This window comes from Nicotiana tabacum, chromosome 1 (assembly GCF_000715075.1).
Source record: "Nicotiana tabacum cultivar K326 chromosome 1, ASM71507v2, whole genome shotgun sequence".
Lineage (NCBI taxonomy): Eukaryota > Viridiplantae > Streptophyta > Magnoliopsida > Solanales > Solanaceae > Nicotiana > Nicotiana tabacum.
The window spans coordinates 122202363-122274451 of NC_134080.1; the positions used below are offsets into that span (position 1 = coordinate 122202363).

General features: G+C 38.9%; 1 long non-coding RNA gene across 1 annotated transcript; it reads left to right on the plus strand.

Moving 5' to 3' along the window:
• Window positions 1-36518: 36518 nt before the first annotated feature.
• LOC107801552 (uncharacterized) lies at window positions 36519-54445 on the plus strand. Its single transcript, XR_001651659.2, has 2 exons — window positions 36519-37010; window positions 52765-54445. It is a non-coding gene; the product is annotated as an uncharacterized LOC107801552 (long non-coding RNA).
• The last annotated feature ends 17644 nt before the right edge of the window (window positions 54446-72089 follow it).

Below are 72089 nucleotides of genomic sequence, written 5' to 3' on the forward strand. Positions count from 1 at the left end.
TGGGCGGGCTCCCAACTTCAATGCTTGAAATGTATAGACTGCAATGTATGCCTCTGTTGTCTGGGCGGGCTCCCAACTTCGACGCTTGAAATATAAAGGCTGAAATGTATGCCTCTGTTATCTGGGCGGGCTCCCAACTTCAATGCTTGAAATGTAAAGACTGAATGTATGCCTCTGTTATTATGGGCGGGCTCCCAACTTCAACACTTAAAAAGTAAAGACTGAAATGTATGCCTCTGTTATATGGGCGGGCTCCCACTTCCAACACTTGAAAGTAAACGCCATTCCTCTCTTCAGGCGGGCTCCTGACTTCAAACCATACATCACCATTCCTTTCTTTAGGTTGGCAAGATTTCAACAACCTTTTAAAAACGCCTTTCCTCTCTTCAGGCGGGCTCCTGACTTCAACAACAACTTTGAAAATAATCGCCATTCCTCTCTTCAGGCGGGCTCCTGACTTCAAACAATACATCGCCATTCCTTTCTTTAGGTTGGCAAGATTTCAACAACTTTTAAAAATGCCTTTCCTCTCTTCAGGCGGGCTCCTGACTTCAACAACTTTAAAATAAAATCCTATTCGAGGGCGGATGAACCCGAAATATCCTATTCGAGGGCGGATGAACCCAAAATATCCTATTCGAGGGCGGATGAACCCAAAATATCCTATTCGAGGGCGGATGAACCCATTATATCCTATTCGAGGGCGGATGAACCCAAAATATCCTATTCGAGGGCGGATGAACCCAACAATATCCTATTCGAGGGCGGATGAACCCAAAATATCCTATTCGAGGGCGGATGAACCCATAATATCCTATTCGAGGGCGGATGAACCCAAAATATCCTATTCGAGGGCGGATGAACCCAAAATATCCTATTCGAGGGCGGATGAACCCAAAATATCCTATTCGAGGGCGGATGAACCCAAAATATCCTATTCGAGGGCAGATGAACCCAAAATATCCTATTCGAGGGCGGATGAACCCAAAATATCCTATTCGAGGGCGGACGAACCCAACATATCCTATTCGAGGGCGGATGAACCCAAAATATCCTATTCGAGGGCGGATGATCCCATTATATCCTATTCGAGGGCGGATGAACCCAAAATATCCTATTCGAGGGCGGATGAACCCAAATATCCTATTCAAGGGCGGATGATCCCATTTTCAAAATCTTGGAATTGTCTTACCTCCGACTGTTTTTCTTCGAATCGTGTTGTCTTGCTATCTCTTAAAACTTGAATTGATTTCCTCGTTCCTCCGAGAAAATTTTCGACAATGGCAAAAAATCTTCTGCCCCAGTTTTGGTGCTTTTCCTTGTTCTCCAAGTGGACGCCTGATTTCTGATATTTCAACTGTTCTTCCTTGTTCTCCACGTGGACGCCTGACTGCTATTTCAATTCTTCATCCTTGTTCTCCAGGTGGACGCCTGATTGCTATTTCTTTTCTTCATCCCACGCCTGATTGCTATTTCTTTTGCTCTTCCTTGTTCTCCAGGTGGACGCCTGATTGCCATTTCAATTCTTCATCCTTGTTCTCCAGGTGGATGCCTGATTGCTTCTTCAATTTTTCATCCTCATTCTCCAGGTGGACGCCTGACTTCTTCTTTTCTTTTCTTTTTCCTTCGCTCTGCTTTGTTCTTGCTTGCTGGGGATAATACCACTGTGGGAGTCTCCTTTCTTCCCCTCCTTCAAATTCAATTTTTTTCAACACTGCTGGGGATAAAAGTGTTATCTTCTTGGGATAACGTTGTTGAGGATAATGTTGCTGGGGAGTTTTATCCCTTCCAAATCGATGCTTCATTCTTCTGGAAGTTGCTGGGGATGATAATGGCTTTTTGCTTTTCTGAGCACAAATGTCATCCCTTTGTTCTGTCTGCTGGGGAACAACTTCCTCCATTGAAACTTATTATGTTGGGGGCAACCCTGGTTCAAAGACCACTTCCTTGGTGCTATCTTTATTCTTCCCCAAATGGGTACCTGATTTTCTAGAAAATTTTCTAACTGGAAAGAAAATTTTCTGCCCCAGTTTGACAATCTTTCTTGTGGCATGCATTTCCGACATCAATGCCATTTCCTTTACCTGTTTTAAATCAAACAAAATTTGTTAGCTTAAAGCGTGGTAGTTGGTTGTGATACTCCACTGGGATGGCTTTTCCCTTTCTCCTTCCTTGCTCTGCATTCCACAAGGGATGATATTATTTGCTGGGGATAATCCTTTTCTACTGGGGATATCCCTCTTCTTTCGTGGCATGGCTCAGAAACTTGCATTTTCCCAACCTTTTAGTCTCGCATGAATTTCCCAAATCATGCTTATTGCTCTCCTTGTTTTGTCCACGGGCTTTGGCCTTGAGGTTTTAATAACCTTTGATTTTGGCAAGGATATCCCTCTTGACACTCGTTGATCTTTTTGTCAATTCCCTTTTGCTGGGGATATCTTTCTTGACATTGGCCTCGCGCTTGTTCCTTGCTGATTATACTACTTGGATGTACTAGTCAGATCTCCTCTTGCATGATTGGAGAGTTGATGGCCTATTTTGAAGTCATTTCCCACTGGTACTGACCAAACAGACTCTACTGGGGAATTTTCTATGAAAGGAGAAAGATAAAAAGGAACAGAATAAAAGACAAAGGAAATAGATGACTCTTTAACAAAAGAAACTATAAATAAAAAACCTATCACACGCAGACACCGACTCTAATGGTCATGACATGCATATGTGGCCTATCCTCTGCTGTCAATCATCTTTCAAGATCTTCAATTGGCAATTCCTCATCTGATTCTTAATCTTATTCGACTTGTAGTGCCCGAAGGGTTTTCACTATCAAGCCTCTCTCATTTTGGGTTTTTCTCTCAGCTTTCATTGCCTTATGGTGTCCGTGAAGATTTTCACCGATAAGACTCCCTCATTTGTATCACTTTCCAGCTGGGGATTTGGAGTGTTGCTGGTATGACTCTCTCTGCTGGAGATTGGAGTCCTTTCTGTTGTGGAACAGAGTGTTATGTTTGCCGGTAAGACTCTCATTTGTCTGACTTAGCATCTTTTGCAGACTGATCAGAAGGTCTTTCTTTGGACCGTAATGTGGGTTTTTTGGATAGGCTTAGAAAGAAAGGGTATTAAAGGCTCAAAAACAAATCAAATTTGGGGTTCAAAATTACAACCTTCGAAATCATATTTGTTTATAACAAGCGCAACCCTTGCCCCAGTTTCTTGCTTGGGGATTATTTATTTATTATATATATTTTTTAAATTTTTTTGTTACACTATGCATATTACGCACATTATGCGCACTATGCACCCTATGACCGAGCTGTGAAGCGCCTACGTATCCTCTTTGAGGAATCAGGTCAAACGTAGTTCCCAATTCCTCTATTTTCTTCCGACTTTCTTTTGTTTTTTTGTTATCATTTCTCTTTTCTTTTCTTTTTTTTCATTTTTCTTTTGTCGTTTTTCTTTCATTTTTTTGTTGTGGTCGAATCTTATGGAGATTGCCTACGTATCATGACCCCGCATGAATCAGACCTTGCGTAGTTCGGACCAATAAAAGATAAACAATACTAATCATTTTTTTCAATTTTCATATTAAACAAAACTGGGTTTCAAAGGTTTGAAGATGACCTACAACTCGAAAATCAAACAATCCACATATTCTAATTAAAAGATTTACAAACTCCAAAAACAAACGACCAGCTTCTTTTCCCGTTTGACAAAGACAACCAAACGGTTATTTTTCAAATGTGGCTCCTTCCCAATTTCATATGAATTTTGAGGCCGGGGAGGATTATTTTATGACACTTTACAAACTTCACATTCTTTTACGAAAATAGTCTTTCGACAACTGAAAGATACTCTAAGGCTATTTCGGCAAGAACGGTTTAAGACGCGGCCGAAGCTGGCTCGGCTTATTTTTGACAAAAAAAAAAAAAAATTCAAACGGTATTCACCTGACCGCTGACTCTTTGTTTTTTTTTTCAAATTATAATAAAACCTGGTGTTGCAAACACGGCCCTTCAGCGCCTCGGGGGCGAAGATTTTTTAAGGCTGTGTGGGTCAACTGGACCAAAATCCTAAACATGTCCCAAAAGGTGGCTGTTTATGCAAAGTCAGCCTTCCGACGTCCTTTTCGGGAACATTCGGCTATGTTTTGACAAAACAGCGTCACCCGACTTCTTTATGACAAAATTAAAATTTGACATTTTTTTTTGGCTATTTTTTAGCAAAAGGGGAGGCTAGACACCGTCCGACTTATTTATGACAAAATTAAAATTTTGACACGTTTTTTATTTATTTATTGGTTTTTGGCTATTTTAGCAAAAATGGGGGTTGGACCCGATGAGGGTTGCCTACGTATCTCACATCCGGTGAGAATCAAACTCGCGTAGTTCGGGCAGGTCATGAATAAAGTAAGTAAACTAATTTTAAATTATTATTATTTTGAATTTGTAAAAGAACTGCTTTGAAAGAAGAAATGAAGTATATATATTTTTTTTGAATTTTTGATTGATTTTCTTTTTGAAAGAAAGACTTCTAAGAATTCCTTTTCTTTTGATTTGAACTTTGAGAATTTCAAAAGTAAAAGGAAGATTTTTTTTTTTGTTTTTTCTTATTCTAAGAAGAAAGAAAATATTTTTTTGGAATTTTACCTTTAATAAATGAAATGCTTTCTAAAAAAAATATTTTTTTTTTGAATTTTGAAATTTCTTTTCAATTTTTAAAGAAGAAGGAAAATATTTTCGAATTTGTTTTATTTTATTATATATATATATATATATATATATATATATATATATATATATATATATATATATATATATATATATATATATATTTTATTATATATATATTTTTTTAATAATTAAAAAGACTTTCTAAAGAAGTCAATAATGGAAAATATTTTTGGATTTTTTGTTTTGAAAATTGGGAGTCTAAAAAAAACTTTTCTAGACTTTTTGGCAGGACAAATATTTTTGCAACAAATAAAGATATATATACATTTTTGGAAATAAAGAAAAACTTTTTGGATTTATATATATATATATATATATATATTTGCAACAAATAATAAAACCACTTTCAACGCGACTCTTTTTATTTTATTATTTTGAATTTTTCAGAAACGAATAAAAAAAATTATTTTAAAAGTAAGACTCTTTTTCATTGTCATTTTCAGGGGAAGACAAACTATTTTCCTATATATATATATTTTTTATTTTTTATTTTTTTGAAAAATAAGACAGAACAACGATTTTTTTTTCTTTCTATTTTTTCTTTGGTTTTAATAAAACAAACTAATAAGACATTTTTTTTTCATTTTCTCAAAATTTCGGCAGAGTTTTGACAGTATTTGGGCATTGGTTTTTTTTTTCAAAAATAAACAGTCAATTCCCTAACCGCTATTTCTTTTTTTCAGTTTTAAAATATTATTCATGATATTCAAAAGTCAGTCAACACACAAATCCGGATCAAATAAATGCGCAAGTAGCAGCAAGTAAGATGCATCAGGATGGTCATTTTTTTTGGTACACCTGTCCTAGACAGACCCAACCCCTGTGTTGAGTCTCCAAAGTCAAATGCACGTGATGCAAACAATCGCTCCTACTAGGGATCCGGCATGAAGCTGAGTTATTCTAAGTGAAAAAACCTGAGGCATATTGATCTAGCCCTGGCTTACCCAAACGGACAGTTTGAGCCGAAGCAGGGGCAACGTACCGGGAGCACGAAAGTCTACCCGGCCTAGTTACTTGTCCCAACTTCGTCTTATTTGGTATGACTTTAACAGAAAGGTGGGCCACGCGCACGTGTGCACCATAAATTTAGAAGACTCAGAAAGAAGGGGGTTTCGTAGCAGTTGTATATATTCATAATTCAAATAATATTAAAGCGGTAAAAGTGTCATTTAGCACATTGGGCATATATCATGTAAAAAATCAGATAATAAATAAAGCCAACTATAACAATTATTTTAAGCTCGAATTCTTGAACCCTGAACCAGTGGTTCTGGGTTAAGTCCCCAGCAGAGTCGCCAGAGCTGTCGCACCTCCTTTTTCCGCGCCCGCGAGGGTACAGGGGAGTTTTCTCCAATTAAAGGACAGTAGAAACGGGATTTGTTTGTTTGTTTCAGAGTCGCCACCTGGGAATTTTAAGGCGTCCCAAGTCACCAATTTTAATCCCTGAATCGAGGAGAATATGACTCTGTTTATTATTCTGCGAACCAGAAATCCGGATAAGGAATTCTGTTAACCCGGGAGAAGGTGCTAGGCATTCCCGAGTTCCGTGGTTCTAGCACGGTCGCTCAACTGTTATATTCGGCTTGATTATTTTGATGTGTTAAATACATTTTTATTGCATGATTTTATTGTTACCACTTCTATTTAGATTGTTTATAATTAAAGACCCTTCTTCGAATCGAATCACGCGTACGTGTATTCGTTTTATATATTATATATTTTTAACGTGAAAAATCGTATCACGCGTACGTATACACAATGATATTGATAATATAATAATTATTATTTTTTTTCGAAATTTTTTATTATAAAAAAAGAAGACTTAAGTTCGAAATTGTGCTAAAAATAAAATTAAGAATGTTCGTCGCTCTTGTATAATTAAATATTGAACCGCACATCTCGAGTTATATGAAATTAATATTGATATTCTCCGAAGAGCCCCCTTTTTATTAAATGTTCGTTCGAAGTTGCGCGAACGCATAATCCGAATTGCTTTTAGAAATATAATCAGGTTACGCGAACGCATCCCTAATCACGCAAAATATTCTTAATAGTAGTATAGATTTTCCATAAATTGTTGACTGTTAACCGCAAATTATACTTTTTGCGTAAGAATTATATTTCTCCAAGCCATTCAAATTTAAAAGGGTAAAAATAAACGTGGGATTAATAATACCATTTTTCCGTAAATACAATATATGCATACCCAAAAAGTGAATTGCATATAAAACTAGGAAAGAGAATTAATTTGATAAACAAACTAATAGTTTTCGAAGAAATTATATCTCCTTCTCATCTACTTGTTTTTAGTCCAAAGTTATAATGGTTTGGTTAATGTTTGCAATGGAAGATAAGAGTCAAGTTGATAAGAAAAAAGAAATATTACAAACTGATTCAATAAAATTGCTTTATATACAACGTAGTTGTTCGTCGGAACCATTCATAATATTTTAACATCGTAACAAGCTAATCAATTCGTCGGAACCATTCATAATATTTTAACGTCGTAACAAGCTAATCAATTCACCTTTCTTATGGTTATACATATACCCGTTATCTTACCATATATGAAAAAATACAATCAACATCATTTTAACCTTATTCAACAACAGAGGTTAGAATGTAGTTTTCTTGATATTTCTATTCTACTTTACATTTAGCTAACAATGTTATGGGATGTAATCAATGGCCCATTTTTATGTCATATTCCCTATTTTGACAATTCAAATATAACTATACTAATGAGATTTCGAAATGGACAATATTATTACAAAACTTATGCAAACTTTTAAAAAGAAAACGATTAGATAATAGTCTTCATGTCAAGCATACTACTTTGTTAACCAACTGAAACAAACTGAAATTTAAACTAATAAAATTTAAATGAGTAGAAGACATCCTTATAATTCCAAACTTCATTTACTTGCCATGTTGAAGCTTTTCATGACATGAATTTACAGATATGTACCTGATATTGGAAGCAAAAGAAAATGAAGATGAGAATCAGCAGCAGTAATAACAGTACAACCGCAACAACTGCCCAGCAACAGTAACAACCCAGTAACAGACCGGTGGAGTAGTAATCCCAAAAACAAAAGCCTTAAGCTTTGAATGAAACAACAACCATTAATACTAATTTCAAACAATGAAAGAAAGCAGAAGATTCTTTAGTTTTTTATTTTTATTTTGAAAGCTTAAATATTTTTCGGAATTTTTCTTTCTCTTAAATGTTCAGCCCTTTTTTTCTCTCTTCTATTCTCTATCCGTTTTTTCTCTCTATCTGTGTGTGTTTTTTCTTGTCTGTGTTTCTGTTCTAAAATCTGATTTCAAGACTTCATATATATAACCCATCCCATAAACCTTTCAATTAATTAAAATCCATACTTTTTCTCTACCCAACCCATTATCTTCCCACTCATCCCCATTACATTAAATAAACATATCACATCACCCCATTATATTTTGTTCCCCATGCCTAACATAAAATAATGCAAGATTCCCCCTTTAAATTAAATCTTGTCCTCCCTTTATATTAAACAATTATATCACAACCCACCCCATTTCATTTTGTCCCCCATGCTTCAAATAAACAAGTACAAAATGTACAATTCCTAAACTACCCCCTCCGACCTTACTGAAATTACCAAACTACCCCTGAACGTATTACAAATTTACCAAACTACCCATCAACTATAACACATCAATTAATCAAACTTAACCAAAATATAGACAATATGGTCAATTTCTAACAATATTCAAACAACAATATGAACACGGATGAATATCATAACAACAATATCACATGAACACGATTTTAACAACATTTTAACAACAAATCACACGAACACAAATTGAACAACAAAGAACAACTAAAATTTGATTGAACAAATTTTTAGCAACAAACAATCCTATTTTCGGATTCAACAACTACAACAAACAAGTATATTTAGATTTCTAACTTCAATCATATTGAACTTAAAATCAACTACTCTAACAACATTACAACAACAATTCCTATATTAAACTTTATGAGACAAATTCAAGAAATGATCACAAATGGTAAAAAGAAATCAAGCTATACAAATTTCGGATTCAAGAACAATCAAACAAAGTATGAACATGAATTAAATCTATTTTAAACAACAAACATGATGGATTTAAACGATTAAACCAACATATTTCTCTAAACACAACTAAATTCTTTTAGATAAATAACAAGATCGACGAATAAACAATTATGAACTTAAGCTTAAACTTAACAATATTAACAACTTCTAACAATACATAAACACATGAAACAAATTGAAGAAATAGTTAATTAAATTTCAATTTGAATCTAACAAACATCAAACTAACAAATACTTACTTAAACAATAATACAAACATGAAATAAACATGAAAACAACTAATTAAACTTCTATTTTGAAATCTGAAAATTAATTTAACAAACAACATGAACATGAACTAAAAATTAATTCAAACGATAAACAAAACAAACATTTGTTGATTTTAGATTCGAAAATATCAAAACAAAAAATACGGATAAAATAAAACTCAAAATCTACCAACCGGATTGAAACGACGAACAACGACCAACCAACGACGAACGGACGACCAGTGATCGACGACATCGACCAAAACTCATCCATGTACGCGAACTCGACTGGAGTTGACGCCGAAGTGAAGCAATAGTCGACGCAGCAGCGTGGTTTGTTTTAACCTCGACTGCTCATCGTGCACAGTAGGGTCGTGTGGGCTGCTTGAAGCAGACGAAGTAACGAAGGAGTAACAATAGCAGCTATTGCCGCGACGAGCAGCAACGTTTGGTTGTAATGGCTGTTTTAAACAGTCTTTCAAAACGGACGCATCTTGACGCAGCAGCATTTTCGTTGGTGCCGAAGAAAGATGACGAAGCAGCAGGCAGTCCATGGAAGGAGGGATCATTTACAGTGGGGTTTCCACCATGGGAGGGCAGCTATGGCGAAGTCGGGACAGTAGATGAAGCAGCAGCTGCGGCGAGGCAGCGATGGCGACGGGGTCTGTTTGGGTTTGTTTGGTAGTGGTTTGGACGTGATGATGGTGCAGGTCAGCCATGGATGTTGATGGCGAAGCTCAGAGACGACGGGGATGAAGCGGGCAGCGGTGGGTTTGATATTTTTTCTTCTTTGATTGAGGGTTTTCCGGCGATGCAACGGGGAGGTCGACGTGGATGGTGGTGACGTTGGTTGTTCTGAGTGGACAAAGAAGAAGGTAAGCGCAGCCATGGGAGGTGAGGTTTTAGGGCAGCCATGGCTGTGTAAGATGGAGATGGAGAAGAAAGAGCAAAGGTTTGGGGGGGCGGATGACTTAGGTCATTTTTAGGGTTTTTTCTTCTTTTTTTTTTGTTTTATTGTTTGTAAGATAATAGAGGTGTTGGGTTATGGACTGGGTCGATCCAGTTCGAAATGGACTGGGTCGTAGGGAAGATTGGGCCATTTTTTGGGCCTGTGGTTTGAAATTGAAGAAGAGGCCCAATTCCGACTTTCTTTATATTTTCGCTCTTTTTTCTTCTTTTATTTCTCTAAAACTAAATTATAAAAATACTTAAACTATTATTAAGAATTAAATTAAGTTATAAAAGCGCAAATTAACTCCCAATAACAATTAACGCACAATTAAGTAATAATTAAGCATAAAATTGTATATTTGGACATTAAATGCTAAAAATGCAAACGATGCCTATTTTTTGCAATTTTTTAATTTTTGTACAACAAATTTAATTACTAACAATTGTAGAATTAAATCCTACATGCAAAATGCAACATATTTTTTGTATTTTTTATTAATTTAGCAAATAAGCAAACACAGAAAAATAATTATCCAAAAATATCACAAAAATACTCAAAATTGCACACCAAGGAAAAATCATTTGATTTTTAATTTTTTGGGAGTAATTCTCATATAGGGAAAAAATCACGTGCTTACAGTAACAATGACACTGTGTGATATACTTGAAATAGTGGTAACAAAGACACTGGATGATATACTTGAACAGTGGTAACAATGGCACTGTATGATATAAATTGGTTAGGTAACAATGGCTGACCGGTCAGGTAACAATGACTGACCAATATATTGTGCTTGAGCTGTAGGAGCCCCTACGAAGTCTGTACACACCCCTAGTGAGCGTCGTCGACGATAAATAAATATGGATGGCTCGGGTTGCACGCTGCAGTGGGTACTGGAATGTACCATCATATGCATTGCATTGCATTCATGTATTTGTATTTATACTGGTGTTTAGCTGCTCAGTTCCATATGTTGCTGTATATTCGGATTGTAGCTTACTTTGTGTATTTACTGGATTTTCTTATCTTCGGACTGTAGTTACTTTTATTACTCACTGGGTTGGAGTACTCACTTTACTCCCTGCACCTTGTGTGCAGATCCAGGGCAGTCTCAGGCTCAGTAGATCCAGTTGATCAGCAAATCCAGCCTCTGGGAGTATCGAGGTAGCTGCACGGCGTTCGCAGCCATTGATCTTCTCCCTCCTATCCTATCTCTTTATTTCCGCATTATCGGACTTTGGATATACCGTGTATTAGGATGATATTCTATATTCTAGAGGCTCAGATTCGTGACACCGGGTCCTAGTGAGATTATATTGTGTATTTTGTTAAAATCTCCAGTACTTTAATCTTGCTTAATTGATATTTCTTTCCGCTATTTTTGATAAATTGGGTTAAGTGTTGAATAATGGTTGGACTTGCCTAGTAGTGTGTTGGGCGCCATCATGACCGGGATTTGGGTCGTGACAGATTGTAAGGATAAGAGTATACACTGCATCTTCTCTACCCTTAACTAGAGCCATACCTATGTTATCAACACCTTCGTCGATGGCTGTAGAATTAGTAACAAAAGCCTTTTCTTCTACAGATAAATGATTATCCCACCAGCCACGAAGTTGGCCAGTAAATCCTGCAATAATCATTTTGCAAATAGTTCTATCCGTATTTTTAACACTTTTACAGATAGTCGAATACATAAGCATTCTGTGTACGAGAATGGTTAATTGTCTATCAGTTAAACCATCAAGATTCCATTCATAAATTTCGGAACCGCTATAAGACGTATTAGGCTGATTCCAATCTCATTCCTCAATCAACACATCTTGAGGAGTAGGACGAGGATAATAGTAAGTTTGCATCCTTGGTCTGTCAGCATACCTACTATTTGGTTTAACTATACCTTTGAGTTTATTAAACTCAGACCATGTCTCAGTTTTATAATCAGAAACGGTCTCAATTTTATCAGCAAAATTTTTTGATAAATCAATAGGTCTAATATTTAAACCAGAAAGCTTTTTATCTAGAAGCTGAGCTAAGTCATCAAGAGATTTAAATTTAAAATCCTGAATCTCAGGAGGTCTTTGAATATGAGTAAGAATAGCTTGATCAACTGTTTTACTTCCTGAAGTGGAGGCAATATCAGTTGGTCCTTTCTTAGTACTCATTTCTTTTATTAAAATAGTCAAATCATCAAGTTTTTTATCAAGAGAACCAATATGTTCTCCTAAAATTTTTACATACAAACCCAAATAATTGTTTTGAGAAATCAATTTATTAATTTCTGCGATACTAATAGCTGCAACATTATCATCAATAAATTTTTGAAAAGCAGTGAAAGTAATACCAGTATTATTAGGTAAAATAAAGGGAGCCTGAGGAGGATAAATTGCTTTAGTAATATTACCACTCCCATCTTTATAAGATCTTTCCAATACCTTTATATAAAGAGGCAAATAAGTTGTTATAAACCAAGGAACAAAATACATAATTTGATTATGCAGGGCACAAGTTTCATAAAATTCTTGAGATATATTGTTCAAATCATCCTTACTATAAGTATCAAAAAACCACGTTTTAAACTGGTTCCATTTATTACTAAAAAATTCCTTTTGAATATAATTACGTGCCCGAGAACCGGGGCTAAAATCAATTTGGTGTGGAATCATTAAATACTATTGGGGTCGAAATCCATCTCGGATACAGAAGGAATATCCTTATCTGAAATATTGTCATTGTCTTGAACAATATTTGTTTGAGGGTTAATCTTAACCCTTTCAACTACCTTAACCTTTTGATCAAGCTTATTACTAATTTGACTAGCAATGGTGTGTAAAGAGGCTGCACGATTGCGAGCTGGACCGTAGACTGGTTCAACAGGGGAAATATGTTGAATAGCAGGTAGAAGTCTATGATTAGAAAACAAATGTCTATTATAAATAGTAGAATTATCATCAAATTGAATACAAATCCTACCATCCGGATTTTGAGTGACATGCGAAAATTCAGTATTCGACAAGTCGTTAGTAATCTGACTTGGGGATATAACAGAATTTAAAGTCCAAGTAGTTGGAAAATTAATTTCTTCCCACCTAATAGGTCTCCTAGTGGTGACCTTAGACCTTGCAAAATTGTTTTCTACCAATATGGTCTGATCTGATGTATCGTATAACTTACATCTAGGATTCAAAGTAGATAACAATTTGAAATAAATCCTATAAGACATACATATAAGTTCAGAATCAGGTGCATAATTATAACCATGCGTTTTCACATTTAAAGTCAAAGCATCAAGAATATTAACATCAGAAAGAGAAAGTTGCAGATTGGGTTGAGTATTAAAGTATACTGGACCATAGGCCACTGTAGACTCTATCGAACCCATCAGAGACTGTCTGAAGTTCAGATTTCTAGCATCTCTAAGAGCTGCTAAAAAGGTCTCTGGTAGTCCTTTAAGGGTTAACGGTTTAAACGTAATTTGAACCATACCAATATGCAGATAATGATAATGATATTTATATAAATCTATATCGTGTTTGTTTAACAAACGAATAGTCTGTTCAGACGAATTTAATGCCAAAGACTATTCAGTCGTTTTTATCAATTGTTTAGAAGAAAGTTTATCAAACCAACCATAATCATAAATGGTTTTTATAGAAACTTTAGGAATTGTCCATTTATTTAATAAATCAAGGTTTTGAGGTATATCTACCTCTTCAAGTCTAGTACCTTTAGTACTTGTTTCTCCCAGATCCATTCCAAAAGCTTCATATCTATGTTGAATCTTTCATATCTATTACATATTTACCATGAAAGTATAGTATATATACTATATATATAGCTTATATACTATATACTATATCAGATGTAATAGTTTTCATATTTAGATTATGAAATTGTGATTGCAATTTATAAAATTCGTCACTATCACAAGTACAAATATCACCTTTACAGGCAATGCAAGAATCATCAACATTTTTATTATTATCAAAAAAATCAATTAACTCAACTTTGTCTTCAGATTCAGTCTCAGAGTAATAGTCAGATTCCGATCCTGAAGTGTATAACAAGCCATAAACCTTATCGCGTAACTCATCATCGAGTTCTAAGGTTTTCAGCTTTTGAAGCTTGCAATTTGGAGAAATATGACCAAACTTTCCACACTTATAACACTTAATATCAGCGATATCTCTTTTAGATCTATTCTTCGTAAATCGAGTAGATTTCCGATGCACTTTTCTAGTATCACGTTCTTCCTTAGGCCTATATCTAGACCTCTTTTTCTTATACGGGCTATCCGGGTAAGGATACCTATGATATCTGTTTTTCTTCTTCCTACTTTGAGTAGAAGTTCCGGGTAAACCGAACTGGGTACAGAAGTCACCTAATTGGGATTTCTCTTTAAGCTTATCAATCTTAAGCTGTCTAGAAAGTTTTAACTCATTACACAATTTCAATCCTTCTTGTATACATACTCCTATAAGTTTACCATAGGTATAATTATTATACTGAATCTGGCTTCGGTCCATTTACCAGAGTGAAATCTTATTAGGTATTCACTCTTATTGTTGGGATTCACTTGTTTTAAAATCCCTCCATAGCCAACATTAGACGCATCTGTCTCGATAACCTTTTGCCAAGTAGGATTAGCAAGGGTTAAACAAGGTAAAGATTTAACACGCTGTTTAATACTTTTGACTAACGCAGTATGCTGGTCAGTCCAAGGCTGCCTATGATCCTTTTTCAGCCTATCGTATAGAGGAGCTAGATCCCGTGATAAACTTTTGTAGAAAGGGGATATATAATTCAAACTTCCCAAAAATCTTTGTAATTGAGTCCTGTCAGTAATAACATCAGGAAATTTCGAGGCAAAATCAATTGATCTTTGTATTGGGGTAATTTTCCCCTGGCAAATATTATGACCCAAAAAACGAACATTCGTTTGGAATAGACTCATCTTTGGTTTAGAAATTACTCAAATAATTCGTTGTGACCATAAAAGTATCTTTATACCATCTAAATTCACTAAGGGTCTTACATCTAAGCCCATTAAGTAAAGTTCGGATGGTCTCATGATTTGAGGTAAATCTACCATTGAAATGCTCTAAGATTGTAAGGATAAGAGTATACACTGCATCTTTTCTACCCTTAACTAGAGCCATACCTATGTTATTAACACCTTCGTCGATGGTTGTAGCATTAATAACAAAATCCTTTTCTTCTACAGATAAATGATTATCCCACCAGCCACGAAGTTGGCCAGTAAATCCTGCAATAATCATTTTGCAAATAGTTTTATCCGTATTTTTAACACTTTTACAGATAGTCGAATACATAAGCATTCTGTGTACGAGAATGGTTAATTGTCTATCAGTTAAACCATCAAGATTCCATTCATAAATTTCGGAACCGCTATAAGACGTATTAGTCTGATTCCAATCTCGTTCCTCAATCAACACATCTTGAGGAGTAGGACGAGGATAATAGTAAGTTTGCATCCTTGGTCTGTCAGCATACCTACTATTTGGTTTAACTATACCTTTGAGTTTATTAAACTCAGACCATGTCTCAGTTTTATAATTAGAAACGGTCTCAATTTTATCAGCAAAATTTTTTGATAAATCAATAGGTCTAATATTTAAACCAGAAAGCTTTTTATCTAGAAGCTGAGCTAAGTCATCAAGAGATTTAAATTTAAAATCCTGAATCTCAGGAGGTCTTTGAATATGAGTAAGAATAGCTTGATCAACTGTTTTACTTCCTGAAGTGGAGGCAATATCAGTTGGTCCTTTCTTAGTACTCATTTCTTTTATTAAAATAGTCCAAGATGGTGGTACAGTCGGTTCTGGTACTACTCTTATTGGCTTTGCCTTAGTGGCTACGTCTAGCCAGCTGTGACATTAAAAGCCCGCTGAAGTTGTCAAAAGGGCTATCTCTTTCACAGTTAGAACTGCTAGACACATGGGCTCAGTAAGAGTATGTATCGGGCTTAGACAGGCCCCTTGCTTGGGTAAAAGGATATAGATCCTTCCATACAGTCATTAAACTATAATAGAATTTCCGTATATTTCGAATCCTTATTGGTCGTGCGGACTACCGCCAACCTTTAAAGTGTACTAAAGCAGCTAGATCTGGATGGCCGTGCGGACTACCGCCCGCCTACCTAGATCCTGGTGTAAAATGGTATCAGAGCCTAGGAATTTTTATGGTAAATGTGTAATAGATATGAAAGATTCAACATAGATATGAAGCTTTTGGAATGGATCTGGGAGAAACAAGTACTAAAAGTACTAGACTTTGAATAGTATATAAGCTATATTCGATATAACATTAGCTATATTAAGATGTCTATATCTATATATAGTATAGTATAGTATAGAATAAGTACTACCTAAATGTACAGTATAGTCAACCAAATACTGTACATTTAGGTAGTGTGATTATGAATTTAGAATAAATCATCGGCCAACCGACTTATGCTTAGTGTAATTATCAATTTATATAAGCTAATTGTCACTAATAAACTTCTACGAAATGCAATTATCAATTTACGGTCGAATCGAACCTAACATTACCTAAGGATACTACTAAAGGACTTATACTTAGTGTAATATCAATATATAAGCTAATTACAACTAATACACTTACTAATTACAGCCTCTCTACCCTTCGGGGTAGGGGTAAGGTCTGCATACATATTACCCTCCCCAGACCCCACTTGTGGGATTATACTGGGTCGTTGTTGTTGTTGTTGTACACTTAGCATCTACTGCCTAGCAACTAGCATAAAAATAAATCACATATTTTTAGAACCATAAAATCAAATCTAATTGTAATATTAAATATTATTTATTTAAAAGCTCTTTATTATTTACACACACAAATATATAGTATAGTATAATATATATACTAAGTGTATAGTATATAAGTTATATTCGATATAACATTAGCTATATTAAGATGTCTATATATAGTATAGTATAGCAGTATAGCAGTATAGTATAGTATAGCAGTATAGTATAAGAAAGAGTCTGGATTCTTCATAGTTCATATCTATTACATATTTACCATGAAAGTTCCTAGGCTCTGATACCATTTACACCAGGACCGGGTAGGCACGGGCGGTAGTCCGCACGGCTATCCAGATCTAGCTGTTTCAGTACCTTCGAAGGTTGGCGGTAGTCCGCACGACCAGTAAAAATTCGAAATATACGGGAATTTTATTATAGTTTTAATGACTGTATGGAAGGATCTATACTTTTACCCAAGCAAGGGGCATGTCTAGGTCTGATACAAACTCTTATTGAGCCCATGTGTCTAGCAGTTCTAATTGTGAAAGAGATAGCCCTTTGACAACTTCAGCGGGCTTTAATGTCACAGTTGGCTAGGCATAGCCACTAAGGCAAAACCAATAAGAGTAGTACCAGAGTTGACTGTACCACAATCTTGGAACCAAGCCAAGAAACTATATTAAAATTCCTTTATATTTTGAAAGAGTCTGGATTCTTCATTGTTAATATGCAAGAGAAATTAGTTCTTCAACATAGATATGAAAACGCTTAGCCGGACATAGTCACGGTAGTGGAGAGAAACAAAGTAATTTAAATACTATACAATAAAATAAAATAAACAAATACCTTTAAGGACGGGACGCAAGGCCCTGAAGATGATGAACTGAACTTCGAAACTTTTATTTCTTTCAACTGATTTACAAAATGAAGAAGCTAAGAAGCTTAAAAGAATTTACAAGAGAGAGAGAGGGGAATTTTTTGATGCCTCCTCGAATGAGAGAGGGCTCCTACTTATAGGAGAAAAAACAAAAGGAATATATGTACAGTACAGTGGGTCCCTTATGCAGGTCCCTTATACAGTGTATTTACTGTGTATACAGTGTATCTACTGTGTATACATTGTTTCTACTGTTGTAGTGGGGTCCTATTATGGAGTCCTTGGCGGCTTCACTATTTTCCACTATTTCTTTCTTCTACTTTGTCCATCGTTTGTAGGAAATCTTCCACTTCTTTGATTTTTTTATCAGACAATATCCTTTCTGTCATCATAGGTTGAGAATCTTCCTCTACATCATCGTTGCTTGTTTCACTTTGCATCGATGTGTCTGATTTTTCACATTGGCTTAAAGTTTGAAGCAAATTTCTTTTCACTTCTTCCAGATATTGGTTTATTAAATAAGTTTTATCTCCATCTTGAATGGAGATTCTCCTAGCAAAATGCTTGACTGAGCTATCATCAAATATTTTCTTCTGGGGAGTGGTCGCATATAACTGGATCTGTACTTTAATGGAATCCAATAATTCTTGACCGTATAAAAATTTTGTTTTGGGACCATTCTTCATTAACTTATCCCAAAAATTATTGTAAAAGACCCTATATAAGCAAGGGATCTGTTCTTCAGTAAACCCCAATTCGGGGGTCCATTTATGAATCCACGGAATAGATAATTCAATTAAGAAGTATATCTGATCAATTTTTTCTAAATAACAGATATGATCTGTATGATATAAATCAGTTAAAAACGGAGAAATTTTTGTCCATTCTTTGTATAACTTAAGAAATGGCTCAGGCAAGATCTTTGTTGTGGGGCCGTGATATGACCACCAGTTTAGAAACCAATTAGGGATAGATCCTGCAAATATCTTTGCACATATTTTAATAAACCAAGTGTGTTTATGTCTATCATTGTTATAATATAATACTCTATTGAATGCCTGGATATAATCCCAGTAAGTAAAATTCATGGGTGATTTATGAAGGCTTATCTGCCTCTCTTTCATTGTGGATATCCCCCATTCTTCAACAGATATAATCTGCTTGATAATAATTTTTGAGAAGTTATAAACGTTCTCGCTGGTGTTATAACTGGAAAAGTGCTGGAATTCTGCATTACCTGTGCTGATGAGGATGGTCTCATAATAAGCACGGGTTTTATATGATTCACCTGGGTAGTATAACCCATTAATCAGGTATCTCTGGAATAACTTCCATGGTTCATCCTTTCGCTAAATCTCAGAGTTTTCTAAAAGAAATATTATTTCTTTCTTTGGTTAGTTTTTCGTAGGACTTGATATCATCATTGTCCTCTTCTCTAGCGATTGAAGCAAATGTATTACTTTGCTTTTTGGTGGCCAAATATTCCTGTAGATAACCGTATAATGGATTATCTCCTGGAATATCATCCAGATGTATAAATGGACCTACTGATGAATCTCCTTTATGAAATATCTTAGAGTTTATTAAACTCTTTTTTCCCGTTTGTATCACCAGAGAACTTGATGAAGATCCGTATGACGATCCTTGAGAATATGATTTACTAGGGGAATATCTTCCCCTACCTCTGCCTCTGGTGGCCCATGAAGGGTCCATTCTGCACAAATAACAAGTCAATTTATTCTGAGAAGTCATAATCCAACATATCATCCCTAACAGTTTCAGCATAATCATGAATAGAAAATTCATTATTAATCAAGTTATCAATGATTTCTTCAATTATCAATTCAATTATGAGACTTTGTAGGTCTCTGTTTAATCTAACCAATTTAAGGATAGTAATTAATAATTCTTCATCGAGAAAAGTCGTATAGAAAATCATAATTAATCAAGGTATTCTCGGGATAAGAAATCCGGAAGGGAATTATCAATTCCTTTTTTGTATTGAATTTCAAAATCAAAAGGCGTCAGTTGAGCTTGCCATCTAGCAAATATTAATTTAGACGCATCATGTTTGAAATCTTTGTCAAACATATATTTAACAGATTGAGCATCAGTTTTTATTAAAAACTTTTGATTATATAAATCGTCTTGAAATTTTAAAACACATTTAACAATAGTTAACATTTCATGAGCCACAGTAGCATATTTCTTCTGGGCTTCGGTGCATTTACCAGAGTGAAATCTTATCAGGTATTCACTCTTATTGTTGGGATTCACTTGCTTTAAAATCCCACCGTAGCCAACGTTGGACGCATCTGTCTCAATAATATTTTGCCATGTAGGATTAGCAAGAGTTAAGCAAGGTAGAGACCTAACACGTTGTTTAATACTTTTGACTAACGTAGTATGCTGGTCAGTCCAAGGCTTCCTATGATCCTTTTTCAGCCTGTCGTATAGAAGGGCTAGATCACGAGATAAACTTTTGCAGAAAGGAGATATATAATTCAAACTTCCCAAAAATCTTTGTAATTGAGTCCTGTCAGTAATAATATCAGGAAATTTTGAAGCAAAATCAATCGCTCTTTGTATCGGGGTAATTTTTCCTTAGCAAATATTATGGCCTAAAAATCGAACATTGGTTTGGAATAGACTCATTTTTGGTTTAGAAATAACTAGACCGTTTTGTATTACAATTTTCTTAAAAATATCAAGATGCTTAATATGCATCTCTAATGTTTTAGAAAATACTAATATGTCATCAATATAAACGATGATAAAATCTAGATAAGGGTTAAAAATATCATTCATAATTTTCTGAAATTCAGAAGGAGCATTTTTTAAACCAAAAGGCATGACGTTCCATTCATATTGACCAAATAGAACATTAAAAGCTGTTCTATAAGTATGCTCTTTAAAAATTTGAATTTGCCAATATCCAGATTTGAAATCAAATTTTGAAAATATATTGGCGTCATATAATCTAGATAGCAGACCTCTTTTATTGGGGATAGGATATCTAATCCATTTCAGATACTTATTCAAAAGTTTATAATTTATAACTAATCTAGGAATACCACGTTCCTTTTCTGCAGCATTATTAACATAAAAGGCAGAACATGACCAAGGAGATTTTGAGGGTTTTATCAAACCCTTTTGTAACAAATTATCAATTTTATTTTTGCAGAATTCGACCAATTCAACATTCATCTGGCAAGGTCGAGATTTAGTGGGGATATCATCCTCGGAGAAGTTTTCTTCGTAAGGAAGAGTTACAATATGCCTTTTTCGGTTCCAAAAGGCACTAGGGTGATCGGCGCAAACATCAACAGCCATCTGTTCAACAATCAACTTAATCTTTTGTTGAACCTTAGCAGATTGTAAAGTATCGAATATATTCATGCTCAATATTTCTAATTGTAATGAATCAACATACCTTTGTTTCATATTAATCAAGGCGTTAATATCTCTAGTTACGGGATCTATAACAAAATAATAACTTATCTCTTTATCTTGATAAGTAGCAGAAAAACCCTGTGCATCTATGTTATTAATAGGGTAAATGGCATTAATAAAAGGGGTTCCAAGTATAATCAGAGGGTATAACTGGTTTTTTACCAAAAAGAAGAAATGAGGAATACAGACTCTATTTTGGCAAATACGAGTATTTGGTAATTTATACTCTATATCTAAAGCATGACCAGAAGCAAGTTTTACCAAATGAGTGGTCTTTTGAAAATATTTAGTAGGAACAAGAACCTCTTGAATACAACTTACATCTGCTCCACTATCAATCATTGCTACATCAGTTAGAGAGAAACTATTATCAATCAAGATAGTACATTTAATGTACCACTTATGAGCCGTAACAACCTGCATCATTCCTAAAAACATATCAGAATTTTCATTAATCGAATCAATCTTATCAGAAATTTCTTTTCCCTTTTCATTTGAAAATTCGGAAATTCCTTTAGCCGAAAAATCAGTTGGAAAATCAGTTAGAGAATTATTTTTCTCAATTTGAGTAATCCAGTGATCACAAATCATTTGATTTTGTTTAAGAGACTTAATATCTCTTTTCAAATTCTCAATTTCGATTTTCAAATCCTCAAACGAAGTATCTCTGCTTGGCGTATTTGTCTTATGAAGACGTTTATTAACTTCAGACAAAGAATATGGCGCAAAAATATTCAAATTCGTTTTTTGGTCTTTCAAAAAGCTTTGAACCACTAGAACTAGAACATTCAGTCAAATTTATAATTTTTTTACGAATTTTTTCATCAGTAATTTCCTTTAAAAGTTCTATTACATTGTCAGATGTAATAGTTTTTATATTCAAATCTTGATATTGTGATTGCAATTTATAAAACTCATCATCATCGCAAGTGCAAATATCACCTTTACAAGCGGCACAAGTATTATCCAAATCTTTACTACTTTCAGATAAATCTATCAGATCAATCTCAGCTTCAGACTCAGTCTCAGAATAAGTATAATCAGAATCTGATCCGGAAGTGTATAACAAGTTATAAACTTTGTCATGTAACCCATCGTCTAGTTCTAAGGCCTTTAGCTTTTGAAGCTTGCAATTTGGAGCGATATGCCCAAATTTTCCACACTTATAACACTTAATATCAGCGAGATCTCTCTTTTATCTATTCTTCGTAAATCGAGTAGATTTCCGATGCGCTTTTCTAGTATCACGCTCTTCCTTAGATCTATATCTAGACCTCTTTTTCTTATACAGGCTATCAGGGTTAGGTTACCTATGATATCTGTTTTTCTTCTTCTTCTTACTTTGAGTAGAGGTTCCGGGTAAATAGAACTGGGTACAGAAGTCACCTAATTGGGATTTCTCTTTAAACTTATCAATCTTAAGTTGTCTAAAAAGCTTCAGCTCATTACACAAGTTTAAACCTTCTTGTGTACACACTCCTATAAGTTTACCATAGGTATAATTTCCATACGGAATTTCACCGTAACTACCTCTTAACGCTTTTCTTACTCTTTCAGCGAATAAGGAGGGAAGGTCGTCTATAAACTTAGCTTTCCAATGTTCATACTTGTTTTCGGGAAGCTCCGTAACCCTACTCATAAAAGTATCTTTGTACCATCTAAATTCACTAAGGGTCCTACATCTAAGCCCATTTAGTAAAGTACGGACGGTCTCATGCTGATTGGTAAATCTACCGTTAAAATATTCTAGAATTGTAAGGATAAGGGTATAAACAACATCTTCTCTTCCTTTAACTAGAGCCATGCCTATATTATCAACCCCTTCATCAACGGCGGTCGCATTAATAACCGTTGCCTTTTCTTCAACAGATAGATAGTTATCCCACCAGCAATGAAGTTGGCCAGTAAAGCCTGCAATAATCATTTTGCAAATAGTTCTATCTGTGTTCTTAACACTTTTACAGATAGTTGAGTACATAAGCATTCTATGTACAAGAATAGTTAACTGTCTATCAGTTAAGCCATCAAGATTCCATTCATAAATTTTGGAACCGCTGTAAGACGTATTAGTCTGATTCCAATCACGTTCCTCTATTAACACATCTTGAGGAGAAGGACGGGAATAATAGTAAGTTTGCATCCGGGGTTTGTCGGCATACTTACTATTGGGTTTAATTAAACCCTTGAGCTTATTAAGCTCTGACCACATTTCAGTTTTGTAATCGGAAATAGTCTCAATTTTATCAGCAAATGTTTTTGATAAATCAATTGGTCTAATATTTAAACCAGAAAGTTTCTTATCAAGAAGGTCTGCTAAGTCATCAAGAGATTTGAATTTAAAATCTTGAACCTCAGGAGGCCTTTGAACATGAGTAAGAACTGTTTGATCAACCGGTTTGATTCCCGAAGTGGAGGCAATATCGGTTGGTCCTTTGTTAGTACTCATCTTCTTTATTAAAGCAGTCAAATCATCCAATTTTTTATCAAGAGAACTGATATGTTCTCCTAAAATTTTTACATATAAACCCAAATAATTGTTTTGAGAAATTAATTTATTAATTTCTGCGATACTAATAGCTGCAACATTATCGTCAACAAATTTTTGAAAGCAGTGAAGGTATACCAGTATTATTAGGTAAAATAAAGGGGGCTTGAGGAGGGTAAATGGCTTTAGTAATATTAACACTCCCATCTTTATAAGATCTCTCTAACACCTTTATATAAAGAGGCAAATACGTTGTTATAAACCAAGGAACAAAATACATAATTTGATTATGCAAAGCACAATTTTCGTAAAATTCTTGAGAAATACTGTTTAAATCTTCTTTGCTATAAGTATCAAAAAATCAAGTTTTAAACTGGCTCCATTTATCACTAAAAAATTCCTTTTGAATATATTTTCTTGCCCGTGAACCTGGGCTAAAATCAATTTGGTGTGGAATCATTAAGTATCATTGGGGTCGAAATCCATTTCGGATACAGAAGGAATATCCTTATCAGAAATATTGTCATTGTCTTGAACAATATTTGTTTGTGGGTTAATTTTAACCCTTTCGACAGACTTATTACTCACCTTTGTAGCGATAGTGTGTAACGATGCTGCACGATTTGGAGCTGGACCATAGACTGGCTCGACAGGAAAAATATGTTGAATAGCAGGTAAAAGTCTATGATTAGAAAACGAATGTCTATTATAAACAGTAGACTTATCATCAAATTGAATACAAATCCTACTATTCGGGTTTTGAGTAACATGCGAACAATCAGTATTTGACTAGTCATTAGTAATCTGACTTGGGGATATAACCGAATTTAAAGTCCAAGTAGTTGGGAAATTAATTTCTTCCCACCTAATAGGTCTCCTAGTGGTGACCTTGGACCTTGCAAAATTGGTTTATACTAATATGGTCTGATCCGATGTATCGTATAACTTACATCGAGGATTTAAAGTAGACAATAATTTAAAATATATCTTATAAGATAAACATATAAGTTCAGAACCAGGCACATAATTATAACCATGCGTTTTCACATTTAAAGTCAAGGCATCAAGAATATTAACATCATAAAGAGATAGTTGCAAATTGGGTTGAGTGTTAAAATATACTGGACCATAGGCCATAGTAGATTCAATCGAACCCATCAGAGACTGTCTGAAATTTAGATTTCTAGCATCTCTAAGGGCTGCCAAAAAGGTCTTTGGTGACCCTTTAAGGGTTAAAGGTTTAAACGCAATTTGAACCATACCAATATGCAAGTAATGATAATGATGTTTGTATAAGTCAATATCGTGTTTGTTTAACAAACGAATAGTTTGTTCAGAAGAATTTAACGCCAAAGACTGTTCAGTCGTTTTTATCAATTGTTTTGAAGCAAGTTTATCAAACCAACCATAATCATAAATGGTTTTTATAGAAACTTTAGGAATAGTCCATTTATTTAATAAATCAAGGTTTTGAGGTATATCTACCTCTTCAAGTCTAGTACTTTTAGTACTTGTTTCTCCCAGATCCATTCCAAAAGCTTCATATCTATGCTGAATATTTCATATCTATTACATATTTACCATGAAAGTTCCTAGGCTCTGATACCATATACACCAGGACCGGTAGGCGCGGGCGGTAGTCCGCACGGCCATCCAGATCTAGCTGATTCAGTACCTTTGAAGGTTGGCGGTAGTCCGCACGACCAGTAAAGATTCGAAATATACGGGAATTTTATTATAGTTTTAATGACTGTATGGAAGGATCTATCCTTTTACCCAAGCAAGGGGCTTGTGTCTAGGTCTGATACATACTCTTATTGAGCCCATGTGTCTAGCAGTTCTAACTGTGAAAGGGATAGCCCTTTTGACAACTTCAGCGGGCTTTAATGTCACAGCTGGCTAGACGTAGCCACTAAGGCAAAACCAATAAGAGTAGTACCAGAGTCGACTATACCATAATCTTGGAACCAAGCCAAGAAACTATATTAAAATTCCTTTATATTTTGAAAGAGTCTGGATTCTTTATTGTTAATATGTCGTGCTCTGATACCATGTACACCAGGACCGGTAGGCGCGGGCGGTAGTCCGCACGGCCATCCAGATCTAGCTGTTTCAGTACCTTTGAAGGTTGGCGGTAGTCCGCACGACCAGTAAAGATTCGAAATATACGGGAATTTTATTATAGTTTTAATGACTGTATGGAAGGATCTATCCTTTTACCCAAGCAAGGGGCCTGTCTAGGTCCGATACATACTCTTATTGAGCCCATGTGTCTAGCAGTTCTAACTGTGAAAGGGATAGCCCTTTTGACAACTTCAGCGGGCTTTAATGTCACAGTTGGCTAGACGTAGCCACTAAGGCAAAACCAATAAGAGTAGTACCAGAGTCGACTGTACCACAATCTTGGAACCAAGCCAAGAAACTATATTAAAATTCCTTTATATTTTGAAAGAGACTGGATTCTTCATGGTTAATATGCAAGAGAAATTAGTCCTTCAACATAGATATGAAAACGCTTAGCCGGACATAGTCACGGCAGTGGAGAGAAACAAAGTAATTTAAATACTATACAATAAAATAAAATAAACAAATTTATTGATGAAGAATGATAATGTTATACTATACTGCTATACTATACTCGATATAACATTAGCTATATTAAGATGTCTATATATAGTATAGTATAGCAGTATAGTATAGTATAGTATATTATAGTATATATACATAGCTATATAAAAAAATATATATATATACATATATAGATATGTATATATAGTATAGTATAATATATATACTATGTGTATAGTATATAAGCTATATTCGATATAACATTAGCTATATTAAGATGTCTATATCTATATATAGTATTGTATAGTATAGTATAGAATAAATACTACCTAAATGTACAGTATAGTCAACCAAATACTGTACATTTAGGTAGTGTGATTATGAATTTAGAATAAATCATCGGCCAACCGACTTATGCTTAGTGTAATTATCAATTTATATAAGCTAATTGTCACTAATACACTTCTACGAAATGCAATTATCAATTTACGGTCGAATCGAACCTAACATTACCTAAGGATACTACTAAAGGACTTATACTTAGTGTAATATCAATATATAAGTTAATTACAACTAATACACTTACTAATTACTATAAGTGACCGGAAAAAGCCTGTCGGTAAACAACTGTTTTTTAGTAGTGTGTATAGTATATATAGTATTGTGTGTGTGTGTGTGTTGTTGTTGTTGTTGTTGTATATATAGTATAGTATAATATATATACTATGTGTATAGTATATAAGCTATATTCGATATAACATTAGCTATATTAAGATGTCTATATAGTATAGTATAGTATAGTGTGTATATATAGTATTGTAATGACCCTGCCAGTCGTTTTGACTATTATAATCCCGTTCTTATTTACACACACAAATATTATTAAATTTATATTTTAATTTGTATAAAAGCATTTCCGACCGAATTCGGTCGGAAATTTGGAAAACTTTTAATAAATAATTAGTTTTGTACATAATATGCAAGTATGACCAAATATTTGACCAATTTTTGACCGAACTCGATCGGATTTTTTTTGGTTGGTATAAGTATTAAATATTGTTTATTTAAAACCTCTTTATTATTTACCTATACAAATATTATTAAATTTATATAAAAGCATTTTTCCTACTGAATTCGGTCGGAAATATTGAATTATAATTATTTCAGTTGGTTAATTAAATATATATAATTTTTGTCTTGTGTGGAAATGAAAAATTCAAAATTTCCGACCGAATTCGGTCGAAAATTTGGAAAATTATTAATAAATAATTATTTTGGTACATTATATACAAGTTTGACAAAATATTTGATCAATTTCCGACCGTATTCGGTCGGAAATTTGGTCAATATTTATTAAATAATTATTTTTGTGCCTAATTTATAAGTATGACCATATATTTGACCAATTTCCGGTCGAAATCGGTTGGAAATTTTATTTTTTGTTGTCAGGGAATTTTTGTTGACTTTTGCGACCAAATACTCTAATTTCTGACCGATTTCGATCGGAAATTGTTCCGACCGAAATCGGTCGGAAAGCCTTGGACGGAAATCACCTGATTTCTAGTAGTGAAAGCCATTTACCTGATAGTTAAATGCGAGGGGTATTATGTGAAAAGGGTCAAGCAAGATGGTGGTTCTGGGGTAGATATTTGCCCTCTCTCAACTCTGCAATGAATGGAAATCGGTACTGAGAGAATCAGTCCCAAAAACGTATGTGTGCGTGCCTTTGACGGCATAAAGAGAGATACAATAGGCGAGATTGATTTGATTATGACTATCGGCCTGGTGAATTTCGAGGTGACGTTTCAGGTCTTGGACATGGATACTTCCTATAATTTCCTCTTGGGAAGACCTTGGATTCACGCAGCAGGGGTTGTGCCTTCTACTCTCCACCGAATGGTGAAATTCAAACATGAAGACCAAAAGATTGTAGTTCACAGAGAAGATGAGCAGTCGATCTACCGGGACCCGTCAATCTCGTGTCTTGAAGCTAGAGAAGGAAGTGAACATATAGTCTATCAGGCTTTTGAGATTATGGTCGCGGACCAATGTGAAGAAGGAAACACGTGCCCTCAACCCTTTTCTCTCAAATGCATCAATTATGGTTGTCAAAGAAATGGTCAGGCACGGTTACAAACCTGGGAAGGGGCTCGGGACTTCATTGCAAGGAATTACTGAACCTATCACCCTAGCTGCTAGTGAGAAGTTCTTTAGGGTAGGTTTCCAACCCATGCCAGCTGATGGAAAATGGGCAGATGAACGAAAGAACAATGGTTGGGTCTTGCCTCAGCCGATTCCGCCTCTTTATAGAACATTTGTCAGGCCTAAATATAATGAGGAAGAGGAAGATGAGGCCTTCACGGCCGAGGAAATTGAATAAATCTATGGGGCTATGAGGCAGATGCTGTATGAAACCCACATGGTCCAACCAGGGGAAGGCTCAAGCACCGCTGAGGTGATATACATGGGACCTAGTGCCAGACTGCAAAATTGGAAGGCTACTCCATTCCCAATCAGGCGGGAATCCCGGTAGTCCAGTCTTGCCACTTTTTCTGCATCACGAGTTATTTCAGGGTGTAACTCGGATGTTTTCTTTAGTTTCCTGTCTTTAATTTCCAATGTAAACCCTGTTATCTTCAAATTCAATGAAATGAAATCAATATTTCATCGTTCATCTCTCTACTCTTTCTGATTTTTGTTATTTTTCTCTTATTTCAATTCTAATAATGCAGCTTTAAATAATATGATATGCTTGCGGACTTCATGCCCAGATCCAAACATGTTGTCTAATTGTGAAATAATGAACCAAGAACCGGAATATGATGAAGAAGAGGCTTTTAAGGAAATAAATCTAGAATTGGAACAATTTGAGAATAAACCTAAGCCTAACTTAAATGATACTGAGCCGGTTAATTTGGGTAGTTTTGAAGAAGTCAAAGAAACCAAGATAAGCATTCACACAGATGAAACAACCTGGGACGCATTGATCCAACTTTTGTTCGAATTCAAATATGTGTTTGCTTGGTCATGCGACGACATGCCAGGACTAAGTGTCGATTTGGTGGTTCACAAGTTGCCAACCTAGCCTGATTATCCCCCTGTCCAGCAAAAGCAAAGAAAGTTCAAAACCGATATCAGTGAAAAGAATAAAGAAGAGGTCATAAAACAGTTAAAAGCGGGGGTGATCCAAGTGGTTCGATACACCACATGGTTAGCCAATTTAGTTCCAGTGCCAAAGAAGGAAGGCAAAACCCGAGTGTGTATGGATTATAAAGATCTGAACAAAGCAAGTCCTAAGGATAATTTCCCTTTGCCGAACATCCACATCCTTGTTGATAACTGCGCCAAACATGAGATACAGTCCTTCGTGGATTGTTACGCAGGATATCACCAGGTGTTGATGGATGAAGAAGATGCAGAAAAGACATCTTTTACCACATCCTAGGGAACATACTGTTACAGGGTCATGCCTTTTGGTCTCAAGAACGCCGGGCAACTTATATGAGGGCCATGACTGCCATTTTTCATGACATGATGCACCAAGAGATAGAGGTGTATGTGGACGATGTGATCATCAAATCTAGGACCCAGGACGACCATGTTCGGGACCTGAGAAAATTCTTCGAGCGGCTGCATAAATATGATTTGAAGCTAAATCCGGCCAAATGTGCATTCGGGGTTCCGTCTGGCAAACTTTTGGGATTTATAGTCAGTCAAAGGGGCATCGAGTTAGACACAACAAAGATAAAGTCTATTCGAGATTTGCCTCCTCCAAGAACTAAGAAAAAGGTTATGAGACTGCTGGGAAGGTTGAACTACATTAGCCGATTCATTGCTCAGTTGACTTCCACCTGTGAACCCATCTTCAAGCTGTTAAAGAAAGATGCAACGATTAAATGGATGGATGAGTGTCAAGAAGCCTTTGACAAAATCAAAGAATATTTGTCAAACCCGCCAATCTTGGTCCCACTTGAACGGGAAGGCCTCTGTTCTTGTATCTAACAGTTTTGGAAAACTCTTTCGGTTGTGTCCTCGGGCAACACGATGTGACTGGAAAGAAAGAGCAGGCAATCTATGATCTGAGCAAAAAGTTCACAAGTTATGAAGCCAAATACACTTTGTTGGAAAGAACTTGTTGCGCTTTAACTTGGGTCGCTCAAAAGCTTAGGCATTACTTGTTGGCCTACACCACTTACCTCATTACCAGGTTGGACCCTCTGAAGTACATATTCCAGAAGCCGATGCCCACAGGGAGGTTAGCAAAACGGTAGAGCCTGCTTATTGAATTTGATAGAGTCTATGTCACCCGCACGAAATGAAGGCCTAGGCTCTAGCAGATCACCTAGCTGAAAACCTTGTTGATGATTAATACCAACCTTTGAGTACCTACTTCCCGAATGAAGAGGTAAATTCAATTGAGGTAATATTCGAAGATACCAATGCTTGGAAAATGTTCTTTGATGGAGCTGTGAATGCAAAAGGTGTCGGGATTGGGGCAATTTTGATCTCACCCACTGGTTAACACTATCCAGCCATAACCCGCCTTCAATTTTTTTGCACAAACAACACTGCCGAGTATGAAGCCTGTATTATAGGTATAAATATGGCAATCGACCAAGATGTCGAAGAATTGTTGATCATGGGAGATTCAGATCTGATTATCTGCCAAGCTCAAGGAGAATGGGAAACTCGAGATGTCAAACTTATTCCCTACAGGCAACATGTGGAAGATCTTATCAGGCGGTTCAAGTCAGTTAAGTTCAGGTACATTCCTCGTTTTCACAATGAATTAGCTGATGCGCTCGCTACTTTGGTCTCGATGCTGCCATACCCAGGCAATGCCCATATTCACCCGTTGGAAATCCAAATCTGGGAAAGGCACGGGTACTGTAATATGGTTGAAGCAGAACTGAATGTTCAACCATGGTATCATGATATCAAGAGATTTCTGAAAACTAAAGAATATCCCAATCAAGTCAGTGGAGACCAAAAGAGAACTATTAGATGATTTGCAAGCGATTTCTTCCTGAGCGGCGAGGTCTTGTACAAAAGGACTCCAGATCTCAACTTATTAAGATGTGTTGATGCCGAAGAGGCAGGAAGAATCATGTATGAAGTGCACGCAGGAGTGTGCGGACCCCACATGAATGGGTATGTTTTGGCAAAGAAAATCCTCTGAGCAGGCTATTACTAGATGACTATGGAAAAAGATTTCTTCCGTTTCGTCCGGAAATGTCATCAATGTCAGGTGCACGGTGACTTGATTCATGCACCGCCTACAGAACTGCATCGCATGTCAGCGCCTTGGCCATTTGTTGCCTGGGGTATGGACGTCAATGGGTCGATCGAGCCAAAAGCTTCAAATGGGCATAGATTCATATTGGTTGCTATCGACTACTTCACAAAGTGGGTGGAAGCAATTACTCTCAAATCTGTCACCAAGAAAGATGTGGTAGACTTCGTGCATTCCAACCTCATCTGCCGTTTTGGTATTCCTGCAACTATCATTACAGATAATGCTGCAAATTTGAGTAGTCATTTGATGAGGGAGATATGCGAATAATTCAAGATAACGCATCGGAATTCTACTCCTTATCAGCCCAAAGCCAATAGTGCCATCGAAGCAGCAAACAAGAACATCAAAAAGATTTTAAGAAAGATGATTCAAAGTTTCAGGCAGTGGCATGAAAAGTTACCATTTGCATTGTTGGGATATCACACTACTGTGCGCACATCAGTCGGAGCAACCCTGTATCTTTTGGTTTATGGAACTGAAGCCGTAATACCCGCAGAAGTTGAAATCCCTTCTCTTCGGATCATTGTTGAAGCTGAAATTGAAGACAGTGAGTGGGTCAAAACCCCTCTAGAATAATTAATCCTGATCGATGAAAAGCGAATGGCATCAGTCTGCCACGGGCAGTTGTTCCAACAAAGAATGGCCTGTGCATACAACAAGAAAGTGCGGCCTAGAAACTTTGAAGTGGGGCAACCGGCCTAGAAACTTTGAAGTGGGGCAACCTGTTTTAAGGCGTATTCTTCCCCATCATCAGGAAGCCAAAGGAAAGTTTGCTCCTAATTGGAAAGGCCCATACATTATAAGAAAATTGTTTCCAAAAGGGGCATTATATCTGGGAGACATTGAAGGAAATTACCCTAAAACAACTGTAAATGCAGACGCAGTCAAAAGGTACTATGTCTAATCCTTCTGCAGCAATAACATTACTTGATTGGGATGACGAAGGCTTTCATTCTCGCTACCCCAAACACTCCAACCCTTTGATCCGGTTACCTTTCTTTCATTACCTTATTTGGAACTTGAAGACGTTTGTTAAAAAAACAACAACAAAAACAAAGTGTTTCCCTGAACTACGTTCGACTTGATTCCGAAAGGATAGGTAGGCAGCCTCTCTCTAAGGTTCAGTCACACCAAAATAAAAATCCAATTTCCCCCAAAAAGTAAAACTGGGGCAGATGTTATAATGGTTCGGCGATGATCCCGCCTGAACGGTTCCAAAGTTGTAATTCAATCCAAGTTCTTTTTACCCAAACCTTGTTCAAGTCCTTCCGATCAATCGATGAAAGGTTTTCAAAATCAAAGAATGTAGTTAGTGGGATCCGATACAATCAAGATGAGAGAAATAAAATGAGAGAGTCTTATTGGTGAAAACCTACGGGCACCGTAAGGCGAGGGTAAGCAGAGAAACTGAAAAAATGAGAGAGCCTTGTTAGTGAAAACTTACAAAGAGCACTATAAGGCAACGATGAGAAGAGAAATGGGAGAGGTCGATTGGCGAAAACCTGCAAGGGCACCATTGATCGAAAAGAATAAATCCCTCACCGCCATTGGTATTGAAAGAGTCATGGCAAGGTTTCTCGGTTTTAAAACACGGGTCGCAATAGGTTTGTAAGAAGTTGGATAGTTGTGCAGATCAGGCATCCAGTCCAAGAAGCATGTCATGTCTATTGAAGTCTGCATGCACTCTAGATAAGTCCTTCTTTCCTCCCCGAAAGGGACACTTCTCCTTAAATTCACTTTCTTGTCCTTTGTTCACTTCCCTTTGAATCCCTTTTGGTCTAACTCTATTCTGAAACTAATACAAAGAAAAGGTGGAAAGATTGGTTTTACAGGTTTTTGTTTAATAAAAGCCAAGTCCAAAGAAAAGTACCCAGCCTCAGCGGATGCATCAAGTCGATCCCGACTGGCCATGATAGCTGATGCTCTGAAATCAGAGTTATTGAAAATGAAAAGAAATCCAAATTCAAAATCCCTAGAAGCAGAATAAGGTGAAAGGGCCAAAGCCCCACACGGTTGAACCGTCATCTGAAAAGTTTGGAAAGTTGAGTTCCTCGGTTTTAGGAGAGAGATCAATCTTCAGAAAATCCAGCAAGCAGCAGAGGTTCTCACCAAAAGAGTTGGGCCAAGATCAAGTGATCAAAAATAATCAAGGCCACAAAACCAACCACTGTTTCAAACTACCAATTGTTCTTTGTTTGAAAAAATTGAAACAGGTGCAATCCAAAGCAACCGTACAAGAAGCAGGTCCAACCAAAAAGGAAAATAAATGCGCAAGTGCTAGAAACAGTTTTGCAGCAATAATCCATCCAAAAGGGAAGTCTCCTCCAAATTCTTTCCTACATTTTTACTAAAAAATGACGAAAAAATGAAATGAAATGAAAAAAAAGTGATAAGAAGAAAATTCAAAAAATGGTAGATTAGGATCCCCAATCTCAATTTTTTACGTTTTTCCAACATAGGGTCTCCAATCCATAGTTGAAATTTTGTAGACATAGGGTCTCCATCCCCTAGTCGCCTTTTGCCAACATAGGGTCTCCAACCTTTAGTTAAGATTTTTAGACATAGGGTCTCCATCCCCTAGTCGCCTTTTGCCAACATAGGGTCTCCAACCCCTAGTTGAGATTTTTTAGACATAGGGTCTCCATCCCCTAGTCGCCTTTTGCCAACATAGGGTCTCCAACTCCTAGTTGAGATTTTTTAGACATAGGGTCTCCATACCCTAGTTGATCTTTGCCAACATAGGGTCTCCAACCGCTAGTTGAGATTTTTAGACATAGGGTTTTCGTCCCCTAGTTGCCTTTTGCCAACATAGGGTCTCCAACCCCTAGTTGAGATATTTAGACATAGGGTCTCCGTCCCCTAGTCGTCTTTTGCCAACATAGGGTCTCCAACCCCTAGTTGAGATTTTTAGACATAGGGTGTCCATCCCCCAGTCGCCTTTTGCCAACATAGGGTCTTCAACCCCTGGTTGAGATTTTTAGACATAGGGTCTCCATCCCCTAGTCGCCTTTTGCCAACATAGGGTCTCCAACCCCTAGTTGAGATTTTTAGACATAGGGTCTCCATCCCCTAGTCGCCTTTTGCCAACATAGGGTCTCCAACCCCTAGTTGAGATTTTAGACATAAGGTCTCCATCCCCTAGTCGCCTTTTACCAACACAGGGTCTCCAACCCCTAGTTGAGATTTTAGACATAGGGTCTTCATCCCCTAGTCGCCTTTTGCCAAATAGGGTCTCCAACCCCTAGTTGAGATTTTAGACATAGAGTCCCCATCCCCTTGTCGCCTTTTGCCAACATAGGGTCCCTAACCCCTTGTTGAAATTTTTAGACATAGGGTCTTCATCCCCTAGTCGCCTTTTGCCAACATAGGGTCTCCAACTCCTAGTTGAGATTTTTAGACATAGGGTTTCCATACCCTAGTCGCCTTTTGCCAACGTGGGGCCTCTAACCCCTAGTTGAGTTTTTTTAGACATAGGGTCCCCATCCCCTAATCGCCTTTTGCCAACATAGGGTCTCCAATCCCTAGTTGAGATTATTTTTAGACATAGGGTCCCTATCCCCTAGTCGCCTTTTGCCAACATATGGTCTCCAATCCCTGGTTGAGTTTTTATAGATATAGGGCTTCATTCCCTAATCTCTTTTTCCTAAGGACACACAATTCTTACTTTATTGCGTTCAAAAAAAAAGAAGAAATAGTTTAGATTTTAGTTACAAATAACTCACGAAATTTTCCAAGTGAAAACTGGGGCAAAAAAATTTTGTTCGTTCATTTGTTTTGTGTCTGAGCGGGTTTGACCTCGAGGCACAGTGTTCGAGATGACCAAAAGAATGAGTCTCAATCCAAAATAAAGAAAACAAAAAAAGAGCAAAAAGAAATGAACTCAAAATGCAGAAGTGGAGAAGGATGCGGACTGCTCAAGATATGATTGAAGTCATAGGCTTCGCGCGCCCCACCTTGATCTAAAGCTGAAGAATGAACCAGCGGTTTACGGCTGATGAGCATCAAGATTCAGATCAGAGTCTGCATCAAGAACTAGATGAACCAGCGGTTTACGGCTGATGAGCATCAAGATTCAGATCAGAGTCTGCATCAAGAACTAGCTAAGACTCGAGATCACGCTCCAAGAGATTTATAGATAGGAATCTTGTAACTCGTAGTTGATAGGCTTAGCTAGTTTAGATTTTTACTTTCCATTTTGGTGTAATAAGGAGTTCAGCAATTAGTAGCAACAGCAGCAACAGTGAAATCACAGTTTCCCGGTAGTCTCAGCTACCAAAACTTCTAGAACTACACTGACCTGATTCCTTTATAGCCAAGGATATGTAGGCAACTTCTGAAGCAAGGTTCGGTCAGGCTTTTTCAAAATGCTTCTTATGGAGTTTCAAATGGGCAAAAATCTCTCATAATTGCTCATTTTATCTTTGCCCGAAAATCCTTCGTGTCTCCGAGCAAAGAGGGGCAGCTGTGAGCACGTGATTTCTGCCCCACATGAATTACTCCTACAGAATTCCAAGGAATTAGATTTTTCTTTTAAATGTTTGTTATTTTAGGAATTATTGTAGAATTCTCTAATTATTTTTGCATTTTCTGTGCATGTCTAATTTTATTTAAGTCATGAAAAATACCAAAAATACCATGCATCACATTTAGGCTTGTTTTTATATTTTTAGAATTAATCAGTAATTATTTGTTTTATAGAAATTTGAAAATCACAAAAATAGATCATTTTCACATTTTTTGTCTTTTAATTTTTAGTTTATTGATTTTTCTCTTTTAATTTAGAATTAAGTGATGTTTATAATTTTTGTAATTAGTCAATTAGTTTAATTTCACATTTTTAGATAATCAAGGATTTTAATTTCTAGGATTTTTAGTTAAAGAAAAACAAAAAGAAAAAAGAAAAATAGGAATAAGAAATTGAAAAGGCGGGTTTTTAATTTATGTATTTAGACTATTTCATTAAGCCAAAAACCAACCCAAAGTTTAATCTAAACCTATTCCCAAATCCAACCCAAAACCGGATCGACCCATTAACCCTTTCCTTCTTAATACCCTAAAACACACATTATCAGACTAGACCTAAGCGATATAAGCGGAGAACTTTAGACAAGAGCAAAACGGCGCACCCTCAGCCGAGTTCTTCTTCTTCATTTTTCTCCAATCCACAACAAAAAAAAAATGAGACTCCCCTCCCAAATTCACATCGAATGAGACAAGATTAAGCACTCACCATCGGACCGAACTTTTGGTCCTTCGAAAGGCCAAGCCAAATAAAAAATGGAAAAACAGAACAAAAAGAAAAATTGAATGTTAAGATTGCTTCAATCTCTGCTCATTTTGATATATGTCGTGAGGATTTCAAGGCTCTTTTGATTCTAAAGATTATGCCTCCTTGCTATATTGCTGCTGTTCAAGTTTGTTGGGCTTCTTCACTTTATCTTAGCCTTTATTTGGCTATTCAAGCTTGTATTTGCTGATGTTTAGAGGTATTTATCTCAAATCTCAAAAATATAAGTGTTGTTTGGATATTCATGTGCTAAAAAACTTGCTGAAATTGCAAGGAAATGATATAATTTTTTGGGTTAAAATCTGATTTTTTTTTACTTCTTTTAGTCTAGTTTAATTAAAAGAGAAAATCCTTAATTAAAAGGTTTAAACAAGAACAGAGCACCATTGGTCAAGTAGTTTATGTTTGGGCGATGCTATTCTTCTTGATATTTAAAAGGCTATTTGATTTTTGTTTTTCATATGAAAAGTCACGGGTGTTGCAAAATTTGAGATCCTGCTGAATACTGTTTGTTACTGATTAGCTTGAAATGGAAAGATGTTTTAGTTTAGAATGATGTAGAATTTGAGGCTCACAACTTTGAAAGCTACTCTTTGCCAGACAAACAGTTTGAAAAAAAAATGGGGTTGTTCTGTTGTGAATTTCATTTTAGTAGTAGGATGAATGAATCATGTATTGGTAATGGAAATTATTCAAAGCTTTTGTATGTAATCTGACTATGTTTTTGATTTTGCTAAGATCTTTGTGCTTGTTGGATTTAATTCGGCTCAGCCCTGTGAGTAAGGCCTAATAGAGCCTCACTTTAGAATATTGATATAACCCAGTTGTTTTATTATTTTTACCACGTAACTGGACTAATTTGTTTGGGAGGCATCACATGACTAACTTGTTCCTACTTATTTAATTTGAATATGTTTGGAATTCTTTCAACCTGAAGGCTTTAACTTAATCACGCCCCATTGTAGGCTAGTGAATGTCCTAATTCTTTAAATAATCATACAAGTTAAAGTCTAGACCATTGTAATCCTACCAACGAAATCCTACTTCTTTAACCTTAACCATTAATCTCAAACATAGGAATTGAATAATTCAAACATCTAGTTTGCTTTAGGCGCTTAATTAAATTATCGTGGCTATGAGCACGGTTCCCGTGGCATAGTCGTGATACCTAATTCCCAAATTTGGGGGTGCATTTCATGTAACCCGATTATAACAACTTCAAATAATAAAACCCTTTGAAGCAAATTGAGGCGTGCCATGCCAAGCAAAATTTATAACCCATGGCCCTCATTTAATTAATACTAACTCTTTAAAGATGGAGGTGTTCCATTATTAAATTTTCCATGGCCCACGAAAACCTCTTATTAATTGGAACCATCATAGTTTGCTTTAGGCCCGATTTAGATTAGTATTGTGATTATATATACGTTCGCATAATATGATTGCAAATTTAACTCTAAAAAGACTCGAGGGATGCGTTCGCGCAACTTCAATAAATTTTTTCTTAAATAAATAAACAAGCACTATTAATCGTGGACAGGTTCGCGTGACATGATTTTTGATGCGCCGAAGGAAAAGAGTATACATACGCGTAACTCAATTCTTTAATTACGAATAGTCAAGTGGTTTTAAAAGCGGTAAAAAGATAATTTCACATAGGTTTTAGAAATGAGTAGTTTAACCATTAAACCAAGTATAAATTGCTAAGCGACCGTGCTAGAACCACGGAACCCGGGAATGCCTAACACCTTCTCCCAGGTTAACAGAATTTCTTATCTAGAATTTCTGGTTTGCAGACATAAAAAGGGAAAGTCGACATTTCCTCGATTTGGGATTTAAAATAAAGCGGTGACTTGGGACACCATAATTTATTCCAAGTGGTGACTCTGATTAAAATAAATAATCTCATTTCGAATAATATCACTTAAATTGGAAAAACTCCCTTATATACCCCTCGGGTGGTAAAAAGGAGGTATGACAAGTAGTACCATCCACCCTCCACCAGGTGATAAAATTCCCGACAAAGGACGGGATCAAAACCGTCTACGGGGAACAACACGCGGCAAGGGAAGTGTTCACTATACATGACATGGTACCAACGCTCATGCCTCCACCCCCGAATAAAACAACGAGCAAACCAGGTCTCGCCCCCGGTCGAACGTGACAAAACAGAGTAAAGATCCATGCCGCATCTCCGCCCCTGGGCAGTTATAATAGACCAATCCCAAGGCATCACCGGCATATCTCGTTTCAAGGTACGACCATTCTTTTTTTATTATTATTTCAAATTTTGAATTAAGCTTCGTGCAAGCACCCAATCGAAGCTGTCGGGATGTTAGTACTATTGCAAGACCTCGAGGCCCCAAAAGTGCACCCGTTGCACTCTTTTCCTTCGACCGACTTTTTACCCCAGAAGAAGGGTTTTTACCGGCAAGGTTTTTAATGAGGCAACGTCTGCAAGCCGCTTAAGGGGGAACTCCGCAAAATAAAATATTCAAGACTATCCCTGCGGCCGACTTTTGAATAGGCGAGGGGAATTCCCCCCGAAAAGCTGCCCACTCGAAGGAGTTTTGAAAAACTCCAAGTAAGGTTTCCTGTAGGAAAACGATATATCGGACCAAATGGCCGATATAGTCAAGCCCCGTCGGCAAAAACATGTATTATTGTATCGAGCAATCAAAAAATACCTTTTGTCAAAAAAAGAGGGGGGAGGGAACTCCTTCTCAGAATAGGGTAACAAATCATTTCACCAAAAACACCCCGAAAAACTCGGGAATGGGCCCCAGCAATCCAAACGCTCCAACAGCCTCCGAATCGAGGCTCTGAAATCACAAGAAATTTCAGGCAAGACAAACCTCCAAGTGATCGGCTTTGACCCGATATAGGTCAACTCAACAAAACAAAATATATTACGACAATGGATTGAAGGATGTATTCCAGCATCCCATTCTCCTAACAGGGAAATCACAGTATATTCCCGGCAGGGACCCCTTCGCCGGATGCATCCTAAAATGCTCGGAGACTTAGCATCAGCAATTCAGCACTCGCACAACCCCAGGGTTGGAACTCCGGACTCATAAAGCCCCTACAAGGCAACTCCGAGCTCACGAAAAGCGATCTTCATGCTTAAACAAATTCGATAAATCGGAGACTGTCATTCATCGCCAATCGCCATGCGCTGGAAAACCTAAAATTGTAAGACCCCTAGCGGGCAGACTCGGCGTAACCAGACCTATTCTACATTACAAAAACTGTAAGACCTCAACAGGCATGAAAAACTGTAAGACCTCAATAGGCATGACAAACTGTAAGAACTCAACGGGCATGAAAATCCCGAATTATAGGTTATACGTCGCATTTATAAGAGTCCCGAAAGGGCATACCCTCGGTGTAGACGCCTAAACTATCACTCAGGATAAAAAATGGCTCCGGCCAAATAAATATTACTACAATCAAAAACGGCTGATACAGCTAAACTAAGGTGGCTTGGGGATGCCCGACCGTCGCTAAACAAAAATCATAGGCCACTACTTCAAATATACTTCAGAAAGAACCGGTTAAAACATGCTTCCCTCAACAGGCAAAAACGAGCTTTGACCATGTCAGCTCCAAATCACAAGGCTTCGACCTACTCAGCCTACGAGCTATGAACCTTCCGAGGTGCTCAAACATCGCCGATAACGACTTGAAATCGAGGTTCTCCGGAACCGACGACGGGTCAGGGAAAACTATTTCAAAAGACCTTAACGAGCGGAAAACAAGCCTACAAATAGCCCGTGGGCAAAAACAGCGTAAGAGCCATTGTCACCAGCTAAGCAAGCCTCCGATCCACATATTAAAAAGGTCTCTACGGCCAAAACAGCGTAAGAGCCATTGTCACGAGCTTGAAAATATTGACAACTTGAGGATTAAAATAAGCTCGAATCGTAATCCGATTCGGAGACCGGATCCAAAATAGTTAACTATGCAAGCCTCCGGGCCACATATTAAAAGGTCTCAATGGCCAAAACAGCGTAAAAGACACGATCGCCTATCTAAAATTCAAAAGCACTTAAGGGTCAATTGAAGCTCGATTGAGGTCACTGCAACATGCACGACATAAATGCCACAGTCGCCAGCCGAGTAAGCCTCCGAGCCACGCACCTATGAGGTCACTTCGACCCGAAGAACAAGAGGTCACCATCGTCCGCCCATGCAGGCAGAAAGAGCTTAAGGGTCAATTGGAACTCGAGTCGCAATGCGACTTGGAGACTGGACTCAAAATAAGTAAACTACAACATGCTTAAGTGCACAGCATAAATGCCACTGTCGACCAGCCGAGCGAGCCTCCGAGCCACGCACCTGTAAGGTAACTTCAACCCAAAGCATAAAAGGTCATCGTCGACCGCCCACGCAGGCGAGAGAGAACTTAAGGGTCAAACTAAGCTCGAATCGCAATGCGACTCGGAGACTGGACCCAAAATAGTCGAAACAACAAGGTGCCCAAGGGCGAGAAATGAAGGCCACCATTGTCCGCTTATGCAGGCAGGAAAGAACTTAAAGTTCAGTTAAAACTCGAATCGCAACGCGACTCGGAGACTGGATCCAAAATAGCTGAAACAGCAAAATACCCAAAGGTAAGAAGTGAGAACAGTCACCATCCGCCCGCACGGGCACAAAAAGATTGAAGGGCAGGCAAGCTTAAATAAAGGCCTGACTCAGAGACCGAGCCTAAAACAGTTGAGCAACACATAGAGGCCCCAACACCTGGTCGCGTTAAGGATCGCGCTTGAAAGCCCCTGGGCCTGCCTGATCGGTTCTGAGTCCACGAGGATCCCGCCAAAGCATGGAAACCAGCCCACCAGATCGAAGGCGATACGGGAAGAAATACAAAAGAGGTAAAACTTCAAGATTTCTCTTATTTTATATATGTGCGAAAGGTCGTTTTCCATCTACAAACATGCTCTACATACAACAAAATACAAAGTGGCAAAATCTACACTCTACCCCTAAAGGGTTACGGCCTACCGGCCCCAGCCTCGCTCTTCGTGGCATCAGCAATAAGCAAACCGGGCATCACACCCTACCACCTTCGCTCTAACGAATCATGCTAGAAGGACAAAACCCTTGGCATGGGTCTCTTCAAAGCGTCCTGCCCAAAATATCTACGGCGAACGCATCCCTCGAAGGCTCGTTCCAACCCGACTCAATTGTTGGTGACAAGTCGCCACTCCTTCATCATCCTCGGACCAGCTTAGTACAATACCAATCCGGGCACCGCTTGTTCTCAATCCGAACTTTTGAGGAATCAAGCTATAGCTTCACAATCATATCCACTCAGGTCGAAGCTCAAAGCCTGCATTTGATACTTCAGGTATTCCTATCTCTAACGGCTACGCTCCTAAGGTCGAAAGGCGAAACGCTTATAGCAAGAAGACTCATGCCTCACAAAAAGGTTTCTGTAATGCGAGCTCCGATATTTCCCGAATCGCTAGTGCACCGACTCATCCCTTTTATCCCCTCACCAAGAAGCCCAAGGGGCCTACCCTCATCTAGGGCCCTCCAAAGTATAGCCCCTTGACGGAATAGCTCAAAGTCTGGGTCTGTTGGAGCCTTACAGAGGGAAAACCCTATAAGAAAGGGAAGACCCAAGATATGGAGGAATCATGCTAAAAACTACCGTGAAGTGAAGCCGACAAACCTACCCGATGACCGAGCACCTTCCTGATGGCTTAACCCTTATTAGCCCAAAGGAACCGATGCTCCGGAACCAAGGACTCCAGGAACGCCAGGCTCGAATGATGCACTCTCCTCAGGAACACGGGCCTGTCTCGCCCCGATAAAAGCTCCTCCATGATTACAAAACACACATCTCAATTATCACCGTGCCCGGTCTTTGTCGTGCCCCAAATAAGTAGCTGCTAAGGGCATGACCTAGCATCACCATGAAATCAGCGACCCCCGAGGACCCTCGGGAAGCAGAAGCAACCTCATGACTACATCTAAAAAGGGAAAGAACGAGTCAACACCAATCAAAGGCATCGACCATCGGCACAGCCTCTAGTTTCGAGGTAATGCTCAACCCCGAAGATCTCCGCCATAGCAAGACAGCACCCCAACAGACCAACAATGCCTGCGACAAATTAGCGTATAGCTTCAAAGGCCTCCTCTAGGAAAGGATAGTTTACGAAGAAATGGGAATCACTAACAAACGCCCGTGCAAAACAGACTCCGAGTAATAACCAGGGCGGCCTGAAGCACGGTCAGGCCTCTATTCGGAGATTGCCTCCAAGAAGTCACCGGCATCCCGAGACCGCGAGTCCTCGGGCAGATCTCTTCTCGAAGGCCATTATAAGGCCCGAAGATGTTATCCACGCTCTCACACAGGTAAAGGGCCCTGGCGGCCCAAGGTTATTGGCCTAATTCGGGTCCGGTTCGAGAAATCGCAAAAAAAACCACGCGAAGTTGTTTCATCAGCCAAAGGCCGGGAAGAATACTCAAGGCTAGTATCATAGGTGACGAAACAGGATCATGCACTCGAAGCTGCCAAAAATATAGAGAGATACAGCTAGTGTCGAAGGAAGAAATCAAGAAAATATCTTTGTATTTATACAAGTGTTCGCTTACAACGACCCTCGAGGGGTCCTTACATAAGATTACATTACATATGATTTCAAAAGCCCACAGGGGATCCTTACGAAAAAGTGAAGAAGTACAAGTGATATGCATACAATAGGAGCTTAAGGACCTAGCCTATTCATGTTGCATCTCCGTCATCATCCTCTCAGGCATATGACCTTAAACACAATATCTTCCAAGTCCGACCCCCTTGGGGACCACATCCCAATCCTTCCAGAATGGCATCTTCAAAAGGGAGGGTATGGAAAAGGAAGGCAGGGGAGAAGAGCAAAATGACGAAGGAGAAGCCGGAAGAACATGGGAAGTGGCGGTGAAAAATTTGGCTAGTATGAAATCCACCAGTACTACCATTTTGAAGCCACTTCTCGAGACGTCACCTCGGGCCGGAAGGTAACAGCCGGCAGATCCGCCGACACACCCTCCTGGAATCCAAAAGGGGTGTAACACACCGAGCCGAGGGAGGAGGGTGAGTAGCGGTGTATAATCCGAGCTCCCTCTTGAGCAGCGGTGCATAATCCAAAGCATCCCCGGGGTCGGAGGAACTCGGTCCTCTACCTCATCACCCCGGGGCAACGACAACAATAACAACAACAACACCAACAACAGTATCACAGCGGCACAACTTCGCCCAATCAAAAGAGGATCGAGGATTGGGCCACGGTACATATGGTGTAATATCTTGAGGATACAAGCTTCAAACATGACGAGATGGCAGAAATTCAAGATAGTAGGAAAGGAAGAAAAGATGGGTGTCAAAGGGAATTTGGATAAAAAGCCAACCACGAAAAGTACCATTTATAGGGAGGGCAAAGTAACCGACGGTGCTACCAACGCTCATGCCTCCACCCCCGAATAAAACAACGAGCAAACCAGGTCTCTCCCCCGGTCGAACGTGACAAAACAGAGTAAAGATCCATGCCGCATCTCCGCCCCTGGGCAGTTATAATAGACCAATCCCAAGGCATCACCGGCATATCTCGTTTCAAGGTACGACCATTCTTTTTTTATTATTATTTCAAATTTTGAATTAAGCTTCGTGCAAGCACCCAATCGAAGCTGTCGGGATGTTAGTACTATTGCAAGACCTCGAGGCCCCAAAAGTGCACCCGTTGCACTCTTTTCCTTCGACCGACTTTTTACCCCAGAAGAAGGGTTTTTACCGGCAAGGTTTTTAATGAGGCAACGTCTGCAAGCCGCTTAAGGGGGAACTCCGCAAAATAAAATATTCAAGACTATCCCTGCGGCCGACTTTTGAATAGGCGAGGGGAATTCCCCCCGAAAAGCTGCCCACTCGAAGGAGTTTTGAAAAACTCCAAGTAAGGTTTCCTGTAGGAAAACGATATATCGGACCAAATGGCCGATATAGTCAAGCCCCGTCGGCAAAAACATGTATTATTGTATCGAGCAATCAAAAAATACCTTTTGTCAAAAAAAGAGGGGGGAGGGAACTCCTTCTCAGAATAGGGTAACAAATCATTTCACCAAAAACACCCCGAAAAACTCGGGAATGGGCCCCAGCAATCCAAACGCTCCAACAGCCTCCGAATCGAGGCTCTGAAATCACAAGAAATTTCAGGCAAGACAAACCTCCAAGTGATCGGCTTTGACCCGATATAGGTCAACTCAACAAAACAAAATATATTACGACAATGGATTGAAGGATGTATTCCAGCATCCCATTCTCCTAACAGGGAAATCACAGTATATTCCCGGCAGGGACCCCTTCGCCGGATGCATCCTAAAATGCTCGGAGACTTAGCATCAGCAATTCAGCACTCGCACAACCCCAGGGTTGGAACTCCGGACTCATAAAGCCCCTACAAGGCAACTCCGAGCTCACGAAAAGCGATCTTCATGCTTAAACAAATTCGATAAATCGGAGACTGTCATTCATCGCCAATCGCCATGCGCTGGAAAACCTAAAATTGTAAGACCCCTAGCGGGCAGACTCGGCGTAACCAGACCTATTCTACATTACAAAAACTGTAAGACCTCAACAGGCATGAAAAACTGTAAGACCTCAATAGGCATGACAAACTGTAAGAACTCAACGGGCATGAAAATCCCGAATTATAGGTTATACGTCGCATTTATAAGAGTCCCGAAAGGGCATACCCTCGGTGTAGACGCCTAAACTATCACTCAGGATAAAAAATGGCTCCGGCCAAATAAATATTACTACAATCAAAAACGGCTGATACAGCTAAACTAAGGTGGCTTGGGGATGCCCGACCGTCGCTAAACAAAAATCATAGGCCACTACTTCAAATATACTTCAGAAAGAACCGGTTAAAACATGCTTCCCTCAACAGGCAAAAACGAGCTTTGACCATGTCAGCTCCAAATCACAAGGCTTCGACCTACTCAGCCTACGAGCTATGAACCTTCCGAGGTGCTCAAACATCGCCGATAACGACTTGAAATCGAGGTTCTCCGGAACCGACGACGGGTCAGGGAAAACTATTTCAAAAGACCTTAACGAGCGGAAAACAAGCCTACAAATAGCCCGTGGGCAAAAACAGCGTAAGAGCCATTGTCACCAGCTAAGCAAGCCTCCGATCCACATATTAAAAAGGTCTCTACGGCCAAAACAGCGTAAGAGCCATTGTCACGAGCTTGAAAATATTGACAACTTGAGGATTAAAATAAGCTCGAATCGTAATCCGATTCGGAGACCGGATCCAAAATAGTTAACTATGCAAGCCTCCGGGCCACATATTAAAAGGTCTCAATGGCCAAAACAGCGTAAAAAACACGATCGCCTATCTAAAATTCAAAAGCACTTAAGGGTCAATTGAAGCTCGATTGAGGTCACTGCAACATGCACGACATAAATGCCACAGTCGCCAGCCGAGTAAGCCTCCGAGCCACGCACCTATGAGGTCACTTCGACCCGAAGAACAAGAGGTCACCATCGTCCGCCCATGCAGGCAGAAAGAGCTTAAGGGTCAATTGGAACTCGAGTCGCAATGCGACTTGGAGACTGGACTCAAAATAAGTAAACTACAACATGCTTAAGTGCACAGCATAAATGCCACTGTCGACCAGCCGAGCGAGCCTCCGAGCCACGCACCTGTAAGGTAACTTCAACCCAAAGCATAAAAGGTCATCGTCGACCGCCCACGCAGGCGAGAGAGAACTTAAGGGTCAAACTAAGCTCGAATCGCAATGCGACTCGGAGACTGGACCCAAAATAGTCGAAACAACAAGGTGCCCAAGGGCGAGAAATGAAGGCCACCATTGTCCGCTTATGCAGGCAGGAAAGAACTTAAAGTTCAGTTAAAACTCGAATCGCAACGCGACTCGGAGACTGGATCCAAAATAGCTGAAACAGCAAAATACCCAAAGGTAAGAAGTGAGAACAGTCACCATCCGCCCGCACGGGCACAAAAAGATTGAAGGGCAGGCAAGCTTAAATAAAGGCCTGACTCAGAGACCGAGCCTAAAACAGTTGAGCAACACATAGAGGCCCCAACACCTGGTCGCGTTAAGGATCGCGCTTGAAAGCCCCTGGGCCTGCCTGATCGGTTCTGAGTCCACGAGGATCCCGCCAAAGCATGGAAACCAGCCCACCAGATCGAAGGCGATACGGGAAGAAATACAAAAGAGGTAAAACTTCAAGATTTCTCTTATTTTATATATGTGCGAAAGGTCGTTTTCCATCTACAAACATGCTCTACATACAACAAAATACAAAGTGGCAAAATCTACACTCTACCCCTAAAGGGTTACGGCCTACCGGCCCCAGCCTCGCTCTTCGTGGCATCAGCAATAAGCAAACCGGGCATCACACCCTACCACCTTCGCTCTAACGAATCATGCTAGAAGGACAAAACCCTTGGCATGGGTCTCTTCAAAGCGTCCTGCCCAAAATATCTACGGCGAACGCATCCCTCGAAGGCTCGTTCCAACCCGACTCAATTGTTGGTGACAAGTCGCCACTCCTTCATCATCCTCGGACCAGCTTAGTACAATACCAATCCGGGCACCGCTTGTTCTCAATCCGAACTTTTGAGGAATCAAGCTATAGCTTCACAATCATATCCACTCAGGTCGAAGCTCAAAGCCTGCATTTGATACTTCAGGTATTCCTATCTCTAACGGCTACGCTCCTAAGGTCGAAAGGCGAAACGCTTATAGCAAGAAGACTCATGCCTCACAAAAAGGTTTCTGTAATGCGAGCTCCGATATTTCCCGAATCGCTAGTGCACCGACTCATGCCTTTTATCCCCTCACCAAGAAGCCCAAGGGGCCTACCCTCATCTAGGGCCCTCCAAAGTATAGCCCCTTGACGGAATAGCTCAAAGTCTGGGTCTGTTGGAGCCTTACAGAGGGAAAACCCTATAAGAAAGGGAAGACCCAAGATATGGAGGAATCATGCTAAAAACTACCGTGAAGTGAAGCCGACAAACCTACCCGATGACCGAGCACCTTCCTGATGGCTTAACCCTTATTAGCCCAAAGGAACCGATGCTCCGGAACCAAGGACTCCAGGAACGCCAGGCTCGAATGATGCACTCTCCTCAGGAACACGGGCCTGTCTCGCCCCGATAAAAGCTCCTCCATGATTACAAAACACACATCTCAATTATCACCGTGCCCGGTCTTTGTCGTGCCCCAAATAAGTAGCTGCTAAGGGCATGACCTAGCATCACCATGAAATCAGCGACCCCCGAGGACCCTCGGGAAGCAGAAGCAACCTCATGACTACATCTAAAAAGGGAAAGAACGAGTCAACACCAATCAAAGGCATCGACCATCGGCACAGCCTCTAGTTTCGAGGTAATGCTCAACCCCGAAGATCTCCGCCATAGCAAGACAGCACCCCAACAGACCAACAATGCCTGCGACAAATTAGCGTATAGCTTCAAAGGCCTCCTCTAGGAAAGGATAGTTTACGAAGAAATGGGAATCACTAACAAACGCCCGTGCAAAACAGACTCCGAGTAATAACCAGGGCGGCCTGAAGCACGGTCAGGCCTCTATTCGGAGATTGCCTCCAAGAAGTCACCGGCATCCCGAGACCGCGAGTCCTCGGGCAGATCTCTTCTCGAAGGCCATTATAAGGCCCGAAGATGTTATCCACGCTCTCACACAGGTAAAGGGCCCTGGCGGCCCAAGGTTATTGGCCTAATTCGGGTCCGGTTCGAGAAATCGCAAAAAAAACCACGCGAAGTTGTTTCATCAGCCAAAGGCCGGGAAGAATACTCAAGGCTAGTATCATAGGTGACGAAACAGGATCATGCACTCGAAGCTGCCAAAAATATAGAGAGATACAGCTAGTGTCGAAGGAAGAAATCAAGAAAATATCTTTGTATTTATACAAGTGTTCGCTTACAACGACCCTCGAGGGGTCCTTACATAAGATTACATTACATATGATTTCAAAAGCCCACAGGGGATCCTTACGAAAAAGTGAAGAAGTACAAGTGATATGCATACAATAGGAGCTTAAGGACCTAGCCTATTCATGTTGCGTCTCCGTCATCATCCTCTCAGGAATATGACCTTAAACACAATATCTTCCAAGTCCGACCCCCTTGGGGACCACATCCCAATCCTTCCAGAATGGCATCTTCAAAAGGGAGGGTATGGAAAAGGAAGGCAGGGGAGAAGAGCAAAATGACGAAGGAGAAGCCGGAAGAACATGGGAAGTGGCGGTGAAAAATTTGGCTAGTATGAAATCCACCAGTACTACCATTTTGAAGCCACTTCTCGAGACGTCACCTCGGGCCGGAAGGTAACAGCCGGCAGATCCGCCGACACACCCTCCTGGAATCCAAAAGGGGTGTAACACACCGAGCCGAGGGAGGAGAGTGAGTAGCGGTGTATAATCCGAGCTCCCTCTTGAGCAGCGGTGCATAATCCAAAGCATCCCCGGGGTCGGAGGAACTCGGTCCTCTACCTCATCACCCCGGGGCAACGACAACAATAACAACAACAACACCAACAACAGTATCACAGCGGCACAACTTCGCCCAATCAAAAGAGGATCGAGGATTGGGCCACGGTACATATGGTGTAATATCTTGAGGATACAAGCTTCAAACATGACGAGATGGCAGAAATTCAAGATAGTAGGAAAGGAAGAAAAGATGGGTGTCAAAGGGAATTTGGATAAAAAGCCAACCACGAAAAGTACCATTTATAGGGAGGGCAAAGTAACCGACGGTGCCATCACCGCCCTTGAAAAGCGTAACAGCAGGCGCAATCAATGCGTTCATAGAAGCTGAACCGATAACAACGAAGATCAAAGAATCGCGACGTTTTGAGTAATCCTAGAGAACCGGAAAGGCGAAGCGCCTTGACACCTGTAAAAAGAGGACTGCACCGTCAGCACGACGTCATAATGGGAGATTGAGAAGTGGGGTGTCAAAATCATTTCTTATCACTTCCCCCTAAAAATGTGGAGATTATCTGTGCACGGTGAAATTTGGGAGGCCAATTTCTCCTCGACTGAATACCTCGAGGGGTGATCTCAGAAGCCCGGGATCTCGAGCCAGTCACGCCCTCAAGATCTGTCGGTATCCTACCAAGGATAATGTCGACTAAAGCCCCGATGAACACAGGGATCTCCTGAGGAATACACCCGGGGTCAATCAGGTCTATTCAAGCGGCTCGACATCAGCCCATGCATACATCACAAAGTTATCCGGTTGTCCTAACCTATTTCTTTTATCATGTAACGTATCTTGTACGAAGATGGGACTTTCCACTTTCTATAAAAGGGGAGTCGCTAACACCCTGTAAAGTCAGAGCTCCAACTTTTATCCACAAGTGCAATAATATCTTCTCTCTCTTTCTCCTCTCTAACTCTCTTGCCCTCACTAGCTCGAAGCCACTTAGCTTTATTGCCTTCTTGTCTGTTCTTTGTTTATCACTTGGTATTAGCCCGAAGTCTCCTTAATCTCCATCGCTTTCTTACTTGTTCTTCACCATATAACTTAGTATTGTCCATAAAGAGCCTTATTTAATTATATCTTCAACTGTTATCCCATCCCCGATTATCCCCGATAGTTCGAATTCGACCCTGACGTCGACCGCGAGGTCCCCCATCGACCAGATCTACACCCGGGAGCAGGCCCTTTGGTTCGATTACTATCTCGCTTTAGCTTTCTTTTCGTTATTAAACTCCATATTATTAGCATCAACTGCTCTAACAACTAGCTCAAAAATAGATCACGTATTTTTAGAACCCCATTTACAAATTTAATTGTTGTTACCATTTTCATGGTAAACACACTACAAGGCGATGGTGAGAAGAGAAATGAGAGAGGTCAGCTCGTGAAAACCTGCAAAGGGCACCACTAATCAAAAAAGAGGATCTTCAGTCACTGACGTTGACACAGTCCTGGGCAAGGTTTCTCAGTTTCGAGGCAAAAATTGTGATGAACTTCTGAGAGTTGGACGGTTTACACAAATCAGGCATCTAGTCCAACAGACATGTCATGTTCATTGAAGTTCGCATGTACTCCAGACTAGTCCTTCTTTCCTTTCCCCGAAAGGGATACTTCTTGTTTTAAACGCATTCTTCATTCCATTTTTTGTTTTCTTTGAATCCCTTTTGGTCTAGCTCTGTTCCAAAACTAAGACAAAGAAAGGATGGTAAGACTCATTTACAGGGTTCTCATTTAATGCAAGCTAATATGCAAAAAGGCACCCAGCCTCGTCGGGGGCATCAAGTCAACCTCGACCGGCCATGGCGGCTGATGTTTTGAAATTAAAAAACTCCTGAAAAGAAAGGAAATCAAAGTCAAATGCCCACAAAGGCAAAATGAAGTTAAAAAGGTTGAGTCCCACGTGGCTAACCGTCTTGGCAAAGGTTTGAAAAGCCCAGGCACCCAAATGATCTTAAATTAAAGTTGGAAGAAAGAAGCTAGAAATGAAAGGCCTACGAAGGCGAAACAAAGTTAGAAAAGGTTAAGTCCCACGTGACTAGCCGTTGCAGCAAAGTTTGAGGAGCCAAAAGTTCCCCAATGCTCCGAAGTTCAAAAAAAGTCAAAAGGGAAAGGCCTACGAAGGAAACATAAAGTCGAAAAGGTTGAGTTCCACTGACCAACCATCATGGCAAAGTCTGGAAAAACCAGAGGTTCTCCAGGGCCTGAAATGAAATCGGTCCTCAGGGAACAAGTAGTTGCAGTTGAGACCTTCATCAAAGAAACTGGGCCGAGATCAAGTGATTGAAATGCTCAAGGCAACCAACCACCATTTTAAACTGACTAATTGTTCTTTGTTTGAAAAACAGGAAACAAGTGCAATCCAAAGCAACCTTGCAAGAAGCAGGTGCAACCAAAAGAAACTGCGCAAGGGCTAGAAACAGCTTTGAAGCAATAATCAATCCAAAAGGGAAGTCTCCTCCAAATTCTTTCTTGCATTTTTACTCATTTTCTTAAAATTAAAAAAATTTAAAAAAATTGAAATGAAAAGAAAGAAGAAGAAAAATTCAAAATCATGGTAGCATAGGGTCTCCAATCTCTAGCTACGTCTTTTCCAACATAGGGTCCCACTCCCTAGTGATGCCAGTATAACCTGGTAATCTTTTCCGACATAGGGTCCCACTATCTAGCTTATGCCAGCATAACTTGGTAATCTTTTTCAACATAGGGTCCCACCCCTAGTTGATCTCGGCATAACCCGATGACTTTCCCGTCATAACCCGAGGACCTTTCCGGCATAACCCAATGACTTCCCCGGTATAACCCGAGGACCTTTCCCGCATAACTCGATGACCTCCCCGGTATAACGCGAGGACCTTCCCGGCATAACCCGATGACTTCCCCGGCATAACCCGAGGACCTTTCTGGCATAACCTGATGACTTCCTCGGCATAACCCGAGGACCTTTCCGGCATAACCCGATGACTTCCCCGGCATAACCCGAGGACCTTTCCGGCATAACCCGATGACTTTCCCGACATAACTCGAGGACCTTTTCGGCATAACTCGATGACTTTCCTGGCATAACCTGAGGACTTTTCCAGCATAACTCAATAATTTTTCCAGCATAACCTGGTAATTTTTTCCAACATAGGGTCCCATTCCCTAGCTGATGCCAGCATAACCTGTTAATCTTTTCCGGCACAGGGTCTCATTCCTTTATTGATGCCAGCATAACCTAGTAATCTTTCCAACTTAGGGTCTCCGATCCCCATTTGATTTCATTTTAGATATAAGGATTCACTCCCTAATCTCTTTTTCCCAAGGATATACAATCTTGATTTTATTGCTTTTAATAAAGAAGTAGTTTAGATTTTGTTACAATAACTCACGAAATTTTCCTAGTGAAAACTGGGGCAAAAATATTTTATTCGTTTGTTTGTTTTGGTGCCTGAACAGGTTTTTACCGTGAGGCACAAAGTTTGATATGACCAAATGAAGAAATCTCAATCCACATAAAAGAAAATAATTGAACTCTAAGTGTAGAAGCGAAGAAAAAATGTGGACTGCTCAAGATTTGATTGAAGTCACAAGCTTTGCATGTCCCGCCTTGATCCGAGAAGTAGAAAAAGGAATGAACCAGCGGTTACAGCTAACGAGCATCAAGATTCAGATCAGAGTCTGCAGGAAAAACCAGCCAAGACTCAAGATCAAGCTTTAGAAGGTTTATAGATAGGAATCTTGTAACTCGTAGTTGATAGGCTTAGCTAGTTCAGCTTTTTATTTTTTTATTTTTGTGAAATAAGGAGCTCAGCAAGCAGAAACAGCAGCAACAGTAGTGAAATCACAGTTTCTCGGTAGTCCCAGCTACCAAAACTTCCATAACTACACCGACCTGATTCCTTTATAGCTAAGGATAAGTTGGCAACCTTCGAAGCAAGGGTCGGCCAAACTTTTTCAAAATGCTTCCAAATGGAGTTTCAAACGGGCAAAAATTACTCGTAGTTGCTTACTTTATCTTTGCCCGAAAACTCTTCATGTTTCTGAGCAAAGAGGGGCAGTAGTGAGCACCTAATGTTCGCCCCACATGGAAATAACTCCTAAAAATAGACCAAAAATAATCTTTAAGGGATTTTAGAAGTTTTTCTTTATTTAGTTGCATTTCATGCATTTTTAATATTTTAAACCATAGAAAAATTATAAAAATTGTCACGGTTTAACTTCATGCTATCTTAGGTTCAATTTGCATGTAGTAATTAATTTTATTAAGCAAAAATCACAAAAATGGTCATTTTTATATATTTAGATTTTAGCCTTTAACATTAGCATATTTTTCTTTAATTTTAAGTTAATTAGTTGTTTTAATGTTAAAAATAGATAAAGAATTTTAATTTCTACAAAAATAGATTGATTTAGGATTTTAATTAATTGGAGAAAAGAAAAAAACAAAGAAATAGAAAATAAGAAGAATATATTTTGGTCTTGTTTCTTTTAAAATACTTGGCCTGGGCCAATTCCTAAAAAGGCCCATTTTTTCTCTTTTTTGCCCAACCCAATACCCTCCTAGCCCAAACTCTATTTTCATTAAAAAGCAAAACCTAGAGAAGAGAGAATCAGATTTTTAGACCTAAAAAGAGATCAGAGACTCTCCCCTCTTGAAAACTGAGAAACGGGCATCTACACCATCCCTCTTCTTCTTTTATTTTTCTCCAAACCTAAAAATCCAGAGATCAAATCTTCCTGTTCCCTAAGGCTAACGAGAGACAGTCGCACCTCTAAAAGGGAGCTTTCTTCTTCTTCAAACAAAAAATCATAGCAGCGATTAAAATTTTTATGACTCTTTTTATTTTGGAAAAGAGACACAAGCATGACTTAGGACAGAGAGAGAAGAAACGACTAGGTTCGGGGCTCCAAAAATGAGAGGTTTCAGGAGAAAAATAGGATAAAAAATTGAGAAAAAACTAAGGGTTCTACTGTTGTTGCTTATGTTGTATTGTTTAAGCTTGGTTGAGCTCCAGATTTCATTATTTTGACCGTTATTTGGTCATTGTTCTATTGTTCTCTGCTATAGGTATGTGGAAATTTACATGTTGTCATGTACTCTGATGTTTGTGAATGAAATCTGTGTTGTTCATGTTAAGCCTGTGATGGATCTCCAAGATTTAGTATGTTTAATTTCCAAATCTGCCTGAATTCTCCTTCTCTGATTAATATCTGATGCTATAATACATGTTTCAATTAAATGTCCAAGTTATTAGGTAATTGTTGGTTAAGTTGATACAGTTTGTTGACAAAATTCACTTCCTAAAAGCAATGATTCATGTTTAAAATGAGCTTAAGGATTAAACTGATTCCAATTGTCTTTAAGTTGTTTGATTAATGATAGTTGCTTCCGTGTAAATTGAAATCTGCTTGGGGAAATGAAAGCCTGCGGAATAAGGAAATCCATTTTCATGGAACTTAGTTTAACTAGAGAACCTAACTCCCAAAATTCCAAAAAGCTAAGAGCTCACGGACGCTAGCTAATAGGATTATTTGTACAGTTAAGAAGGATATTACAAGGTATTATTCTTTGCTTATGACAAATCAAACACTTGTTGTTTATATTGGGAATTTAGTTGATAGTACTTATACTAGTGTTTACAATGTGAAACTTTTATTCACTTTCATCCTGCTGAAGAAAAACATAGTGATATTGAGCTGAATTCGGATTACTCTTATAAACCATTTGATTCTGGGGCTGATTTGATCTTACCCATTTTAACAATTTTGCCTTTAAATGATGGTTTGTGGTTTGGAAGGATGAGATATTTTGTTTGGATCTTTTGCAAGTTGGAAATTGAAAATTTTACCTTTTTGTCTTTCATGAGCTAAAAGACTCATAGGAGTGATGAATGCACTGTTGTCAATTCATGTCAATGCAAAGTTTTATTTGGTAGGCTTCCTTTCTTTATCTTGTACAATTACATTTTATCTATAAATTCGTGACATTTACAATTAATCTTAAACTTAGGAGTGGAACAAATTATGAACATCGTACCTTGCTTTAGGCACGATTAATAATAATTATCGTGGCTATGGGTACGGTTCACGTGGCATGGTCACCATATATAATCCCCAATTCAGGTGTGCACTTCATGTGACCCAATCAGAACAACTTCGAACAATAATAAAATAAACATGTCGCGAATCGCGGGTGCATTTCATGTAGTGTGGATTGTTGTGTGTTCCAAAACGGCAAGTGTACAACAATCGTAACTTTTTCAAGAAATAATTCTATAAATCTTAAAAGCGGTTAAAATAATTAAAAGCTGTTATAAAGTTAAAAATGCACATTAGGTTTAAAACATGTAGTAAATCAAATAATTAGGCCAATTATTAATAGTTAAGCGACCGTGCTCGAACCACAAAACCCGGGAATACCTAACACCTTCTCCTGGGTTAACAAAATTACTTACTTAGAATTTCTGGTTTCGCAGACTTTTTAATAAAGTCAAAAATTCTCCTCTATTTGGGATTTAAAATATACTAGTGACTTGGGACACCAAATAAATTATTCCATGTAGCAACTCTGAAATTAAATAAAATAATCTCATTTCAAATTATGTCACTTTAATTGAAAAAACTCCCTCATATACCCCTCTGATGGTAAAAAGGAGGTGTGACATGTGTCTCTATGCATTCCATTATAACTCTGTGCTTCTTATTCTAAATTTTGGGGTTTTGATTCTTCAAAATCAAACCAAGTCTGTTCGATTCTGGTTTTCTTTTAAGATTCTCCTCTCTACTTTATGTATCTTATTTTACTGCTGATTTTTTGGTTTTGCTGAAATTAAGGCTTTTGAAATCTTTTACTAAAACTTCAGACTTTCCTTTCCTGTACAATACTAATACTTTCTTATTTTGTTCGATTTACCTGTTCTTACCTTATTTGGACCAATGTCCGATTAATAATTTATGCTACTTCCCTTTGACTTAACCTTACTGCCAGATTTATGTTCTAGTTATTTAAGTCAACTTTTCATGTATTCCAGAATTATTCCTTACCTTATTTGGCTACTGATTGAGCCTACTAACTGATGCTAGCCTGATTTTACGCTTGATAATTGATCAAAAATGATTGTTAATTGATTTTCATTACCTTATTTGTGTGTGATCTGTTCATTACCTTATGTGTTCTGCTCTATTACATGCAATAAAACCCTTTCCCTCCTGCCTTTTAGAGATAACTCGAACTCTCCTATTTTTTTCAAGACAAACTTAAGCGTTCTATCTTACTTCTATGCTAAGTAGCTATTATTTGGCCGATTGAAAGCCAAGGCCAAACTATTCTGGAACCTATCTATTTCTGCATATTTGCTTTCTCCTTTACTAGTATGTGTTAACTCCTGCTATCCTATCCTGTTCTATGTGCCTATTTGGTAGTTTATTTCAAACCTCAACATGTTTATGTGTGATCTATGATTCGTGTTTGCTCCATTCTCAATTGACCTGTTTTAGTTCCTATTACTTCATTCTGTCTTATTGTTTATTTCGACTTCAGCATGTTTTTTATTACTGCTTTTCTCAAATGGAATGCTTTAGTTATTCTACTCAACCCTATGTGCTTATTAGTTTAAGATTTCAGCATGATTCCGTTTGCTATTTAACTATGTGATTTCACTTAGTGACAATGTTAAACTAAGTTACCTTCAACATGAAACATAGACTAATTCAACTGCATGTTCCTTATTCTGACTATTGTTAGATACTCCAAGCATGTAATATGTGGCTAATCATGTCTGTTAGTTCGATCACCCTTGCTTTGTGATTGCTTTAAGTGTTAGTATGGGTATCTAGCCTGAATCAACATCAATTTAGTTGGATTATAGGCTGAACATGAGTTTGTTTGTGCAGTTTTGTTACTATCCTGTACACACTGGTTTCTGAATATGCTCCCTTACCCTTGCCTTTTGAAATTATCTGTCTTTCAAACTTGTTCTCCCTTTACCCTCTACATACTGGATTTCAAATTTCTACTCTTAGTTATCAATGTTCCTACTACTCCCAGTATGAGCACTGCCTTGGGTCCTTGACACTCCTCTGAACTCTGACATATTGGGGTTGGTCTTCCAATCTTTTATGAATTGTTTCTCTGAGTGTGGTCCTGGTGTGAGCATTTCCCGGGGTCCCTGAGGCCCTTGGAAATTTTGGCACACCAGGAGCCCAATTTTATATGCTATGGATGGATTACCATTATGCTCTAAAGTTGCTATGTTTGAAGGCCTGGTTCCCAGGTTCATATTGGGCCTATGAAGGCTCCCTATAGTACAATAGATATTGTTATGTAATTTATTCAATTTGGGCTGTAATAATCTCTGTAATAAATAAATATGGGGTTATTAGTAAAAGATAGGGGGTCTATTCTTATATCTTTGTTGAGATTGGGTAGAAATCCTGCCTATAGGACTTAGCTATGTTAATGTGGATACTGTTATTGTGTTTAGAGATCCTGCCTATAGGGATTTTATGATCAATGTGATTCTGTGCTGCACATCCACATGTTAGAAATCCTGCTTATAAGACTTTACATTTAATTCTGCACATTTAAAATTCTGTTTATAGGATCTGCAAGTATTTTCAATTCAATATGCATTACTAACCATATCTATAGGATATTGTCTGTTTGAATAGTCATTTTCCTGACAATGTGCTTAAAGAATTCTGCCTACGCATAAGTAAAAGAGATCCTGGCTATAGGAACTAAAGTCACCTAGGTACCATGCCTATAGAAAATAAGATAATCAATTCTGCATATAGTTATCGTGCCTATAGGAAATATCAGTTTTGCGCTTAGATATCATGCTTGTAGGAAATACGCGTAAAATAGTTTCAACACTTAGATATCATGCCTAGTAGGTGTAAAAATAGTTTTTGTGTTTAAGTATCATGTCTATAAAAAATAATGCTATAATCAGTTTCAGCACTTAGAAAGCATGCATGTAGGATTTGAAGATAAAAATCTGCCTGTTAAAATCAGCAATTGGTTCACAACTTAGATACCATGTCTAGAGTTCGGTCCAATTATCACTTAGGCAAGCCTGTAAGTTAATTAAAATTCTGGGTCTAAAACTATGATTGCTTGTTTGAAATATGCCCAGATTCAGAGTATTAACCAAATCAGTAGGCAAACTTATAGGTACTCGTCTACTCGCTTTAAGACTGCCGTATATTCTATTTTTGTGCTCATTTAAACATCCTGCCTATAGGATCCTAAAGTCACTTAAAATTGCTTGAACAACATACATTTGTTGTCTATTTGTGGAGGTTAACATGAGCCCACTTAATTGTTTCTCGTGTGACAGTCCTACTTGGCTTTTTTTTGTCGCTTAGTTTTCTCCTTTTAAACAACATAGGTGAGTCTAGAACTACCTTAAATAGAGGCCTTAAACACCTCCAGGGCCAGAGGTAAGGGACGGGTAGTGCACGCATTAGGAACGTACTGGATGTTATTAGAACGCTTAGGTAATAATAAAAAATGGGAGGGTAATTGGGTAGTAAAAGGAAATAATGACTTGTGCGCTAATGCTATGCGTAGCACCCCAATTTGGGGACGACCAAGTATTGCCCAGAAGTGATTCTATAGGCTAAAAAGCCTAGGACCCCTTTTACTCCTTATTTTTAAAAGTAATATCTATTTGTTTATCTGCGTATAAGACTAATTCGCTTAAATTGAGTTTGGCCGGGACCCACCGTTATGGACCTCGAGGGATGCCTAACACCTTCCCCTCAAGGTAATTTCGAGCCCTTACCCAATCTCTGGTAGTGTAAACCGATTTCTCAAGTTAGTTGTTCTAGGTGCCCTAACGCACCTTAATCCGTTAGGTGGCTACTCATCAAATCTCATACTCAATTCCCAAAAGGAAAGGAGTTGTTCCGAAATGTTGAAACTCGGACTCCGTGAGGAAAAAGGGGGCGTGACACCTGTCCAATATCGCCATCGATTCCTCAACATTAGATAGATCCTTGTCCAACTGGACTGAACTAAAATCCAACACGTGCGACGGATCACCGTGATACTTTCGGAGCATCCAAACATGAAGTACCGGATGAACTCCTGCCAAGATGGGAGGTAAGGCAAGCTCATAAGAAACCTCCCCAACACGACTCAATACCTCAAAGGACCAATAAACCTCGAACTCAATTTCCCCTTCTTTCTAAATCTCATAACGCCCTTTATAGGCGAGACCCGAAGCAAGACCCGCTCTCCAACCATATAGGAAATATCACGAACCTTCCGGTCAGCATAATTCTTTTGTCTGGACTGGGCTATGCGAAGTCTATCCCGAATCACCTTAACCCTCTCCAAGGCATCCTGAACCAAGTCTGTGCCCAACAATCTAGACTCACTCGACTCAAACCAACCCACCGGGGATCTACACCGCCTACCATACAAAGCCTCATACGGTGTCATCTGAATGCTGGACTGATAATTGTTGTTGTAGACAAACTCCGCTAGTGGAAAGAACTGATCCCAAGAATTTCCAAACTCTATCACACACGCACGGAGCATATCCTTAAGAATTTGAATAGTGCACTCGAACTGTCCATCCGTCTGGGGGTGAAATGTTGTGCTCAACTCCCCTCGAGTACCTAACTCGTGCTATACGGCCCTCCAGAACCCTGATGTGAACTGAGCACCTCTATCTGAAATAATAGAAACTGGAATACCATGCAGACAAACAATCTCCCGGATATAAATCTCCGCCAACCACTCCGAAGAATAGGTAGTACACACAGGAATAAAGTGCGTAGACTTGGTCATGCAGACAAACAATCTCCTGGATATAAATCTCCGCCAACCGCTCCAAAGAATAGGTAGTACACACAGGAATGAAGTGCGTAGACTTGATCAGCTGATCCACAATCACCCAAATGGCATTGAACTTCCTCAAATTCCGTGGAAGTCTAACTACGAAGTCCATGGTGATTCGCTCCCACTTCCACTCCGGAATCTCTATTTGCTAAAGCAAGCCACCCGGCCTCTGGTGCTCATACTTTACCTGCTGACAATTGAGGCACCGAGCTACAAACCCAACGATATCTTTCTTCATCTGCCGCCACCAATAGTGTTGTCTCAAATCCTGATACATCTTCACGACAGTCGCATGGATGGAATACCGCAAACTATGGGCCTCCTCTAGAATCACTTCTCATAGCCCATCAACATTGGGTACACATATCCGATCCTGCATCTTCAATACCCCATCATCACCAATGGTCACATCTCTGGCATCACCATGCAAAACCTTGTCCTTGAGGACGAGCAAATGAGGGACATTATACTGACGCTCTCTGATACAATCAAACAAGGAAGACCGAGAAATCACGCAAGCTAGAACCTAACTAGGCTCCGAAAGATCCAATATCACAAACTGGCTGGTTAAGGCCTGAACATCCATCGCCATGAGCCTCTCCGCTGCTGGTAAATAAGCCAAACTCTCCGCCCGACGACTCAAAACATCGACCACCACATTGGCCTTGCCCGAGTGATAAAAGATAGTTATATCATAGTCCTTCAGCAACTCTAACCACCTCCTCTGGCGCAAATTAAGATCCTTCTGCTTGAACAGATGCTGCAAACTCCAGTGATCGGTATAAATCTCACAAGGAACACCGTACAAATAATGATGCCAGATCTTCAAGGCATGAACAATAGCAGCTAACTCAAGATCATGGACAGGATAATTCTTCTCATGTACCTTCAACTGTCTGGACGTGTAGGCAATCACCCTACCGTCCTGCATCAATACCGCACCAAGGCCAATCCTCGAGGCATCACAATAGACAGTATAAGACCCCAAACTTGTAGGAAATATAAAAACTAGGGTTGTAGTCAAAGTTGTGTTGAGCTTCTGGAAGCTCTCCTCACACTCTTCCATCTACTAGAACAGAGCATCATTCTAGGTCGGTCTTGTTATAGGTGCTGCAATAGATGAAAATCCCTCAACAAATCGACGGTAATAACCCGCCAAGACAATAAAACTACAGATCTCTGTAGCTGAGGATAGTCTGGGACAACTCTGCATTGCTTCCACTTTCTTCGGATCCACCTTGATCCCTTCACTCGATACCACGTGACCCAAGAATGCCACGGAATCTAACCAAAACTCACATTTCGAGAACTATGCACATAATTTCTTTTCTCTTAAGGTCTGAAGCACTGTCCTCTAGTGCTGCTCATGATCTTCCCGACACTGGGAGTATACCAAAATATCATCAATAAAGACAATGATGAACGAGTCAAGATATGGTGGGAACACACTATGCATCAAATGCATAAAGGCTGATGGGGCATTGGTCAGCCCAAATGACATAACAAGGAACTCGTAATGACTATACCGACTCCTAAAAGTAGTCTTCGGGATATTTGGCTCCCGAATCTTAAATTGATGGTAACCTGAATGCAAGTCAATCTTAGAAAACACTCGAGCACCCTGTAACTGGTCAAACAAATCATCAATACGAGGCAAAGGATACTGGTTCTTCACCGTAACTTTGTTCAACTGGCGATAATCAATACACATACGGATAGAACCATTTTTTCCTTCACAAACAAGACAGGAGCACCCCAAGGTGATACTCTAGGCCGAATAAAACCCTTATAAAGCAATTCCTGTGACTGATCCTTCAATTCCTTCAACTTAGGAGGGGCCATATGATACGGAGGAATAGAAATGGGCTGAATGCCCGGCAACAAATCAATGTCGAAATCAATATCTCTGTCGAGTGGCATACCCGAAAGATCAACTGGAAACACATCAGGGAAATCTCGTACTACTGGGACTGAATCAACTGTAGAGGTATTAATACTGACATCTCTCACATAAGCTAGATACGCGTTACACCCCTTCTCAACCATTCGCGGAGCTTTAAGAAAGGAAATAACTCTACTAGGAGTGTGATCTAAGGTACCCCTCCACTCTACTCGCATTACACCTGGATAGTCAGTGTCACAGTTTTGGTGTGACAATCAAGAATAGCATAATGGGGTGACAACCAGTCCATGCCCAAGATAATATCGAAATCTACCATATTAAGCAATAATAAATCGGCTCTGGTCTCAAAACCACTAACAGCAACCAAACACAACTGATAAACGCAGTCCACAACAAGAGAATCTCCCATAAGAGTAGAACATAAAAAAGGGAACTCAAAGAATCCCGAGATATGCCCAAATGTGGGGAAAAATAAAAGGACACATAAGAATAAGTGGAGCCTAGATCGAATAAAACCGATGCATCTCTATGAAAAACCAGGACAATACCTATGAAGACAGAATCGGAGGCGATAGCCTCAGTACAAATAGGAAGGGCATAATATCTGGCTTGGCCTCCCCCTCTAGGGCAACCTCTACCTCCCCGACCTCCACCTCTAGTTGGCTGAGCAGGTAGGGTAGCAACCGGTATTGTAATCATAGCTTGGGAACTCTACGGGGCATGTTGTGGCTGAGAAGTCTGTAGAGGTGCACCCCTCCTAAGTCTTGGGCAATCCCTCACCATATGGCGTGTGTCGCCACACTCAAAACAAGCTCTGGGAGAACGTGGCGGTTGTGATTGGCTCGGTCCAGGTTTGCTGGACTGACCACTGAAAGCACCCCGTGTAGGAGGCACACTAGATACTGGAGGTTCATAATAAGGCTCCTGAGGTCTAGGAGGAGCTGGAATACCACTGGCTTCTGGAAGAGCTGAATAAACGGGGCGACTTATATAACCCCTACCATGACGAACTACAGCTGGGGCACGGGCACTAGAATAATGACCCGACTCTCGAAACCTCTTGGCCTCCCTCTCCTCTCTATACCGATCATACATACCCTCTACTCTCCTAGCAATGCTCACCACCTGTTGATAAAAAATATCCATCTCCAACTCCCGAGCCATACTAGACCTGATGCAGGGAATGAGCCCCTCAATAAACTGGCAAACTCTCTCACGAACTATAGAAACCAAGGTTGGTGCATGCCTAACCAAGTCAGTGAAACCGATAGCATACTTCGAAAAAGTCATAGTACCCTGGTGCAAATGCTCAAACTCTCCGCACCATACGTCCCTGAGGCTCAAAGGAACATACTCCCTCAAAAACATATCTGAAAACTAGGTCCATGTAAGGGATGCTGCCTCAGCTGGACTGTCTAACTCAAAAGATAAACTGCTCCTCATAGCTGGAAAGCAGTGAAAGAAACCCCACTCGATCCCTGATATACCCATAGTGCTAAGGATACGGTAGCACTCTTCCAGAAATTCCAGAGCATCATCTGATGCTAGACCACTGAATATAGAAAGCTTGTACTTCTTGAACCTCTCAAACCTTCGCTGCTCATCATCTGAAGTTGCTGCCCTATCCTCGGGCTGAACTGGGGTTACAGGCGGTACCGGTATAACCTCTGGGATCTGATCAACCTGGACCCGCTGCTCTGGGGTGCGGGCGGTGGGAGTCTATGCTCCTCCCCCGGCCTGGGATGTGGCTGCAGCAAGGGGAATCAAACCTGCCTTAGCTAGAGTGGTGTACATGCTCACGAACGGTGCAAGGGTCTCCTGAAGAGCTGGAATAGGAGTAGCAGTAGGCGTATCAGGTGCCTAGGCTCCAGCTGGAGTTGTTGGTGGCTCCTCTGTGGTAGCTTGCACGGGTTCTCTGGCCGCACCACATGCGCGTCCTCGGCCTCTACCCCGGCCCCAACCTCTGGCGGCTCTAGTAGGAGGCGCGGGTGCCTGGTCATCTTCGGTAGCACGTGTCCTCACCATCTGTGAGAGAATAGAAGATAGAAGTTTAGAATCTTGGTATCAAAAGTCTCGCACGACAAGGAAATCAAATAAAGTAGAATTTCTCCAAACAATTACATAGCATCTCGTAGATAAGTACAAACGTCTTCGTACAGATCCGCGAGACTCTAATAAACCGGCTTGTGATTCATAACTCCTATGAACCTGGAGATCTAATACCAACTTTTCACGATCCAAGTTCGCCCTCCGTGAACTGTCGTGACGGCTCCTAGTCTCTACGACTAGGTAAGCCTAACAAATTGCGGAAAAAGGGAACGAAATATGAAACTAGCAAAAACTGCAGATAAAACATAATAAAAACGTTTAAGATGTCGCTCGGCATATACAAATACTTACTCTAAAAAACAAAGCAACTCCCAAAATCCGGAATCTCATGAAATCACAAGCTATAGATACTACATAGTGTTCTAACTCCAGAATGTCTAGTCAAAAGAAAATACAGGAAGTCTAAAGCTGAGGGGAAGGATAGAGAGGGAGTTCTAGGTCTGCAGACGCGACAGATATACTTTGAAGTCTCTGATGTCGCCTGACCCACTGATAGAACGGCTGAGCAGAAGAACCTGGATCTGCACACGAAAAACATATGCAGGAAAGGGCATGAGTACACCACAGCGGTACCCAGTAAGTGCCAAGCCTAACCTCGGTCGGGTAGTGACGAGGAAGGTCAGGGCCCTATTGGTTATATATATAAAACAAGGTAAAACAGTATGAAGTGCGACAGTATAATAAAAAAAAGCACTAACAGTCGATAAAGAGTAAAATCACAGACCGGTTATACTCTATACATAGAGATAGCAATAGGGGATCTCCCAGGATATCGTCCTGTAGTCCCAAACATAAATGTACAGAGGATATCCCGGGATATCATCCCGTAATCCGAATCATAAATATGCAAGGAATCTCCCGGAATACCAATCCGTAGTCCCAAAGTAAATATCAAGTACAGGAGAATCTCCCGGGTATCATCCCGTAGTCCCAAATGTAAATGTGCAGGGGAATCTCCCGAGATATCGTCCCGTAATCCCAAAGTAAACACTAAAAATCTCAAGAAAGAATCTACAGTTCTATTCGAGAATAAAACAGGAATTCTACTTTAAACATGTTGCACAGAATACAAGTAAGCAGTTAAAGCACGTAAGGCAATTAGATCACATAGGCATGCTTTTCCTAAACTAAACAACAGGCTTCAAGTACAAGTATTACTCAATTACAAGAAAACATAGAGATTTACTTAATGAAAATGGGATTTTTCAACAATTAGCGCATGTACGCACTCGTCACCTCACGTACACGGCACTCATATAACAACAGTATCAAATCCTAAGGGGAGTTCCCCCACACAAGGTTAGGCAAGTCACTTACCTCGAACAAGCTCAAAATCAATCCGAAACCACGCTCTTGCTACGAGTATCCAACTCTGAGTGGCCCAAATTTAATCAAATAAACTTCATAATGTAAATATAAATACAAACAACGAATTTAACTAAAGGAATCGAAGCTAAGGTAAGAAAATAGAAAAATGTCCAAAAATCCTCCTTAGGCCCACGTCTCGGATTCGGGTAAAAATCACAAATTATGAACACCCATCCACTCACGAGTCTAATAATACCAAAATCACTCAAATTCGATACCAAAACATCGATCAAAATCCCAAAATTAGGCCTAAGAACTTTTCTCAACTTTTCCCCAATTTTTCATCCAAATCCCAAAATTAAATGATAAAACTAACAATAGATTAATGTATTAGAACAAAATTAGAGTTAGGATTCATTACCCAATCTTCCTCCTTCAAAATCTCTCTAGAAATTTCCTTTACCGAGCTCCAATTTGATTTTCCAAGTTATGAACTCAAACCCTCGACTTTTATATTTCTGCCCAGTGATTTCCGCTTCTGCGATCATGGGACCGCACCTGCAGTCCCTCTTCCGCGGCTGGGGACTCGCACCTGTGAGATTTCATTAAATGGGCGGATACCGCACCTGCACTCCTTTCTCCGCAGATGCGGTCCACTTCTGCGGCCCTATAACCGCATCTGCGGTCACTGGCCAACAGTGCCCAAATCACGCCTGCGACCTTCTTCCTCACATCTGCGGGCCGCACCTTCGGGCTCCTCACCGCAGGTGCGAAAATACCAAAAGTAGCACTCCAGAAAATAGCCTAAGTCCAAATTCCAATCCGTTAAGCATCTGAAACCCACCCGAGGCCCCCGGGACCTCAACCAAAAATGCCAACCAAAACATCATACAAACTCAGTCCAACTCTCGAATCACATCAAACAACGCTAAAACCACGAATCGCCCTCCAATCCAAACCTAAAGAACTTGAAATTTCAAGAACCCTACAACTGATGCCGAAACCGACCAAACCAAGTCGGATTTACCCCACAATTTTGCACACAAGTCACATTCAACACTACGGAGCTATTCCAACTTTTAGAATTGGATTCCGACCCCGATATCAAAATTTCACTATCAATTCGGAAACTTCAAAAATTCAATTTTCGGCATTTCAAGCCTAAATAAGCTACGGACCTCCAAAACACAATCCGAACATGCCCCTAAGCCCGAAATCACCCAATGGAGCTAACGGAATTGATGGAATTCCATTCCGAGGCCGTCTTCACACTGCTCCGACTACAGTCCAAGTTCTATAGCTTAAGCTCTCATTTAGGGACTAAGTGTCCCAAAACACTCCGAAACTCAAAACGAATCTTCCCAGCAACTCACAATAGCAGAAACAAACATGGGGAAAGCAGTTATTAGGGGATCGGGGCGTTAATTCTTAAAATGATCAGTCGGGTCGTTACATAGGATCTTGTATTTTTCTTTATTTTGCTGTAATTTTTCCTTTTATCTTTGATATAACGGCAGGAACCGCGGACCGAAACCTCGACGGCACCTCAATCGGCTCTCCACCTTGGTACACTCCTTCGCTCTTCTAACTTCTGAACTACACGTGGCCTGATTCCTTTATAGCCAGGGATATGTAGGCACCTCAGGTCATAAATCAATTACGTTGCTTATTTTTCTTTGCTCAAAAAACTCTTCGAGTTTTCGAGCAAAGAGGTACAGCTGTAAGCACGTAATTTTTGACCCAGGCAACTTCTAAAAGTAGTATTTTTAAAATATTTACTTATTTTTTATTTTTGATAGGATTATTTTTCACTTTTAATCTAATAGTAGAACATAAAATTCGAAAACACAAAAATAGTTTCACTTTGTTTTCAAGACTATCAGTATTTTTGGTAGTAATATTATTTTAATTTTGCGACGATATTAATTACTTTTATTTTTAGTATGATATTTGAAAATACCAAAAATAGTTTTGTTTTAACGGTTAGTTATTTTAATAGTTATTTCTACTTAAGTAGGGCTAGTTATTATTTTGGTAGTGTTTTTATCTTTGTTTTATAATTTAATAGGCAAGAGTTGATGTTGGATGGATAGATTCTTGGTTAATTAGGCCAACTTTAAGCACAAATCTGGCCATAAAGGCCCAAATTCAAATACTCATTCTTCCCAACCTATTAGCGCACTCTCCACTTAAATGCATGATCTAATCTTAGCCATCGATTCGACTATAATTCAATGGTCATCATCTATTCCTACCTCTATATAAAATATTCAATTATGGAAACCCTAGGGACAAGAAAAAATGTTGGCCGAACCTAATTCCTTCATTTCAAAAACATCCTGCACATTCATCCAAACATTTTCCTGTCAATCTCAACGATACCAACTTTCCATCCACTTCCCTTCCTAATTTAGCCTTTGATCTTTATTCCCTTTCCTTTTTCAAATTTACTCTATTTTTTTATTTCCTTGTCCGATGTCAATTATTAAAATTTTTAATTATTGTGGCATAATCTCTTTAAGACCCACCCAAAAAGACACAGCAAAGAGGAGAAATGAGAATTAAAAGAAATCAGAGAACGAACAACGAGTAGAGACGGGGGAGTCACAAGAACAGAGAAAAATACAAAAACATTAGGAAATTAAAGATTCAGTTGAGAGAGAGGAGACTAGAACCTGTCACACTTAAATTTTTGCCCAAAGTTTGCTCCTCCTTCTAGTGTTGTGGAAACTGACGTGAGAGAGCAGCAACAAGAAGTATTGTCTGCGAATTTTGGTTCTATAATGAAGGTCATCGAGGTTGTCCGTTCAAAGGTTCCGGCGCTTGTGTTTCAAAGTTACCGCACAATTAAACTTCATGATTATTGAGGTTGATTTCTCATTTCCTTCTACTTCTTGTTTGCTAAACATCGTGCTCTTATTATTTTGTTAATCTATCATTGCTTTGTTTTTTAATATCATTTTTTTTGTTGTTGTTAGTTTAATCTGTTTGGATGGGTTTTGACAGTTAAAGTGAGTTTTCGATTCCATGTTTAATTACTTTATTAATAGATAATTGTTCAATGCCTCACAGTTGCTACGTAGATGACAAAAGAATTAATTTAGCATATTTAAGTAGATTAACTGGAGTTTTCGCTGCTTTGAATATGGGGGTTTTGGACATCTAGAATAATAATTGAATTTATCATGTTAATTGTTTTACCTTACTTCCTCGAATCGCTAGGAGTATGCTAGGCCAACCACATTTGGGTTGGCAAATTTTTAGGGCGTTTGTGTTTTAGTTTCCGTTGAGGTGAGAAGTCGCCCCCTTTAGTTAAATTTGTTCGGGGAATGTCCCGAGGGATTTGTAAATATTTTATGCCAGGGAATGCCCCGAAGAACTTTGTAAATATTTTGGAGGCCTTGACGAGCATTGTGGAGAAGTCATAGTATAGATTAGTTTAGGATTTTTCTTTTCTTTTCATTTTCTCTTATTTGGTGGGGACGGCCTCGAGCCTCTTGTGTGTTTAGTTTTCTTTTTCTATATTTTTTACCTCAATTTGAATATTTTAAAAGCCAACTAGATCGGATATACAACCGTACTAGTTACGGGACTCGGGGAGTGCCTAACACCTTCTCCCCGAGTCAAATGAACCCTCTTACCTAAAATCTTTGGTGCAAACTGGTTTAAGAGTCAAATGTGTTTTGAAGGAAATCTTTTTTTTTTTTTTAAATGGTGACCTGGCACACCGAAACCAAATGTCAGGTGATGACTCTGAGAATCCTTCGAAACATAATTTTTGTCACGTTCTAATTGAAACACCCTTTTGAACCTTAAAATCACTTTATTTATATATTTTAAGGGGTTAGTGAGGTAGGAAAAAGGGGTGTGACTTCTGTTAGTAGAACATGTCATCATCGCAGTATGTATTAGGCTTACCTAGTTTTTAGATACTAGGTGGCATCACGACTCCTTCGGAGGAATTTTGGGTCGTGACAGATATTGATATTGTTCCTTGGTGAACCCATGTACTGAGGAGTTAGAGGTTTGTGGAAAACAATTTGTAAGGACAACTGTTGTATTCTCAACCTGAACACAAGAAGCAGACTTCTTATATCTGGTGAACTTGAAATCTGGTGGGAACCCATGGAGTCTGTAGCACTTACCACACTGTGACCTGGTTTATTGCAGTACTTGCAAGTAAGAGATGCAGTACCCTTCCCAGTCTCAAAATTGACTTTCTGAGTTAAGTTCCTATTAGTGATGAAGGATGCTGGAGAGACCAGGAAGGAGGCTGTATCACCAGAGAAATTTGGTGCATCAGATTGGGCTTCCTTTTGGCTTTTTCATTGTGTTGCAAGAGTGAGTAGGCTTTACTAATTGGTGGAAGAGTGTTCATCAATATAATAGCACTCTTGACAGTGGAATAGGAATCATTTAGACCATTGAGGAACTGAAATAACTGTTGATCCTCAATGAATTTAGGTAGGGCCCCATAAGAAAAGACAGGCCCTACATAGGAGGAGTTCAATTCATCCCATAAACTCCTCATTTTAGTGAAATTGAAAGCTACATCAAATGAACCCTGAGTGGTTGAGCTGATTTTTCTTTGGATTTGAATATATTTAGAGCCATTCGACTGACCAAATCTCTCATTGATGTCCTTCCAGACTTCCTTGGCAATCTTGAAGCACATAACACTGATGGCTATTTTCCTGGATACAGAGTTTTGTTATCTAGGCCTTCACCATATCATTATACTGTTCCTAGTATGGAAAATAAGGTGATTCAGGGGAAGGTTGCGAAACTCTCCCATCCAACATACTAAGTTTATTCTTTGCATAGAGAGAGAGAGAGACAGAGAGAGAGAGAGAGAGATGATCATACTACTACGCCAAAGGACAAATTCATACCCATTGAATGGCACATATACTAACTAACTGCCAAGATTATCAGATGGGTAGATATAAAAGGGGTGAGAAGATCTAGGGTAAATGGAGTAAAACCGTTGGAGGTAGATGAAGGTTCAGTGTTATCCATGAGGCTACCCATAATGTGGACCACAATAACAACAAAAGACTAAAGTTCAACGATTACGTCACCCTAAACTTGCAGGCAAAAATTGTTGACCATATATCAACTGCTTGCAAGCCAGAATCTACAAAATGTCGGAGAATATAGACTAGAAAGATGTTACCAGCCTTCTTCTAGAACCCGAAGAAGGGAGAGCACACAAACCCTAGAAAATGATTGAACCCACAAAATTGCCAAAAATCTTTGAGCAATTGAAAATTCCCACTGGAATGAGTTGTCCGAAGTCAGAACTGGAGTAATCCTCAATTTTTATCGGCTAAAATCGAAGGTCGGCACGTCCGTTGTGGGTATCGATCAAGTACTGAAACTGACAGAGTTTTTGAGGAAGAATACCATCGAAGTAAAGCTCACCACGAGAGGAATTGAAATTCCCGCTCTGATACCATGTTAACTTGAAATTTGTGCGAGCTATGGCGGATTAAAGAAAAAGAAAACCCTAGACGAAAGAGAGAAGAAGAGAGAGATGAAGAGGAGAGAATGAGTCGGTCAAATCTGTTTTGACCAATCTGTCTTATTATTTGCAAATATGGGCCTCTATATACATGTACAAATGTGAACCAATTGAACTGAAAATAAGAAAAGATATGTACAGACTAAAAATACAAAGAATCTAAGCCGTCTCTCTTAATGGACCTGCTGCTTTCCTTAATCAGATTTGTCCGGAGACACATGTGGGTTAACACAAAATCAGTATTTCTCTATTTTCAGGCGATACTTTAATGGACTAATACTTTAGGAGATGAAAATTTGGTAATACTTACTAAAACTATAAAGTATTGGCAGAATATGGTAATGTATACCTTATAATTAACCATAATTATGACATTATTTGGCTAATTGATTTTGAACCTTTAATATTTAAATAGAACTAGTGTCAAATCTAAATAAAAACTTGAAAAATGGATTCATTGAACTACTTTATTTTATGACCATGACCGTGTCTGAGCTGTTGTATAAAACTTATTGTTCAATACTCTTATATTTCCTGACAATAATAATGATAATTATAAAAATAATAAAACCAATCAACTGCAAAATGGTGTCTATTTCTAATAAAAAATGTGTAACACATCTTATATACAAATGAATAGGTGAAACGTGTCTTACAAACCCTTTTTTATAAAAATTTTGTCTGAACCTTTTTATTTTTTATTTTTGGAAAAATTAAAAGTCAACAGCGACATATACTCCCCATACGAAATACTACTAAATTCACAGCTTTAATTCCCATTTAATAGTTATATCGGATCAATATGAACTATAGAAAGAGGACAAAATGTATAATACTTTTGTTATTTAGTATCGGAGAAAGATCAAATTTATCCTCTGCGTTCGAGTTTCAACTATATATATTTTAAAATTATATATTCCATGTTATACTTTTCACTTTTCAGCCGTACAAATATATTTGTCGTCAGCAACTTCTCTTGTATTTGTCTGTATATAGTACTAACAGAGCATTGTGGAGGAGCTTTCAATCGGTTAAAATCTTGAAAAAGCGAATTCCGATCCACGGATCAAAATATTTTGAAAAAA